Below are 72,089 nucleotides of genomic sequence, written 5' to 3'. Positions count from 1 at the left end.
CACGGTTAGCGTCACCATTAGCCGGTTAGCAAACCGGAAATACGCATAGTGTAGAGCGGATGTAGAGTTGACCAATCAGAGGCCTCCTTTCTCTCCTCCCTGCGACGATGTCTGCGGCACTGTCTGCGGTGAGTTACAATTTTGGGGAGGTGCACCAGAGTGTCTGCGTAAGGGGGGGCATGTCTGCGTTAACTGCGACACACGCAGACAACCTGGTTTCCGACCATAAACCGCCCTTTATTCATTCCGGCACCAGCGATTGCGTTAAACTTTATCCTTCCGCTCTCGTTTCCCCCTTGTTGTTTCTTCGGTCCTGCTGCAATCGTCTTTTCCTCCCCCTTCTGTGTCCAACCTCCCACCTTATATCCAGTCTGTCAATCCGTGAGCACACCTGATGTCCATTTCTAATTACTGGCGCGCCACTGCGCAAGCCAGTGAGACATGGTGAGGCAGATCAAGCACTTCAGTCAGTTAATAAAAGTTCAAATAAAAATATTAATGGCATGCAAAAAATGTCCACCACAAATCATGCAACACACAAAACATCTTAAAAGTCACAGATGCTGCATGCCTTAAAATAACACTCTAAAATACCTCACATAAAAAACACGATAAAAAGCCTTGATCTACCAGTTGACTAGTATGACAAGTATGCCCAGCAAATACACAGAAAGAAGGTATAGACTTTGAAAATCCCTGTCATAATGAATAGGCTGAGTTATACTTCTTTTAACTGCCCTTGCGCTTGCGTTAATGGCTCGAGACGTTTATACTTCATTTTGCTTTGTCGGCGGTTGCGTGTGCTGCATGGCGATTCACCGCCAGGACAATAGGTGGAGTAGCGGGTTTTTTCAATGACAAGCCTACTACCATGAAAGGAAATTCACCTCCAGGAGCTCTTTGGCAAGTCTCTCTTCCATAGATTCATGCTTCTTCTTCTTCTTGTAAATAGCCGGTATTTTGTCAGATTTTCAACACCTTGGGGGTCTAAACGACTACTTTCTCGCCTGAAAATGTTTCAAATGTTGCTAAAGTTATATATTTACAGAGTTTAGCCTATAGCTTAAGGGAAATCAGCTTTTCAGGCCTGCTGATTTCGGCTCGGGCAGGAGTGAAGTGCACTGTGTGTAAATGCTCTGAATACTGTCAGATTGATAAAGTAGTAGGCGGTTTCGACCACAGCCAGTGGCTTGCCCTTGCGTCTTGCGTGAAGTTTAGAAAATTGAGGTGACACACGCAAGCACGCAAGGGGGGGGCTTGCAACCGCGCAAGGGCTTGCGTTGCGTCTTGCGTTACCGACTATAAACCAGGCTTTAGAGTTTGATGGTGGTGGTAAGTATTTTAAAAAAGGTAACATTTGTGAATGGGCAGCATGAATTCTGGAACAAAAAGTATGAGTGAAACTCATTCTGTCAAGTGATTTTAACAGGTCAAGCTTTCCCACACTTGAAAAGGGAAGGGTCTCACACTCCTGAAAACTAGACGCAGGACTTCACTCAGTGCTTTATCCTTTTTCTTTATTTTTCTTTTGGCACAGGTTTTGGCACAGGCCCTGGCACAGTTGAAAAACCTTTAACAAATCAAACACAAATTATTACCATAGAAAAGCAAAGTATTGCTAGATATATATATATATATATATATATATAAACATTACTTCAGTGTACACAGATAAATTTAGCCATCTAACATTAATAAATATATCAATAAAAGGGACTAATGTTAGCACAGTTTTTTACAGTGTATACTCACTGCATGGTTTTAGAGGCATTTCGTCTGTTAAATTAACTAAATCTATTTTTAATACATCCTTTTTTAACTTAAGTATTTATTTATTTCTTTTTAACAGTCCATACATTGGATCATCACTCTCCGTAATTAAAATATCCTGGGTCACACACATGATACGATATGAATAACTTAAACAAGTGACCCAGTAACAAATAATAAACAAATAATCTGACGGGCATCTACCTCCTAAGCCCAGAAGCAAGCTTTTTTTTTTTTTGCTTTCTCCACAAGCTCACCGGCAGTCCTTTAGGAGTTTTTTAAGTCCTTTTCCTTGCCTGTCTCTCATGGAAAGCGTCCGTTCTTTCGACACACACACACAAAGAGAGCCCGCTGCTCCCTCCGCTCAGGGAATAATTAGTCATCCGCTTCACCTGCGGGCGAGCGGTTGCCGGTGTCGGTGTACGTGCGCACTCCCCGCTGCGTGCAGGGGAGAACGGTCAGAAGCAGGCGCGGGCACTCAGCATTGTCACTCACTCGCCGCAACACCTCCCACTCGATCTTTCCATAGGTCCTAAGGAAGATCGCACTCACAGGTTACTTCAGGCGAGTCCAGGTCGCATCAGTGGTCTTGCCTATTCTGGCTTTCTACTGGAAGGAGGACAACGAGGCGTCTGACATCTCTATGCAGCACAGTGCTTTTCCTGTCGCCGGATGCTGGACTTTTGACAGTGGACTTCAAGTTGCTGAGTGGAACACAATGGCCAGGAGAGACTTGAACATTGACATCTCTTACGATACCTTTGCAGTCTGGATTGACACCGATCACTCTCCCGAGCTTGAACTGTCCTCTTAGTGCATTTTGGTCACAAAGCCAGACTATGTCTCCGACAGCGACGTTTCTTTCTGCAGTATGCCACTTTGCTCGCACAAACAGGTGTGGACCAGCGAGCTGACTCCAGGACTTCCAGAACTGACCGACTTGGGCTTGTATCTCTCGCAGTCTTTTGTATGGGTAAGTGGCAAAGTTGAACGTCTTGAAATCACCACTTTGCGATGCTCGCCCAAGCAAGAGCGAGTTCGGTGTGACATATTCAAGTCTGTCTTCAAGGCTCTGAGCTCTCGCATCTATGGGCCGTTCATTGGCAAGATTGGCTGCTAGTTGTAGCACAGTCAGGAATTCACTGAAGCTGAGGTTTGTTCCTTTCCCGAGACTTTGGAGCGCTCGTTTGATGATCCGCACTGCGGCCTCTGCGGCTCCGTTTCGGTGTGGGGAATCAGCTGGAGTGATTTTCCAGATCCATTCAGTCTCATGGTTCGCAGCAAACTCTTCCAGGGTGTCTTTGTTCTGCTCCCTCAGGAAAGCATACAGCTCCGCCAGAACAGGTGTTGCACCAATGAAGTTGGTACCAGGGTCTGACCAGACTTTGAATGGATGGCCTCGGAGTGCAGTAAATCTCTGGTAAGCCAGCAAGAAGCTCTCTGTTGACAGTGTGTTTACCAACTCTGCATGGATGGCTCTGCTTGACATGCAACAAAAAAGTACTCCCCACACTTTCATGGATACTCTTTTCTTGATGTCATCCCTCACCTGGTAGGGTCCGAATAAGTCGACAGCAGTGAATTTGAATGGTGCAGACGGTTTTGTTCTTTCTTCAGGTAGATCACCCATTATTTGTTGACAGGTTTTTTCTTTTGCTTTCTTGCAAGCTATGCATTCGTTAACAACTTTCTGGGCAATTCTTCTCCCTCTGACTTCTGCCTCATCCTTAATAAGGTCCCCGCTACACCATCGTGCCCTTCACCGTGGGCTTCACGGGCTAGGAGGGTTGCGATCCAAGCGTCAAAGGGTAGAAGGGGAACAGCTTTGATATCCTTCCTGAAGTACTGGATCCTGCCACCACACACCAGTAGCCCACTTGTCAAGTCCTTGTAGACAACGAGTCTGTCCGTTGTGGTGCTTGGGAAGGTCACATGTGTTTGGGCTGCAAGGCAAAGGTCTATAAAAGCATCTTGTCTCTCTCTGACTGTAATGATGCCTGATATACACACTGCCTCCCACTTTGAATCGTCTGGAGTCTTGGCCCGCAGGAATCTTTTTGCAGCTCTCCAAACCCATGCCACTGTCTTGACCAGCTTTGTTAGGTTACTGAAATGCTTCACATCAACTAGTGTCTGGCCTGCAGGTGGCCTGCTTACCATCTTCTGGACTGGACACTGCTCTGGGTTCTCTTTCAGGGAGTGCCTGCTGAGCACTGCAACAAATGACTTTTTCTGGATTTTCCCAATGTTTTCCCTTGCTGCAGCAGCAACGTCCCGGGCAGATTTCTTTGGCCACAGCTTCTAGTAAGCTCAAGAATTTTGGGCCCGCCTGCCATTCAGAGTCCTCAGCCAAGTCTTTGGGGCTAGCTCCTCTTGTTATAGGGTCTGCAACATTCAATGCTCCCGGAATCCACCACCAATCTTGGACGTTTGTGCTGTTCTGGATCTCTCCAACCCGGTTAGCAAAGAAGGTTTGATAACCATAACTTTCTCGCTGTATTGCTCCTAAGACAGTCTGGCTGTCAACAAGATGATACCACTTTTCCACTTGGATTCTGCAGTGTCTTTCAAAGTAAGTCTTTAGCCGGGCAGCAAAGACGGCTCCACATATCTCAGCCTTCACGGCATCTCCCTTTTGGTCAAGAGGGGTCAATTTGGCCTTGGATTCGACCAGCCTCACGATTGTGCCATGGCTGCAACTCCACCGTAGGTATAGCACGGCGCCATAAGCGTGCTCACTTCCATCAGAGAAGGTGATGCCACAAGGTTTGCTGTTGGGATCCGGTGGTGTCAGGGACCTGGCGAATTTTACCTTGCCCAGCTTAGCATACTCCTCCAGGAGCTTGATGGCATCTTCCCGGAGCTTGTCTGACAAGGCAGCATCCCAGGTGTCTCTTGCTGACCAGTGCTTGATCTTGGCTTCTTGAAAAGCTCTCCGGACCAGGATTGCACCTTTCTGCTTTGCTGGAGCCACCAGACCCAGAGGATCATACAGCCCTGCAACTTGGCTTAACAGCTCTCTTCTCGTGAGTGGTTCTGGAGTTTGCAATCGCACTTCTTCTTTGAGTAGGTTCTGGCCGAGTCTCAGCTTTTTCTTCCTTTTCGAAAAGTTCACACCAACCATGACGTGGAGCTTGTCATCGTCGAGCGTGTACCCAAGGCCGAGGGCTTTGTTGTCGTCTTCGGTGAGCTGATTTGGCAGGACTATTGTTTTGGGTCTGTTCTTCTCATGCTTGAGCGCCCTCCCACTTTGATCAGAGTAGACCCATGGCTTCATGTAAAATCCCCCAGCTTTTAGGATCTGCTCAATATTGGCTGTGATGGTTTTCAGCTCTTTCAGGTTGTCATGAGAGGTAAGGATGTCGTCAACGTAGGCATCTTGATGCAGCACGCGCCTTTCCTCTTTGAGTTGACTGAACTGGGGTAGGTTGGGAGTTTCACGCATGGCCATTTGAGCAATGCATCCAGCAGGTTTGTCTCCAATGTTGATTCTTGTTATGGCGTAATCTTCTATTTGGTCCCGCCAAAGGAACCTGTGCAGATGGACCTCCTCATCCTCCAGCCAGACAGAGTTATACATCTTTCTTATGTCCCCAAGGGCAGCAAAGACTCCTGCTCGAAACCTCAGCAGGACAGCGCGGATGGGGTTGAGGACATCTGGACCTTTAATGAGGAGGTCATTCAGGCTCACGCCTCTGCATTTCTGGCTGCTGTTCCAAACGAGTCTCACTGGAGTGGAGACAGAATGGGGATTTGGGGCAATGAGATGACTGATGTACCACACTGAGCCGGTCCAGTCCTCCAACACTTTCTTGGACAGTTTCACTGCGGCTTTACGTTGGACCATGTCATGAACTTGGGCGGCGTAGGCAGCTTTCCACTCTGGTTCCTTTGCCAATTGTTTTTCCGTCCTGAGGAACGTTGCCTCAACGGCCTTCCTGTTGTCAGGTAAGGATGTTGGGTCCTCCGCCCAGGGGTATTTGGCATGCCAATGTGGAGTCTTGCAGTGGTCAACTCCAGTCACATACCTCAAGCCATTTTTCACCACTTCCAGCTCCCTTTCCTCGGCAAGTGACATCTCTTTTCCCCCAGGCTGGCAATTTCCGCAGCGGCAGCCTCCACACTTAGGCTCACAAGCAGCTCCTATGCTGTCCCACTTCCACCATTTCAGAAACTCTCTGTTGGCAGCTGCAGTGCCGGCCTGGATGAAAGGGGTCTTGCAGGTAAGTTCCTTGTACTTCACAGCTGCAGTTCTCATTGAGCGAGCGAAGTGAGTTTTGGAGGTATGAGCTGTCACAGTGGCTTCTTCGAAGAGGTCAGGGTGAGTGTCCCCAACAGTCTTTCCAAGTGGGCCATCCCAGAGGACCAGATTTCCAACGGAACGGACTTTCTGAGGCACCAATTGTTCTTCCTTATGACTTATAAGAAGTTGTACCTCTGTGGGTCTCTTCAGATCATGGAGTGCAACATCAGGGAAAATTCTCTGCAGCTTTTTTGCCGTTACATTCCTGTGAATCTTGGCGATGCTGTCCAGCCCATAACACACCAGCTGGTGTGCCTTGAGAGTGCCTTTGGGAGTGTTCACACGGATCTTTAATAGGTACCGTTTGGTTTCCACCGACACTTTCATCCCACCAATTCCGTGGACCACTAGAGTAACTAAATCTATTTTTAATACATCCTTTTTTAACTTAAGTATTTATTTATTTCTTTTTAACAGTCCATACATTGGATCATCACTCTCCGTAATTAAAATATCCTGGGTCACACACATGATACGATATGAATAACTTAAACAAGTGACCCAGTAACAAATAATAAACAAATAATCTGACGGGCATCCACCTCCTAAGCCCAGAAGCAAGCTTTTTTTTTTTTTTGCTTTCTCCACAAGCTCACCGGCAGTCCTTTAGGAGTTTTTTAAGTCCTTTTCCTTGCCTGTCTCTCGTGGAAAGCGTCCGTTCTTTCGACACACACACACACAAAGAGAGCCCGCTGCTCCCTCCGCTCAGGGAATAATTAGTCATCCGCTTCACCTGCGGGCGAGCGGTTGCCGGTGTCGATGTACGTGCGCGCTCCCCGCTGCGTGCAGGGGAGAACGGTCAGAAGCAGGCGCGGGCACTCAGCATTGTCACTCACTCGCCGCAACACATTCTCCGTTTTTTGGGTCAAACAGCTGTTTTTGGTGAAACCAACCTATGTTCTACTGTCTATTACTAAAAGATTGAAAATGGTAGAAACAAACTTTTTTTTCCTGATCAAAGAAGAGAGTCTACTCTTTCTTTTGGTAATTTCGGTGTGTACATAGTCATAAGACACACTTTTCTGTGGGTCTTGGAAAATCAGTGAAAATACTGAAAAACACTTGGCAGTATGGGTGTCTCTGAACTGAAAATGGCTGGCAGCCAATGAGTTAAAGGCTAAAACACACACAAAACATGTTTTTTATATACAGCTATATAAATTCAGGCATTAAGGGGTTAATTTAATGGACAAAACACACACAAAGTGACTGGCACTATATATGGAGTTCTATCCAGTGAAGAATGCACACTACTTAATACAAGGAAAACTAAACAACCATTTCACAAGAGCATGCCACAACACAGGAGATCCTGCTACTTACAGTCAAGCTACACCTCAAGGAGAATGGACAGTATTTTAAGGACAGCAATGTAAGCAAGTTGGACAGACATGACTGATGATTTTAGTGAAAGAGGGTTGAAGATCTGTTTAAAACTGGAAAAATCAGCTCTGAGTATACGGGTGGTCTCAGCTATCACCTTCGCATCGGCTTTGGTGAGGGGCGGGGTACACCAGTGACGCGCGGGCAGACCTGAAGCCAGCGGGCGCCTGCAGTTGCGGGTCATAAAAAAATATTTTTAATTATATTCGGGTTGCAATCGGTCAGGTCGTTTTGTCGTTTGAGATAAACATTAAAAACTAACATGTTGACATTGATGAGGTCACGGAGATGATTGATGGATGCAAGGGCCTTGTCAAATACCTAAAAAAAGCCAGTGCAACCGCAGCTCTCCCATATGGCTTAGTCCAAGACTGTGAGACACGCTGGAATAGCAAGGTCGATATGCTGAAGTCTGTGAGCAAGCAATACAGGGAAATCACCAAGCTACTCGATGAAAGGGGGCAGTCAGAGCGCATGGAAGGAATTTACCAAAACACTCTCGCGTCCGTGATAGATTTTTTTGGAGCCTTTCAAGAAAGCATCAGAAGAGGTACAGGGAGAGAACTACCCCACACTGCATTTGGTGATGCATGGTTTCACAAGCTGGCCCCACACTGCCAACCAGTCTTTGGAGACCCTGGGTACATGGCTCTGATTCGCAGGCGCGCACTTGGTCTTCTGCACGAAAATTAATTCTTACAGACACGCACAAAATTGCCCTCTTCCTCTGCCCCACTACAAAAGCATGAAAATGATGACCGAGACTGACAGGACAAATCTCCACAATGTGATTAGAGACACCACACACCAGATGCTTTTGGAAACGGCGAATGATACTGAGACGCTGTCCAGCACTTCAGCACCATGGACATCAACAGGCGATGGTAAATGGCTGCGTTACTATCAATAGGCTACTTTTTGAAAATATTTTAATTTGATGCTGGTATAGGCCTATGTGGTAAAATACATTACTGACAAATGTCATTGCACCTTCCATAGCTGCCACCAACAAAAGCCAAAGTGAGAAAAGACCCAGACTGGACTTCACTGAATTGGCTGATGATCGCAGCGCTGGCGCTGGCCTAGAGAGCGAAGTGGAGAGGTACCTGGCTGCGCACTTCACGCTGGACGACTGTGACGAAGACCGTTTGCTGGAATTTTGGCAGAGACAGACAGCCACCTTCCCTCGGCTCCGCGCACTAGCAAGGAGGATCCTCTGCGTTCCCGCATCCAGTGCAGCCAGCGAGCGCACATTCAGCTCAGCCGCCCGTGTGATAGAAGCGAGGAGAAATCGTCTCAATCCAGGGACTGTTGACTCCATATTGTTCCTCCATAGCGCAAGAAAGTCTAAACATGAGTAATCTTCTGTTTTAGGCTATCCAGTCTAAATGCACCAACAGCACATTTTCAACCCAGAATAAGAAGCTTTGTTAATTGTAAGGATAATCCTATAGCCTAGGTTAGATTTACCTTTGTAGGTAGGTAAGGAAATAAACGGTGCCGTCTTTTTTTATTTTCCATCAAACACATCTTATGGGTATATATTACGTTTATCCTCTGTTTAATTGTAGCCTATTTATTTTACCAACAAGTTGCACCCTTAGCCTTCGTTTTACGCAATGTCAGGCTTCCTGTTTCAATGTTCTGTTACTTAAATGGGTATTTGATGAAGCACAATTGTAGCCTCGGTCTTTGGCCAGCATATTGATACTATTTTTGGTTGTCTAAAATGAGACACACGTTCACAGACATACGTTAATAAAGACATATTGTGCATGTGATGTGAGAGCTTTTATTAGTCATCCATGTGACGAAGTTGCCTATAGCCAATTGTTGTGGGAAGGCTACCTCTATTGTATTCTTTTAGATGCTGAGCGCTAATTTAACTTTTGAATGTTGAAGCGGGGCAAGTTTGTCAACATAAACCTACAAGCAATGCCATCTTACAATTTTAACACCTTAAAAATGAATGCAGGTAGGCTATATGAGGTCCGTTGTGCGTTGCCAATGACGCTAGGATGTTCATTAAGACCATTGGCTACTTTTTTTAAAAGCGGGTCGGGTCAACATTTTTTCATAAATATTTCTTGCGGTCTGAGTTAACGGGCGGGTTAGTGGAAAAAGCGGTCAGTTGCGGGATGTTTTTTCATCGACCCGCGCATCACTGATCCCTAACTATAAGCTTTATCAGAAAGGAAAGTTTGAAGTCTAATTTTAAAGTTAGAGAGGATGTCTGCTTCCTGAACCCAAACTGGCAGCTGGTTCCACAGAGAGGGGCCTGATAACTGAAGGCTCTGCCTCCCATTCTACTTTTGTTACCCCCTACCCCAGAGATACTCATTGCACAGCTTTAATTGGTGGCTCGCCCTCGCATACTAGCTTATAACAATATGGTAACAATAACAATACATTTTTTCAAATATCATACAGCGAATACTGCACAGTATTAAGTATTTTTATTAAGTTTGCGTTTTTGTAGTATTAAGTATTTTTATTAAGTATTAATTAAGGCTTAATGGTGTTTCCTAAAACCTGGCAACGCAGCCCGCTTAAACCACCTCACACTTGACCGCAGAGCACGCTAGCTCCTTTAGCCAGCGCGAGATGCAGGCACAATGGATCGGTTTTTAATTAAAAAAGGGCAAAAACCAGCACAAAAACCATGCTCATCTTGAATGTCTCACTATGATTACAACAACAAACTACAAATACAACATGAAGAAAGTTGAGGACATGCACGCCAGCTTCCGCTCATCCCAGTATTAAGGTAAATGTGGTCTTAACCCTAATCCCTGATAGGGGACATTTTTGTCCACTTGGGGTGAACTTTCTCCTCTAATTTCACACTGTAGATAGTGATACTCATCATATTTGGTCCAGTTGTGCATTTTTGACAATTTTTTCAAATTTCAAACACACATCATATACAATGCAATTTTTCATTGTTTCATTATAATGGATGTCTATGGGAGCCGTTTCTGTAATCTGCCATTGCAGAAAAACTAAAAAGCTGATAAAACTGATGTTGTAGCTCATCAATGACATATCCCAGACCTAATAATCCCCCATATAATATTTCACTTTGCATTGCATATATTGAAAATATAGCAGTTTTTGTGTCTGTTTTTTAACAGAAATTGGTGTTTACCTCATATACACTGGTATTTAAAGGGTTAATTTTTTGAAAATAATTGAAAACTTGGTGCTTATGATCAGAACTGAAGTGGAAGAAAAGATTTCTGAAAAAAAAAGTGGAAAAAAATATTAACATATGGTATTTTGGGGATCATTTTAGAAGGGGACAAAAATGGCCCTTTTCAGAAATTAAGGAGTTTTTTTTTTTAATCAGGCATAACAAAATAATAAAAAATCCCTAAAAATCAATGTTGTTGCTAATCATTGACATATCCCAGACCCTAATTATCCCTACTCAATAATTCCACTCTGCATTCCATATTTTGAAAATACTGGCACCCAAAGGCTTAATTTTTTTTAAAATAATTGAAAATTTGGTAATTATGATTAGAACTGAAGTGGACTAAAAGATTTATGAAAAAAAAAGTGGAAAAAAATATTTATAATGTGATGTTTTTAGGTCGTTTTAAAAGGGGACAAAAATGTCCCTTTTCAGAAATTAAGGAGTTTTTTTTAAATCAGCCATAGAAAAAAATTTGAAATCCCTAAAAATCAATGTTGTTGCTGATCATTGACTTATCCCAGACCATAAGTATCCCCCCTCAACAATTCCACTTTGCATTCTATATATTGAAAATATAGCAGTTTTTGTGAGTTTTTTTTACAGAAATTGGCGCTTACATCATATGAACCAGTATTTAAAGGGTTAAGTTTTTGAAAATAATTGAAAACTTGGTAGTTATGATCAGAGGTCCGTTTCACGTAGCAGGTTTAGTGAAAACTCTGAGTAGGTTAACCCTGAAATGAGGGAAACCCTGAGTTTTCCGTTTCACAAAGGGAGGTAACTCAACCCCGAGAAAGAGGGGTAACTCTAGCCGGTTTCACAAAGAGAGGTAACTTAACCTCACGGTCAGTTACCGGAGTAACAGACTCTCTGAACCTAACCTGGTCGGGACCAGGTTTTATTCAAGAAACCTCGAGTTTCTTTCTGTCTCCGCCCTCTTTCAGCCACACACGCCATTTGATTTCCTCATTCATTCAGTCAGCAGAGCGAGTTCTTCTACTTCTAGAAGTCCATTAGGCACAGTAGGAGGCGAGTTTTTTCACGAACATGTCCTTTTGACAATGATCCCGTGGATGAAGGTGCAGCATTATTGCGCAGAGAAATAAATATTCGTCGGAGTCGGTTATCAGACCGCGCATAGATTTTTGCATTTACAAAAAATTATCTTTTTGAGCGGCACCATCAGAATGTGTTGGGACAAAAGAAAAAAAAGGCATAAAAGACAAATAAATATTTGTATGAATAGGCTTAAAAAAGACATATATAGGCCTATTATATTTTATAAAGGCACTCGTGTCTTGGGGGTGGATTCCCTCAGCCACTGCCCTCCCGTTAGAGGTGGCGGTGCTGGGCAGCACCTGTTTTACGGGCATCTGCCTTCTTTCTGTTGGCTCAGTAGAAGTCTGTGTTAGTTTAAATAGGCTTAATTATTTAACACAACATAATATAGATGATGACTCTAAATTGTCCTTCGAAGTGAGTATGAGTGTGTATGGTTGTTTGTCTCGTTTGTCTCTATGTGGCCCTGTGATGGACTAGCGGCCTGTCCAGGGTGTACCCCGCCTCTTGCCCATTGACTGCTGGGATAGGCTCCAGCCCCCCCGCGACCCGACTGACGGATTCAGCGGTGTATAGATACAGGATGGATGGATGGTATAGATGAGAAGACATAGTTTATGTGTGTGAAAACAGCATTATGTTGGGAATAAAATAACTGCACAGTCAAATACCCACTTAATATTTACTTTACAGTGTAAAACATGATCAAAATGAGGTGGCTCCATGCCGAGGTCTCACCTGTTTGAACAATGTTTTTATATTTCATCTTAAACTGCTGCCAAGTGAGCTTCTCCCCCGCGGGATTGCACCTAAATGAAATAAATGAATGGGCTACCATTCAAGCAGTTTCCCTGTAATAATATTGTGATTGCAAAGGACTACATTTAAACTTACACTTTTGCTGCTGCAGCGGTGTTGCACTTATTTCTAAAAACGAATTGAAACTCGCCGTATGAGCGCATTAAGATTTCCAATTCGAGGTTGGTGAAAAACGTAGCCCAGCCTCTTCCCCGTTGCCATGGTGACTCATCGAATCGGGGCTCCATTAATGCTGGCTTTTTAAAGTTGTGGTGCACGCGCTAAACTCAAGGTGAACTTACTCAGAGTTGATTAACCTCACTCAAATCAGCGTTTCTGGAACCGAAAACTCAGGGTTTTCTATCTCAGAGTAGATCAACTCAGAGATCAGGAATAGACTCAGAGTTGGTTGAACCTGCTACGTGAAACGGACCCCAGAACTGAAGTGGAATAAAAGATATACGAAAAAAAAAAGCAGAAAAAAATATTAACATATGATGTTTTTAGGTCTTTTTAAAAGGGGACAAAAATGTCCCTTTTCAGAAATTAAGTTGTGTTTTAAATCAGGAATGAGGGTTAATTGAAAATGTATTGGTTTTCAGTCAATTGTTGAATTTAGGGAGTTATTCTCTGAGTCTGGTTAATTTTGTTTGTAGCACAAGTTTATTGTGTTTACTTTGAATAGAAACTCTGGGAACCTCAAGTAAACCTGCAGTTTGGGAGCAAAGTGCTCTGTTAGGAAAATATCTAACAATGAGAATCAATATCATCTTTTTCACGTTTTTGGTGTTAGTTCTGAGTCTCCCCGCTGTGGGGAGTACACACGAAGTGCCAGCAAGTGTCAGAACCTCTGTTTCAAGTGCTCCCCTTTTTGAATTGCCGCCAGAAAATGGGCCAATCCGTGTTTGAGCATTAAGTGACGTGTCTTTTGGCGCAATCGCCCCCCCACACCCAAATCCACAGCCACCCCCTTTCATACACGCCCCTTCTAAATTAATTATTCATAATGTTGTGCCCACCCATTCCCACCTGGAAGAGGAGCAATGGCGAGAAACAGAAACTGGTGTGCCTTCCAAGGCTGTGAAAGCGGACTACGATCGTTACATATTCTTCCCCCGGAAAGCAATGTTCGCGATCAATGTCTTTTATTTATTTTTAACAGCATCCCCAGTACATACAACCGCCGACTTTTCCTTTGCGCTGCGCATTTCACGGAGGACAGTTTCACAAACCTTGCACGATTCCGAGCAGGCTTCAGTCGGAATTTAATGCTCAGTAGAGGGTCAGTTCCGACTTTGCAACAAAATCAACCCCAGCAATCAGTACAGCCTGTAAGTATCACATTTTATTTTGTTTTAAATGTGTGTTGTGCCATATTCCTGTTGTAAGAATTGCACGTTAGCTCTGGCTTGTTCATCTAAAGGGAATGAGCTAACCCCTTAGCAGCTAGCTATTTGCACTATTATGCAGGCGGTAAGTAAGCCTGCAAAGGCCAGCTTGCTTGTTTCAATGCTTAACCTTTGGAAGTCACAGTAACCGAAGTAAAACAAAACAAATGAAGCCAAAAAAAATGTTTTACTACACAATAGGAGGGGGCTTTGAGAAGCCATGCGTTCTCGACTAAGTAACCTTGTAGCAGGTAGTTCAATGCTAACCTAGCATAGATTCCGTATCAAACGTCTCTGTAGGAAGTTGAAGAAACGCACGGACGTGCCACCAACTTTCTTTTCAGTGAGAGCAAGGGAAGCTAATCAAGCAATGGCAACCGAATAGCGCCAACACCTACCTGCATTTCATAATGAGGTTGCCAGATAAGCTCTGAAACGACGCCAATAAGGGCAAACGACGCATTCTAAACCTAGCATAGTAACATAGCTGTTTCAGAGAGCCTTTTAGGGAGGTTCTGAGCCATTACAGACCCAACCAATTTTTTTGGGGCTACATATCACATCACAGAACAAGGATTAATGCCCCATTCAACCTTTCTCTATCACCTTTAAGATATGAAGGAGCTCGGTCATTAAGAGCTTTATATGTGAGCAGAAGAATCTTAAATTCTATTCTGAATTTAACAGGGTGTCAGGTTCTGGAGGCTTGGTTGGGTTTGGCTGCTGCCTACAGTTCTGTTCCAGGAGGTGGCGTCTGGCTTCAGGAGGCGCCAGCAACAGGTGCAACCTGTTATCCAGTCATCAGGAGAAGCTTAAAAGAACCACCTTGTCAGCAGTTCCTCGTCGGAGTGCTCACACGTATGGTACGTTCGTTACCACCCCGACCAAGTTAATTCTCGATCTTGCTCATGTATCTTGTCCTGTTTTTTGACATCAGGTGTTTCCGGAACTTCTCTCTTTTTGGATCCAGCCAAGGAACTCCGTCGAGAGCATTACCCTCGTCCAGGAAACCTTCTGCCAACCCTCTGGAAAACTTATTCTGACCAAACGCTGTTCACCCTCCAACGCAGTCCATCTCCAAATTCTCCAAGAACCTCACTAACTCCTCCCTGGCGGATTTCGTTCACTCACCAGTAAGCCGTTATCCTCTTCACCTTCTAGTATCCTTAAACGACTCCCTGCTAATTCCTTCCTCTTGTACAGTGCTCATCCAGTTCCAGGATCTTCAGTTGCCGACCATCCATTCGTACTTGCAATAAACATTTATTATTTATATTGGTCTTGTGTGTGTGTTCTGCATTTGGGCTAAGTCACTAGCTAAGCCATGACACAGGGAGCCAATGAAGAGAAGCTAAAACTGGAGAAATATGATCTCTCCTGTTAATTCTCATCAGAACTCTGGCTGCAGCATTTTGAACCAGCTGGATGCTTTTCAAAAAATATGTGGGACAGCCCAATCATAAAGAATTACAGTAGTCCAATCCTGAAGTAACAAATGCATGGAGCAGTTTGGAGACACAAGTCCGCTATCAGAGGCTAAGAGGAGATCATTGGTAACTTTCAGCAGTGCAGTTTCTGTGCTATGATGCACTCTGAATCCTGACTGAAACTCTTCAAACAGATTATTTCTGTATAAGTGATCACAAAGTTCAGCTGCAACAAATTTTTCTAAAACTTTTCAAGACATAAAAGGGAGATTGGATATAGGTCTATTATTAGCTAACACTTCTGAATCAAGAGTAGGTTTTTTAAGTAAAGGTTTAATTACAGCAACCTTAAAAGTCTGAGGTACATATCCTGTCAACAAAGACAAAGACTTCTAAAACTGCTGTACTTGATATTACATCACTGATAATAGAAAGGATTTCCTTAATTTTCTCTCTGACATAAACAATTTTACTGGTAAAGAAGCTCAAGAAATCATTACTACTGAGAGTTAAAAGAATACCTGCCTCAATGGTCTGGCTACAGTGCTGAAAAGAAGCCTGGGATTGTTGTTATTCTCTTCAATTAGTGATGAATAATGAGCAGTTGTAGCGTTACAAAGGGCTTTCTTATACGTTATTAAACTATCTTTCCAGACTTATCTTGAGCCTAGCTGCATCTCCACCTCTACGGCAGCTTCCATCACCAGTCATCCTGAGCACAGCTGTACCTTTACATCTGTGGCTGCTTCCACCACTAGCCCCCCTCTGTCCAGCTGCACCCACGCACCCATCTCTATGATTGATAGCAACATCACTCCTGTTGCCATCCCTTCGCTACAACCTGGGCGGCTCCCTCTGTCTCTAACTATAGAGGAGGCTGGAGCTGAGCTCAGGAGACTTCAGTCAGGGAGGGCTGCAGGTGGAGTCAGATGGAGTCTGTCCTCAAAATGTTAATGTATGTAAAAAAAAAAAAAAAGAAAAACTCCATTATCCTTCAATCATTAAACAAACAAAAATATATATTAGTAAAGCCACAATGAATAAAACTTGCAACCTGAGGGGAGTACGTTTTTTCACAGGCTACAGTAGAACATTGGAAAATTGGTCAAATCAAATTATCCTCACAAAAAATATGCTGAACGTCGTCTACAGCTGTACTGTATAGATTCATAATTTTAGAAGTGCTATATTTTATATGTGAAATCTACACAAGTAATCTTTGTAATTAACTATATTCTAATTACAATTTTTTTTCAAATATAATTTGTGCTGATTAAATCTGTGATGAGAAGGCGCACAGGCCAGCAGATTGGCAGAAGAAGGGAATTTGTTGTGATTGATGAGAGCCATTTTTCACACAAAAGAAAGGGATGTTAAAGTAATAGTGGCTTTAAATAACTGTCAAATATAGTCAAACAAGTTGTTGTTGATATAATCTATCGTTTTACATCGGTATCTGTTTTGTTTCTGCATCAGTGTGGCAGAGGAGGAATGGATGGTGGCTGTAAAAGAAAGAAGTGGGTCTTTGAGATGTTCGGTGTGAGGCATCATCAAGGACGATCAAAACCTATTCTACGTCTTGTGGAGAGAAGATCTTGAAGACATATAGTGCCCTTAATTGCCCAACACGTGAGGCTTGGATCTTACGTTATCAGCGACGAGTGTCGTGTCTATCGAGTACTCGCTACACTAGGGTATAACTATTACACTGTCAACCACAGCAGGTGGTATGTAGATCCCCACACTGGTGGCCACACCCAACATCTTGAGAGGACCTGGAGATCTTACAAGGAGCAGATCTGAAGGCTTAGGGGAAATCGCACTGACAGTTTGCTTTCTGACCACCTTTCTGTGATTGAGTGGAATGAATGGCTTGCAAATAAACACTGTGGTGGTGCGTTTGGGAGACCGATTCATGAAATTCAGAAAAATACTAGTAGCCATTTTCGGTCACTGTAACCAGTGTAAGACTGAGATAGCAAAACATGTAAGATGGGCTTAGACCAAAAAATTATGGCTGAGACATAAACCCTAAGGAATCAGGGTAATTTGTTTTTGTAGTGATAAAATTACATTTCATGTATTATTTTGTGTTTTGTTGGGTATATTTATTTTATCTGTCTCAAATCATTTTGAGACTTTTCTTTGAGATATAGGACTTCAGTCTTAAATATGGCACAGAAATCATTTCTTAGTTTTTTTTTAGACTGAAGGATTCTGTATTTTTTAATGAAGATTTTATTTGTAGTATTTTGAACTGTTATCCACTGTTGGTGAGTTGCACCCATGTTTGTGTTTTTACAACATGTACACAGTTGCTTTATAAATGATGAATTCAGTATTTATTGGTGCTTAACTAATGCTTAAAAGTGTGTAGTTATTATAAAGTGTTACCCATTAATCTAATCAATTTGTTGGCACTCGTTCCAAAGCTGTGTAGTTGATTAGCATGTCAAGAAAGCTGTGGCATAGAAGGTGTTTTATTGTTGAAAGACCTGAGCTCATGTGTTGCTGCTCTGGTCACTGATCCAGATGATTCGACACAGAATTGTGTGTGTGTGTGTGTGTGCAGTCTTTATGTGAGTGACATTTTGCTTCCTCACTTGTTAGGTTTGCTGCACCTGGTATGTTTTAATTCTTACTGCTTGAAAGAGTAGAGGGCTAATCACCCAGAAAGAACAGAAAGAACCCATAGAACCACCAGGGTTTTAACAGGCAATAAGAAAAAAAATGAATAAAAAATGTTTCCTTTATATTGACATGACCACTTTTTGAAGATATGCACAAACAAGTAAAATATGGTTTCTTGTGAGATTGGGCTGAAAGATTTGAGCAAATGCGAAAATTATTCAATTACACTTTTACAGAGGGTGTCCCTCATTTAGATGTTGAGAATGACAGCCTAAATATTAACTTTAGTTTAGGGCTGCGCGAGTTAACTTGTTATTATCGCATTGATTATTTAACACAATAACGTATATTTTATTTATGTTTCTTTTTTTTTTTTTAATAAAAAAAAATAATTGGGGGGGGGTTGTGCCTTTAATGGATAGGAAAGTTCAGAGTGACAGGAAGCACGGGCCAGAGAGAAGGGGAACGACACGCAGCACAGGGCCGTCCGATGCAGGACTCGAACCGGGGCCAGCTGCAGCGAGGACTATAGCCTCTGTACATGGGGTGCCTGCTTAACCCACTCAGCACAAACCACCCGTTTTATTATTTATTTTATTATTGTAAAAGTCTGCTGCTCACAGGCTTTTATTTTGTAAAAGTCTGTTGCTGTCTGCTGTGGAACCGGAAAAGAAAGTAATCGGTGGATCCACCAAACATGGTGAAGGGTACGGAATGTCACGCCCACGGGACTTTCCCCATGTTTTTAGTTTTGTGTTTTATCATGTTTTAGGTCTTGGTTTTTGAGTTCATGTTTAGTTAGGTTTTGCCATTGTTTTTCCCTCACTCAGTTCATTAGTTGTCACGCATGTCACCTGTTAGTCATTGTCCCCAGCTGCACACTGTCACTAATCACTCCCACTTCCCAATTTCTTTGCCTACTCGTCTTATACCCGTCAATATCCCTCATGCCATGTCACGACCCTACTTCCAAGCTAAGTATTTTTCTATGTTTTGTCAAGTATTTATTCCACAGTTTAGGTTTTTTTTACCTTTGTTTTTGAATTAATAAATCAGCTTTGCTTTTTACATCTCTAAGTCCGCATCCGTGTACTACTAGGGATGGGAATCGAAATCCGGTTCTTGTTGAGAACTGGTTCCCAGTGTTTCAATTCCTTGGAATCGTTTGGCGATTTTGCAAACGATTCCCTTTTATCGATTCCAGTGGGTGCGAATGACGTCACCACGCAACGTTGCGTGGCGAGTCCAGTGCAGCCAGCAGTCAACAGTAAACATGGCGCCCAAGCGGTACAAACGCTCGAAAGTTTGGTTAGTTAATCATTAGATTATTAATTAGTCTGGAAAGATAGTTTAATAATGTATAAGAAAGCCCTTCATAAAGCTAGAACTGCTTATTATTCATCATTGATAGAAGAGAATAAGAATAATCCCAGGTTTCTTTTCAGCACTGTAGCCAGTCTGACTAAGAGTCCGAGCTCTGTTGAGCCAGGTATTCCTTTAACTCTCAGCAGTGATGATTTCATGAGATTCTTTATCAATAAATTTTTTTCTATTAGAGAGAAGATTGATGGAGTCCTTCCCACTATTATCAGTGATGTATCATCAAGTACAGCAGCTTTAGAAGTATCTTTAGAACCTGATTTGTATTTAGGGTTCTGTGCTTGGACCGATTCTTTTCACTTTATACATGCTTCCATTGGGTAACATTATTAGACAGCATGGCACAAATTTCCATTGCTATGCTGATGATACTCAGCTGTACTTATCTATAAAACCAGATGAACCCAATAGGTTGGTCAGACTACAAGCATGTCTTAAAGACATAAAGACCTGGATGACTCAGAACTGTCTGCTTCTAAATTCAGACAAAACTGAAGTCGTTATCTTTGGACCTGAGCGCTTCAGGGAGAAATTGTCTAGCTATATAGTTACTCTAGATGGTATTTCCTTGGCTTCTAGTTCTACAGTGAGGAACCTTGGAGTTATTTTTGACCAGAACTTATCATTTGACTCGCATATAAAACAGGTTTCTAGGACTGCCTTCTTTCATCTTGGTAATATTGTTAAAATCAGGAACATCTTGTCTCAGAGTGATGCAGAAAAACTAATTCATGCATTTGTTACTTCAGGATTGGACTACTGTAATTCTTTATTATTGGGCTGTCCCACATATTCTCTGAAAAGCCTCCAGCTGATCCAAAATGCTGCAGCCAGAGTTCTGATGAGAACTAACAGGAGAGATCATATTTCTCCAGTTTTAGCTTCTCTTCATTGGCTCCCTGTTAAATTCAGAATAGAATTTAAGATTCTTCTCCTTACATATAAAGCTCTTAATGACCGAGCTCCATCATATCTTAAAGATCTCATTGTAAGATATTTTCCTAACAGAGCACTTCGTTCCCAAACTGCAGGTTTACTTGAGGTTCCCAGAGTTTCTAAAAGTAGAATGGGAGGCAGAGCCTTCAGTTATCAGGCCCCTCTATTGTGGAATAAGCTGCCAGTAAATGTCCGGGAAGCAGACACCCTTTCCACTTTTAAGAACAGGCTTAAAACTTTCCTTTTTGATAAAGCTTATAGTTAGGGATCGTTCAGGTGATCCTGAAACATCCCATAGTTAAGCTGCTATAGGCCCAGACTGCTGGGGGGCCTCATCTGTCACACCTTTCCTCACTTTACTCTCTTTTTTCCAAAGGACTTTTTTGCCAAAGGACTAAGATCTGAGTTAGTCCTTTGCCACATGAAGGCTGCACAGCCTGCACAGGAGCTATAATAGAGTCAATAAATTCCTCGTTGTTACGAATGTCTTGCAGCGTTTCAATCCTCTTCTCGAGCTGTGCTACCTTCGCAGAGAGTTGCTCACACTCTGTGCAGCGCACTGATACTGCAGGGTTAGGAGACATTGGGCCTCATGCACGAACATTTTCGTAGTTTTATTCGAAATTTCTCACTTTTTTCGTAAGAAGGTCTCGTATGAACACGCCACGTCAGATTCAACAAACGCTCTTAACTTCGGAAAAAGTGTGTAAACGACCTGCGTAAATGATGAATCCAACTCGTGCGCGAGGATAGTAAATTTGCATACTCCACGCCCAAAATAATACCATATTAGGTGCTTTGCTTCCTCGCTCCTGTGTCAGGAAGTGCTGAGTCATGAGAATGGCATCAAAGCGCAAAAAGAACAACTTTACGGGCTCTGAGACTGAAGTTCTGCTTTCAGAGATCCAAAAAGGAAAATCTGTCATTTTTAGCAGTGTCAGCAGTGGAATTACGGGACCTGCTAAAGCCAAGAAATGGGAAGCAATTACGAGTGCTGTTAATACCATGTCACCGAAATAAAAAAAATAAATGGTTTGATATGAAAATGGCTTAAAAAAAAACGTCTCGCCATGGGCAGGCGCTCGATGACTGCAACTAAAGCCGTGCAATCAGTTGTTGCCTCATCATGATGGCTCTTTGATGGGGTGGTCCATGAGGGGGGTCTTCTGGCACCACAGCTTCTGGTCTGCCTGGGCTGGTTCAGGTAGTGGGAGACCCTCGTTCATGGCAACATTGTGCAAATCTGGCATGCCTTCTCTGGGCTATAGAGCAGTTTGCCCCCCGCTGTATCGAGACACCCACCTGGCCTTCAGCTCAGTGCGCTCCATGACAGCACGGGTGTTTTGATGCGTATATGCGTCTCGTGCTCCGATTATGATTGGCAGTCCAGCCACGGCATGAAAGTCCCTCTTAATTTGTACTTGTTGGACAGCGGTGTATGGGAATTTGATGTATGGGTGATAAACTGATGAGAGCTTTGATGACCAAGGGGAGCGCACGACTCACAGAGGACTGAGACACCCCCGATCTGTCTCCAATCTCCCTCTGAAAGGTTCCAGTGGCCAAAAATCCAAGGGTGGTGAGGACCTGGGCGTGTGGTGGAATTGGGTTTGATCGGCGTGTCTTTCTCTGGAGTTGTGGCTCTAGCAAGCTGCATATTTGCAGCAGCACAGTCCTTGGCAATCTGAATCACGATGTCAGCCATTTGTCTGTCTCCACACGGTCTCTTCAAGAGCCTGACGCACTAAGGCATCCGAAAGTAGAAAATCAGGCGCTGGTTACGCTTCCCATTGACCTGGTTATATACAGAGTCAAATTAACCTTCAATTAGTGCATAATTTAAGTCAAACAGAATAATGTCAGCATAATTATGGGGTATAATGTATATTTATTTATGTTTGCTTCAAAGTAATTAAATATAAAATCCATTAGTCAAGCAAACTTGATTGGAATAACAGCGGACTATTTTAGGAAACTCCTACGACAGGTCTGGATCACTCGTTAATTCTGTTCGTACCTGAAAGAAAACGTAAAATACGAAAAGATTGGTGAATGCGCAAATTCTCTTAAATCACTCGTACGCACGACTTAAAGGAACATTCCACCAGTGGAGACATGAATATGTATTGAAAGTGGGCCATATATGTAGTAGAATAGTAGCATAAATTTTTTATTTGGTGCCTTCTTGACCGAGAAAAGGCAGAAAATGACTTTTTTGTGCTTGTGGATTAAAGACAACAATCCCCATAGTGCATTGCAATGCTCAAGATCCGCAGGCCACTCCCCCGAGAGTGTACGAGCTCCACCCGACTCTACGCTACCTGGAAATCATGTCACTGCCTTACCTGTTTGCACTTCCATCGAGCACCTTACTGTATACTCAATCACAGGGTCAATACCTCTTTTTTTATAGTGTGGATAATGTTGTTTGTGTGTCTTTATGTTCATGACAATTCTTATTTTGTGAATTAAAAAACAAAATGTCACTCCTTCTCTCCTGTCTGCCATCAACAAAGTTTAGAATAGCATCATAAACTTGGAAGGAGGTAACTGATTTGCAACAAACTTATAATGCAATGTATACTTGTAATGCTTCATAATTTATAGTAATTATAGGTAGGCTATGATCACAATTCTGTCGTTTTGTCATCTGAGGTAACAGTAGCTAGGTAGTTCCAGTTCTGAAATGTTGGTCGTTCAATAACTCGAATACACTTGGAGCAACATTACTAAGAAAGAACCACAACAACGTACATTTTAACCATTTAATTAAATAACTATACAAACAATACAACTGTTGAATGAATATAAAACAAGGAAACTATAGCTCCTCCTGAGGTGCCCGCAGTACTGGCCGTCTGGAGCTGGGTAGTTCTGGCGGATAGCCTTCATGACATGACGCCCTCTGCCCAATCTCTCTCCTTGCAGGACCCACTCAAGAAAGTGCCGGTAGGCTGTTAGACGAAATTGTCAAGACAAAACATTAATCACAAAGTGAGTGATGGTATTTGAGCCTAGCGTGCCACAGTAGCTTGCATAACTGCAAGCTATTTGTGCAATGAACATGCCATGTTAGCGTGTTAGCAAGAGTACTCCTTGACATAGTAACAAAGAAAACAAACTTAATTTACAGAAAGACGTCCATTTGGCCCTGTAGGCTTTGGCTGTCGTTTCCAGTTGACTTTAGGTATTCTAAAGTAGGTCTCCAGGACGCCACCAATTCGCCCCAGCTCGATATCTTCTTCAAAATCCCAGTCCAGTCCTCCGTGTTAGCTGCAGCTCTCTCTCTCTCTATTTAGTTTTTTTTATTGGCGGTTGGCAAACAACTTAAAGCAGCATTACCGCCACCAACTGGTAAGGAGTGTGGATCTCATGACAATTATATATACCTATATCTATCTATCTATCTATCTATCTATCTATCTATCTATATATACAGACATCCCAAGTCTCCCGGAAGGTCCGGGAGTCTCCCTGATATTGATAGTTAATCACGGATGCCCGCGAGTCGGAAAAATTATCCCGGATTTTAGACTATTCAAGGCAGTTTTTTTTTTTTTTTTTTTCAATGCGAGTGAGAGCGTGCAGGCAATAAAATAACTCGTGCACCATGCGCGTTTCGACTGCGCAGGCACGAGAGAGAGAGAGTGGTGTGGGGAGAGGTTGCTTGTGAAACCTGTGCGTATCTGTCCAAAGCGACGCTCTGTTCAACGAGCGTTCAGGGCGACTGCTTGTCAGAGGGAGACTGAGTCATCTCCCTGAAATGAGTTTTTGGAACTTGGGATGTCTGTATATATATAGTTAGCTGCAGCTCTCTGCCAGTCTAAAGCACTGGCACTGATCTGTGATAGGTCTGTTAGCGCATTAGGTCCAACCCCCTATGGACGGTGTTGAAGGGTGGGAACTAGCGCTTGTAGTCTCAACAGAAATCCACCCCTCTTACACTTCCTCCTACAATGACGCAAAAATCGTCATTTTGCGTCATTGTAGGAGGAAGTGTAAAGAGGTGAATAAGGATTTCTCCTGTCTCAGGGGGAAATGAGAGAGTGTTGCATGACCATTCAAAAGTATGACTGGGTTTCTAACAATGCAAAGCCTAATGCAAATGGGTGGAGTGTCCCTTTAAGAACAAATCTGTGCGTACGAACGGTTCTTGCATGAGGCCTAATGTTCTGTCAGATTCTCTTTGTAAACAGGAGGGCCAATACCGTTTACATATATGCAATTAAAAGAAAAAGAATAAAATTTGTGGAAAGAAGTAGAATGATTTAAAAGCGAATAAAGCAGTAAGCAGTAGGAGGAAGCAGAGACACGTCTGCACTCTTCAGAAGCAGGAAGAATTAAATAGTTGTACTTTGTTCTTTTCTATTCTATAATGAATGCCTGAACCCTTGTCAGACAGTCTTATAAATAGATTATTCCAAATTGATTACAAATGTCACATTTTTACAGGTAATATATAGATTCAAAGCCTTTCATGTTTTTAACATTAGATTAAAATGACACAAAATTATTTCATGCATGGAAATTTAAACTAATCAAATACACCATATGGAATACTGCACTGTCAATAGAAGGTGGATTATTCAACTGTAATGTGATTCTGTTTCCTCGGCTTCATTGTTTTATTCTTTCCAAACATACTGTGCAGTACAGTTCTATTAATCACTATGGATTATGGGAAAATGAATACCTATGTTTTCTGCCTGCTTGGCAGCAATCAAACCGTGGGAATTTCCTTCTCACCTGCATTAGTACACCTGAATGGCAAGCCCACTGCCACAATAGCACAGTAGTTTAGCCTCAGATAAAAATGATAAATGCACAAGCTTTCATTTAGACCCTTATTCAGTGGAGCATTTATTTTAATATTTCAGCAACTACCGGGCACTGTCGTTAATCACTGTTAGACTGCAGATAGAAGGGAGAAATCACAGAGTGGGAAGTTGTAGGAGCAGAGATGGGTTGATGCACAAGGGAGGGGATGGGGGAGGACAAATGGGTTTGGGGAATGCCACTTCTTATTGGGGAAGCTGTTGCTCATCTGTCGCCAGCTCATTGGGGCATGGCTGAAGGCTCCCGTTCAGTCAAACTCCTCTCCTGTACGCATGACATTTCAATTACACAGCGAGCTCTCATACCTCTCTCCACAGCCAGATAAGCCAAAACACCAAATGCCACACACACACACACACACACACACACACACACACACACACAGTGCAACTAAATCCTGTAGGGCTTGTTTGAACCGATGTCATTCTGACTGGTGAGGATGGATGCACACTGTGGAAACATTGTCTCACAGCTGCCTAAGTAGACATTTGAATAATGACTTAGTTTATTTCTATAATTTTTTATGTGAAATACATGTAATGGAACACAAGGAAGTGGGAATATGTAATCTGAAGGAAAATACTTGATTGAAAGGCAGTGAGGCCACAGAAAACAACAACAGAGGATGAAACTGTTAGTGAGGTCAAGTTTGGAAAATACAAGAGTTCAGATGATTGTTGAAATGCTGCATATTTGTTATACAAAATTTCTAAACCAGTTCTGTTGGCTTGTATCACACAAGAAAGCAATAATGTTGAATGTGATTTGCCAATTTAGGTTAATGGATGATGTATTGGGTAAAAAATGATGATGAAGCTAACCAACTCTGTGGCTACTCACTGCCTTACCTGTTTGCACTTCCATCGAGCACCTTACTCAATCACAGGGTCAAAACCTCTTTTTTTATAGTGTGGATAATGTTGTTTATGTGTCTTTATGTTCTTGATAATTCTTATTTTGTGAATTAAAAAACAAAATGTCACTCCTTCTCTCCTGTCTGCCTTCAACAAAGTTTAGAATAGCATCATAAACTTGGAAGGAGGTAACTGATTTGCAACAAACTTATAATGCAATGTATACTTGTAATGCTTCATAATTTATAGTAATTATAGGTAGGCTATGATCACAATTCTGTCGTTTTGTCATCTGAGGTAACAGTAGCTAGGTAGTTCCCGTTCTGAAATGTTGGTCGTTCAATAACTCGAATACACTTGGAGCAACATTACTAAGAAAGAACCACAACAACGTACATTTTAACCATTTAATTAAATAACTATACAAACAATACAACTGTTGAATGAATATAAAACAAGGAAACTATAGCTCCTCCTGAGGTGCCCGCAGTACTGGCCGTCTGGAGCTGGGTAGTTCTGGCGGATAGCCTGCACGACAGACGCCCTCTGCCCAATCTCTCTCCTTGCAGGACCCACTCAAGAAAGTGCCGGTAGGCTGTTAGACGAAATTGTCTAGACAAAACATTGATCACAAAGTGAGTGATGGCATTTGAGCCTAGCGTGCCACAGTAGCTTGCATAACTGCGAGCTATTTGTGCAATGAACATGCCACGTTAGCGTGTTAGCAAGAGTACTCCTTGACATAGTAACAAAGAAAACAAACTTAATTTACAGAAAGACGTCCATTTGGCCCTGTAGGCTTTGGCTGTCGTTTCCAGTTGACTTTAGCTATTCTAAAGTAGGTCTCCAGGACGCCAATAACTAATGTTAGCGAGCGAGTGTTGCCACAGAGTTGGTGAGGGAGTTTTGAGCTCACTGAGGGACAAGGAATGGAATGGTGGGTAACCTAACTCATTCTGGAATTGCAATGACTGAGATGGCCACGGACTCAGCAAAGGTGATCCCACAGTCACTTGACCTGGGGTAATTTGAGATCTTAATGAACTGGCTTGCACGGACAGCTTGGATGACGTCTTGGTTAACCATTTCAGTCGTTGCTGGATTAGCCAAGTGAGACTGTGTGAAGCGCTAATACACTCTTGTTCTTAACTGGGCATCATACTGTGGTTCTCCGTGAATGTCTAGACAACCCATCAGCATCCAGGTAATGGAGCTTGAAAGAATAGTTACACAGTGCTGCCAGCCATCTATAACTTTGCGGATGTCATTATATATGAAAGAGGGTTACTGTCTGTAACAACACTTTACTCTCCTTTTCCCCCTGTTTAATTTCTCAAATTATGTTATGTACATGTGACATTATTGTGGTCATTAACTCGTTTTTCCCTGTTCCAACAGGTATCCTTTGAATGGTGTTACAGTGTTTGTTGTCCCCCCCTTTCTGTCTTCTCAAACCCTAGCTGGTGGAGGCGGATGGCCACCCTTCCTGGTTCTGGTTCTGCCAGAGGTTTCTTCCTGTTCAAAGGGAGTCGTTTCTCTCCACAGTCGCCTCAGGCACGCTCAGGACGGGAGATTGGACTAAAGACAAGTTTCGGTGCAATCTGTTGGTTTCCTTAGCTAGGAAATTGTTTTTGAATTGGCTCTATATGAACGAATTGGATTATTTTGAAAATAATTATGATTACAATGAATTGAACTCCAATTGGCTTGAATTGGACTATACTATTTAAGTACCTTGAGATGACATTTGTTGTAATTTGGTGCAATATAAATAAAACTGAATTAATTGAATTAAATTGAATTGAACATATAATTTCATTAGTTTTGTTAGACCAGGAAGGTAAGGTTGATTTGCTTTGTTTAGGTCATCTTCCCTCCTGGCATAGATAGCTTTGTTTGTTTGTTGTGTTGGCCTTGGCCCACCCTGATGCTTATCATTTAACTTCATCTAAACTATGTCTCCGTGGCTGCTTGAGAACTGAGAAAGATTTTATATTGTGTCTTGCCTACCCCTAGACAGGGCATAACCAGTGTTGTAGTCCAGGGTATATGCGGGTATACAGTGTTTACGAGTTATTTTTCTGTCAACATTGCGTATACCCACTTCTAAATCCCCCCTGATGTGGCTAGTACTTGCTGCCAGTGCCTTTACTGATAAGGACTGATGAGATAATCAGAGGCCAAGTAGGGCGGGAGATGTGCTGGCAACCTCTGGAACCTAAGGCGCTAGCTACACGAAAATGAAACGAGGGTTTTTTTTAAACCGAGTACGAAAATTATTGCGACCACACAGGAAAGCTTCTGTAAAAATATCAGGTCTTAATGGCAACACCACGCTTGCTGAAAACGATGCAGTACACACGCCACACCTCTATGTGCGCTGTAAGCCACCCCCACCGGTTACACCAGAACAATAGAAGAAGCAATGTGCATGCGTGTATGCCCCTACTTCTACCAGCGCAAAGCTCACATGAAGCTCAAACGACAACAACAACAACAAGGAAGATGTCCGCGTCTGCAAGAAGAAACGACTCTCTCGTCTGGACCGGCGATGAGGTGGAGTTACTCCTGCGGGTAACCTTGGAGTACAAGACGACAAGATACCAGGAGAATGTAGACTGGGAGACTTGTCAAAACAAGTACCAGGATATTGCTCATGACTTCTGGCCTAGTTACATCCTGGGCCTTGTTGACTGGTTCATATGAATATTGTTGATAGTTAGAATGAGCGTGTTGATGATAAACTGCGAAAGCTAGGCGCCTCCAGAGAGGGCCACGTACACTTGTTATGATAAAACGGTATAAAAGGGTGTCACAAGATGAGCTCGTCGGACATTTTGTACATTCTGTATGCACATTTGCTGTGACGGTTTGTTCAATAAACTCCCCAATGGACGGCTGACCAACGTGGGATTCGACTCTAATTTCTCCACAACATAATGGTGACCCCGAATTCGTGAGATTTTGCATCTGGATCCCGGCGGAGCGTGTCCTCTGTGCCCCGACAACCGACATCAGCTGTGAGAGCCGGCTGGTTGGATTTCCCACCATTACGACTGGCGTCTGTTAGTGGAGCACAGATCACAGGTTTCTTCCGGCTTCCCCAAATTTAAAAGAACACAGGAGAGAGACGGCTCCTGCATTCGGTAAGCTCTTCCATTGCTTTCCTCTGCGCAGGGGGGCTGTTGAAATTGTTTGGGAAATTTTGGGCCAAGAGGAGCCATATGTTTGAATTGGGATAAAATTGGGTAAACAGCAGCTGATGTGAGTTGTAAAGCAGACAGCTGTGGTCAGTTGGTCTGGCTTGTTGTTGTATTTTTGTGGTAATTAAGGAAGACTAGTCGCTGCGTTCCGGCAAATGGTGAATCGGGTGAATTCAAACTGGATTAATTAATAGCTTTGAAGAAGCGGGCAGGTTGTTGAGCAATCGTCAATAGTACCTCTTGCATCCTATCAGCCATCCTTCAATGCATTGGGGGGAGGAATACTGACGGGAGTACGGGGTACACTAGACTCATTAAACATACGTGAAAATTATTTTCACTAGTCAAGGAGTAAAACGAATACTGATAATTGATTGACTGGCGAACATTAAAGTTCAACGATTGAATCAATCAGGCTTTCAAAAAAAACTCTGAAATGAAAAAATCCAGTTCTATGAGGAGCACATTTTAAGTATATATGTTTATATCATTTTATATATCTGCTTAGAACTCTTTGGAGTTATCCGAGACCTCAGTATAAAGACATTTAGAAGAAAGTTCAAATTCGTTTATGAAATTGGCCACAGGAGATTATTATTGAGAGGTCACAGCGAAGCTGGTAAAGTACACGTCAGCATCTGTTGCTTTGGTCAAGAAACCATATCACAAGGCTTATAGGGAAAACACATTTTGTATTCCATATATTGCCGACACCAACATCTCCTGAAAAATTAAAAGTCTAAATGAAAGAAATTGATAATTTAAAAATGTGAAGATTTGAATGGTGACTGACAAAACTTTTATCGACTGACTTGGTGTGAGTGTGTGTGACCGGTCTCTGTTGTCTGTCAATGTGTGTGAAATCCTGCTATTTTATGTGAATGTAAAAAGAAGAAAAGAAAAAAGGTTCTGACTCATATCATCCCTTGACTTTTGAGTATTCGTAGTATTTTAAGTTAAACTCAGATTGGCTTCATTGTTATAATTGCCGCATTGATAGTTTGTTGAAATAAGGGGTTGTTACAGTGAAGAGCTGTGATTTTTAAACGCTGAGTGTTTATTTCTTTAAGATTCTGTATTTTCGTTGAGTGCATCTTGTTATTATTGAATTATTGAATACTGCTGTGATTGGTGTTAAGTTTCTAAAGTTCTATTCTCAACAGGCGAGTGAAGGTGTTTTGGCTTTCAGGGGGACAGAGGGTGCTGCGCGGGCACGCGGCTGGTGTGAAGGCGCGTAGTTTGTCCTTGACAGTTTTCTGCTGCTGCAAATGTTCGTGTGTGATCACACTTTCTTTCCTTGTGTCTTCCAGGGGCACTTTATGGTTGAACTGTAATAATTATTAGTTTTCTTTAGGTAATGTGCTAATTGCAGAGTTGTTATCAGTCGAGTAAATGTTGGTTTCGCAATTCCTAAGGGAGAGTTTCTGTCCTTAGGCCATTGATTCATCACGTCGTTCGACGTGAATGTGACATTCCTGATAAAGAAAGTTTTTCGCTTATGCATTGTTTCTGTATCTTTTGATTTGTAGTTTCCCTGTCCACAGCGTGTTCAATTGTATTTCTTTCTCTTTCTTAACAAATGCCATTTTGAGGTGAAGAATAGTGCAACTGTTATTTCTGTGTTGTTTGGTTTGTATTTTTTCTCTGTCCAGCTGGAAAGTTTGTATTTCTTCCTCTTTCTTAACTTGTCACAAAAAGTGGGACAAACGCCATTTTGAGTTGGGGTGAGGTTCAATTGTTATGTCTGGTTCAATTGTTATGCTTGGGAGGAGTTAATAACAGTCTAGGAAGTAGATGTAATGGTGTGTTCATATTTGGTTGGTTAGAAATTCACATGGTTCATTGGAGGCAGGCTTAGAGGTGTGTTCATATTTTATTGGTTAGAAGTTACGTGTCTCAGACGTGTTTCATTGGAGATAGATTTAGAGGTGTGTTTAGATTTCATTGGTCAAAAAAAATATATTTTTATTTCATTGGTCAGAATTGACGTAGCTGTGACGTACATTGGATCATCTGGATTGGTGGAGGACATTGTGTGTGGATTGGATCGGAAGCATCCGGATGTGAGCAAAAGGGGGGGCAACGCCTTTAGCCTGAGTCACTTCAAACAGAGTAAGCATTAACTGAGCTTTCGATTAGCAATAAATTAACATTGGGTAGCATTAGTAATACAGATTAGCAATAATTAGTATTGATTAGCAATAACTAGCATTGTTTAGCATTGATTAGCGTTGATTAGCAATCAATAGTATTGATTAGCAATAACTAGCATTGATTAGCAATCACTAGCGTTGAATAGCATAATTAGCATTCAATTAGCATTGGTCAAAAAGGAAGCTAGTATTGATTAGCAATAAGTAGCATTGATTAGCAATAGTTAGCATTGGTTAGCATTAGTAGCATTTGTTAGCATTTCTTTAGCCATAATTAGCATTGATCAGAAATACAATTAGCATTGATTAGCAATAGTTAGCATTGGTTAGCATTAGTAGCATTTGTTAGCATTTCGAAAGACAATTAGCATTGATTAGCAATAGCAACAAGGCAAATATTGGTTTAAATCTTAATTAGCAATAGGTTAGCATTTATTAGCAACAGCTAGGAAGCTAACAGCAATTGGCATTGATTAGAAGTCAAAAAGCTAAATTAGCCTAACATTGAATTAACATTGGTTCAATTTAAAAAAAACAAAAAAAACAACCTAGAGCGTAAGCTTTCAAAGCTAACATAGGCTAACCTTAACATTAGCATTGACAATATCCAATCCAATAATTAGCTGCATCTAAGCTAAATTTAGCCGAGCATTAAATTAGCATGGATTAGAGTTAAATAATTACTTAATTTAAATTGACTTTCAAAAAAAAAAAAAAAAGGGGGGAATACGAATAATAAATAAGGAAAATTTAGAAAATAGATAAGTAAATAAAAAAGGAAAAGTCAAAAGTCAATAGAAGGGAACTAACTAGGTGAAACAATGGATGTAACACCAACAATAATCATCAGCGCCAAACATCCTGAACATTCCAAAGATATTAAAAAGATATCTCTAAAATGGGAAAAACGAACAAAAAAAATAACGTCTCACCCTGGCCAAAAGGTGGCACTTTCAATGTAACTACCTGTAAGATTATGGAACAAAGGATTAAAGCTTACAAACCAAAGGACAAAAGCAAAAAGAGACAGGAAAAGAGAGAGCTTGAATTAAAAGTTTTACATTTCTTTGAAAATGCAGAGCTATATCCAACACTGCCAGGAGCAGTAAACATACAAGGAGATTCTGAAATAAAAGATCACAAAATATCTCATGAACGTCCAGAACCACAAATAGCTACATCAGGCAGTCATGGAGCTCCTGAGCCAGACGCCGTCTGTAATTCAGATCAGGCAAGGGGACAGCTCCCGCAATACCAAAAATCACCCGAACTGGCATCTCCAGTTCAAAAGGCATCTTCTGAAGAACATAAGAGTCCAACAGCGTCAGCACCTAGGTTGATAGAAATGACGCAGGGACAGTATGTGCCGTGGCAGATGCTCGACCTAGGGGGGCTGGTTGCCAGACTGCCGGACATTCACACAGGTGCAAGCAAATGGATAAGAGCTTTTGAACAAGAGACTGTGCATAAACTGTTGACTGTGGGACACATTAAGGCAGTGTGGACACTGTGTTTTGGAACTTCTACCATGGAGGGCATTTTGAGACACAGTGAGAATGACTGGATGTTGAGCCACCGAGCTGATGGAACTGACTTTAATGCATATCGAGCTGCACTCTGGAGAGCGTTACGAGCTGAGTTTCCGGTGGGAGTGGACCTCGAAGCATTAAAGGGGGAATCACGGTCAGGAACAGAGAGTCCGGTTGTGTACATTGCACAACAATTGAAGAAATGGAGACAAGAGTCTGAGGGAGAAATCGAGAAGAGCCCAGCTTGGGTGACATTGTTCAGAGTTTCCATCACAGAGGCTCTGCCTGCCCCAGCTCAGGGGAGGCTGGAGGATGTGGTGGGGTTGAATTCAATGTCACATGGACAATTCCGAGACCATGTGGTGCATGCAGTAAACAAATACAGAAAAGAACTGAAACGGAAGGAGCAGGAGAAGGAGATGCAAAGGGAACTTGCACGGTTGCAGTTAGAAGAACTGCAAGCGAAGCAAGAAGTACGAAATGAGGCCATGACAGCGGGGGCCGCTGAACAGCCATCACAGGGGCAAGTCCATCGTGGACCCTGTCAAAGGTCAAGAAGAGGTGCACCTGGAGGACAAAGGTCCTCGGGGGCATGTTGGGCCTGTGGCGAGAGGGGACACTTTGTTTACAGCTGTCCGAGAGCACCGAGAAACCCGAGTGTTCGGCAGGACCGTGGCCAGTCCCTGCGGGGCGGAGCAAGTGACCCGACAGGTCCAAGGCGTTCCTCTGGCAGAGGAATCCCAGTATTGGTTTACATTGACATATAGAGGTAAGAAGTACACTTATATCGGACATACTCAAAAGGGTTTAAAAACCGCCCTCAGGTGTGTCATCATTACAAAACGAAACAAAGTTTTTAAGTTAAATGTGTCACGACTACTAAGTTTCTAAAACTTGAATTTAAATAGGTCACTGTTACTAGGACAGAACAAAACAAAGTTTCTGAATTTAAAATTTAAATGTGCCACTATTACGAAGTTCTAAAATTTGAACGGAACAAAGTTTCTAATTTAAATTTTAGCATTGATAGCCTAAATTAGAGTATCTATTTAGCCCATAGGGAACTACTGATATCTCTCCATCCCACTTGGAGGGAGTAAGAAAAGCGCCATGTCCAAAATAAATGAATAAATAACTAATGAATAAATAAATAAAATTAAAATACAACAAGTATGATCTTCTTTTGGGAGGATTATGCAATAAAATGCACTTCCTCTGGAAGGAATCATGAAAAATCCAAAGATCAAAGGTTGAAAGCACAACTGGAGAGGACAACCGAGGCTAAGTTAGCCTTTGAAAATTTGAAACGAAATTAGCAAAAGTCATCCAAAACGGCCAACACTAGTCTATGAGAAGCCATTTTTCTTATATGTCTCCAATAAAAACCATAAGATTTCAGAACTAATAAATCAGAGTAGGTATGTTGTGACTCGGACAGGATGTTTGCAGGTTGTGCATCTTTTGACACGTCCAGATGTGAGAATACAGAAGTGTACTACATCGGGATCTGCGGATGTCATTCCACGGGAGTTTGAAGGAGAACCACATGAGCGTGTGTCAGAAGCTGTGAGATACATTAAACTGAGACCTGACTTAGAAGCAACTCCACTTGTTCAGGCTGACGTCACTTATGTTGTGCATGGTTCATGTTGTGAGATCATTTGGGTGATCATGAGGTTTTGCAGTTATGAAACAGGAAGGTGGAGAACTTTGTGACGGTGAAAGCTGAGAAGTGTGAACGGCCATGTTCGGCACAGTTGGCTGAACTGAAGGCATTAACGGAAGCATGTTGACTGGTGAAAGGTAAGGTTACGAATGTGTACACAGATTCTGCATATGCTCATGATATTTGCTATTTGTTTGAAGCAGTTTGGAAGCAGAGAGGCTTCAGGAGGTCAGACAGAAGTCCAGTGCGACAGGAGGTCCAAATGAAGGAGCGGATTGCAGTCATGAAAATTGAAAATTGGCAGTGATACAGTGTCAAATAATCGTAGAGGTAACAAAATGGTTGGCAAAGGTAATATCGCGGCTGATGAAGCAGCGAAAGTAGCATCAAAGTGCCAGCTTGCTGTTTTGGCACCAATGGTGTTACTGGAGCCAGAGGTCGCGCCATCACAAGGATATTGGTCATACATATTGGATAAATAGTCGTAAATTTTTTTTGGTAAGAGAATTGATTCATCTGTTTGTCATTCCATCAGAGATTAGCTCAAATAATGGTTAAGTGTTTGTTTATAAAAGTGCAAGAGGCATTCTGCAGCAGCTGCGAATCAAGCAGCGCTGTGGGGCCGTTTATCATCCACAGAGTCAAGGGATGGTCGAGAGGATCAAAGGAACCTGGAAAGTGAAATTGAATTGAATCTGTGCTTCAACTAAACTAACTAGATGCTTTGCCGCTTGCACTAATGAGATGTCCTATGCAGACTCATAGAGTCACGCACTAACACCGCATAAAATGAGAGGCCAGTGGTGCCAGGCGACCAGGTGCACATCGAAGTGTTCCGAAGGAAGTGGCTTGAGCCAAGACGGAAAGGACCGTACACAATGGTGCGAGCAACGCCGATGGCAGTTCAAGTGGAAGGTAGCAACACATGGTACCATTTGAATCACTCCACTAAGGTTCGGACTAAAGACACAGACGGAGTTAAGTCCGAGGGAAAGGATTAACAAAAGGAAGAGGTTAAGATTTCTGACACTGTGAGCATCCAGGTGTGGGTGTTGGCCGACAGCATGGGCTCAGGAGAACGAAGCCTGGAGATGTTGGACGGGATCCCGCAAACAGGAGAGGCTGGAAGGGTCCCGTGATGAAGCCACCCCGTAGGGAAGTAGCCAGCCTGGGTCAGATGAGTATGATGCAACAATACACACCCACTCAGACCATGCCACGCCACGAACTTTGCCAGCAGTACACACTAGAGCTAGTCGTGAAGAGGTATCTGCTAAGCTTGAATTTAAGTTCATGGAATAAACAATTTGAGGAAGGGTGGATCATGGGTCCGGTGGAGGAGACGACCAAATCACCGCCTCTGGACGCCACAACAAAGGGGCAATCTGGTAAGATCATGTCAGATCGGGTCAGAAGTAGTTGTTCACAATGGTTGTAGGAATAGAAAGATTTTTTGGGGAAGACTAGGGGGATTTGATACCATTAGCACTACAGGATAGAATAATCATGTTAACCCAAGAACAGACGGAGTGTACATGCACAGGTGGAGTCGGGAAAACAGTGTAACTGTGGAAATGGGTTAAGGCAGCACAGGATACGTGGTATAGTTGGGCATGGTACACTTCGAGAGAACTGACAGCGACGGAGTGTCTCATATGCGCAGACGCTCCAGGAGCATTGCCTGTTATTGTTCCAGAGCCACTTACCTTCAGGGATTGTGCAGTGGTCCAGCAACAGGAATGCAGAGAAGGTAGGTTCACATCGGCAGAGGATAAATGGTTATTGTTTCCTATGTGTGGTATTAAGTGCGGATTGATGTTTGGGCCAAATAAAGTACATAGTTATTTTCAAAATAAGGGAGGGCCACAAATTGGAGTCTTCTTGTGCTGAATTTAATCTGAGTACATCACAGGATGGGCCTCCGTCTGATGATAGAGTAGATTACGATGGTGAGTTTGAATGCTTTTGGAACTCGCGTAGGTAATACTACTGTTAAATGAAAACAAGATTTATTGGGATTTATTTATTTGGATCAAATTGTGAAAATATAGAAATGATCATTTTAACTCTATATCTTTTTGGGGATCAGACACACCCAGTAGCTGAGAGTTACTGGATGTGTGGAGATCATGTTTTGTTAAATGTGCTACCCAACAGGTGGATAGGTTTTTGGGCACTGGTGAGGAGGAAGACATCAGTTGTGTTAGTGTATGACAAGGTAAACGAGATGCGAGGTTTGGATGTGGAAAAAGGGAAAGTTAAAAAATGTAGTGATGACTACATCCGGGATAAGCACGTTTACCTGGATGCAATATGGCAGCCGAGAGGGGTTCCTTTGAGCTCAAAGCACGCAGGGAGATTGCAGCTGGATTTGAGTCTATTTTGCCGTGGATCATATTTAACAAAATGGGGAATGGACTAATTACATATAATACAACCAACAGGGAATTCTTAGCTACACGAGTGAAGGGTTTGCAGGCTTTGGAGAACAACTACATGAGACGAGTATGATGGCTTGGTAGAACAGACAAGTTTTAGAATGGATATTAGAAGGGAAAAGTGGTGTGTGCCAGATGGTTGGGGAAAATGTTGTACATTTATACCCGGGAACACTGCAGCTGATGGAACGTTTACAACGGCCATGAAGAAGATCAGAGAATGGAGAGAGGAGCTGACGTGTGATGCTGGTGGAGGTGAACGGTGGTGGACTGGTCTGTTTGGGATTTTGGGAGAAGGGGGAGCGATGACAGTTAAGGCAGGAATAGCAATATTGTTGATAGTGAGGATGGTTTCCCTATTGGGGTGTTGCATTATACCCATTCTGAGAAGGTGTTTGCTGCAAGTGATGTTCAAACGAACAGTGGAAGGAATCAGGAGGCAGATGACCATGCGAGACCAGGTCTGAGGACCAACGCATGGGAAGAGCGGGTCAACAAATGAAGGTTATCAACGGACGGTTCACAAGTTTCTTTCCTCGAGGGTGGAACCAAGTATAGTCTGACAGGGAGAAGAGATGCTGAAGATCTCTTTGATTGGGAGTGACGTACTGGCGACCTCTCCTCCCTGAATTAGCTTAGCAGTTCCAGACCCAGCCGGACGGATGTTCGGCCAGAAGCAGACGACACCAGAGTACAGGAGATGGGACGGGACTGGAGGAGCTGCATTACATTGCATTTTATTACTATTGTTGTGTGATAATCCATAATTTTATGTATTGTACTTGATACAAAACTGTGATTAACTGATTTGAAGGTGGTGTATTCAGTCTATGTGTATTATCAATCAGAACTGATCACTGATATGTCCATTGCCAATTGTGTCGGTCAGCTGTTCGGAGTGCGACCTTGGTAAAGTGGTCGGTCGCCAAGTGGGGGGGGGCCGTAGGTGAATTTTCCCAAGATAAGAACATGAGTTACGAAAGTAGCAGCCGGTGGGTTTTTCGCACCTATGCACTGCGAACAGTGGACAGGTGTGATGGCAATGTAAAACTTGTAGTGTTGTTGAATTCAATATCGTTTAATTTAATTTAATCATTTAATGTGATTCGAGTACACACATATATATATTCCTTTTCATTTATTCAAAATGGTCCCGTTGATTGATATTGTAGAATTATTAGAATAATTTAGTGTTGATTATGTTAATTAATTCTTAATTAACTATGTGGGATGATTTTCTTTCATTTTAGATTATTTCTTTATTAAATCACTGATAAGTGATTTCATGGGGGACTATGTGGGAGAAGGATGTCATGACATGCTCATGACTTCTGGCCTAGTTACATCCTGGGCCTTGTTGACTGGTTCATATGAATATTGTTGATAGTTAGAATGAGCGTGTTGATGATAAACTGCGAAAGCTAGGCGCCTCCAGAGAGGGCCACGTACACTTGTTATGATAAAACTGTATAAAAGGGTGTCACAAGATGAGCTCGTCGGACATTTTGTACATTCTGTATGCATTTTTGCTGTGACAGTTTGTTCAATAAACTCCCCAATGGACGGCTGACCAACGCGGGATTCGACTCTAATTTCTCCACAACACTTTCCGGCAGCAATACACCACTGGGGACGGGGCGGCTGCAGGGAAGGACTTTCCCCATGAGCCCAGCACCATTACTAAAACGCAGATCAGCGCACAGCTGAAGGCGGTGAGGAAGAAGTACCGCCATGGCGCCATGGCGACAGCGGACGCCGGAGTGGCCACGGACGTGTTGTCCTCATCTTTTACGAGCTCTGCCACGAGATCTGGGGTGGATCGCCGGCAGCGACCACCATTCCATCCGGCTTCGAGAGCGGCGATCTGGTGGAAGAAACCTCCACCGCGTCCCCACAGTGCTCCACAGACCGGCCAGCCTCTCCTGCGCCCACCGAAGACTCAGACGCAGAAATCATGCGTAGGAGAAATTTGCTTCAGGTAAGGTTTCATGGTTCCATAGACCATTGTATCATGCTTTAAAGTGAGCTACCACCTACATTACATTGCATTTGGCAGACGGGTTTTAACCAAAGCGACTTACAATCGAGGACATAATCATAGCCAACATCACTAGTAGAAACATAGTGCACAGGAAATATTTATAATTAGCTACCTATGGCTAAATGTAAGTGTGTGCTATGTTAAATATATTGTGCAATAATGTGCATGATTGGTGGTGATGCATTCTAAAATGTATTTGTTTTGTTTTTAAGGACAAACTTAACAACCACAGGACCGACCGACTGAAGAGGAAGGCTCCAGCAGAAGCAATAGCAGAGGAGGACATCAAAATCAGGAGGCGAATGCTCGAGCTGATGGAGAGCTCTGAGATGCATGTCCGTGAGACCAAGGAGTGGCTGAACGCCAACATTGACAGACTCTCACACACCCTCGAGGCTGGGTTTGACATGGTGAAAACCCTTTTCCAGCAACAGCAAGTCCTTGCTCCACATACATATGCACTGCTAGCACACCAGCACCCCACCAGCACCCCAGCTTACCACGCCACGTCCAGATGTATATACACCATCACACGCCACGCCAAACTACAAACCAGCACATGCCGCTACCTACATGCCCAGCTACACACCTTCACACACCACATCTCACATCAACCCGCATGCACGCACCACTCTAGGGTTTTCATTCAGGAGGGCACTGCTGCAAGAGGATGATGTGGACATGTAGGCAAAGCACTGTGCCATAAAATGTTCCTCCAGTGTGTGGATATCTGTTTGTTGTTACCAGAATGGTGTGAATACTTTTGCACAGTTTATTGAATATTTTTTTACTTATATTTTGTACTTTGTGGCGGGGCTCTGTTATGACTTGGGCAAAAATTAAAGCCAAATGCCGGAATTCACTTAGATGGTGTTTTATTTTTATTTTGATGGTGTTCGGCAACCTGGAAAGAAAGTCTGCCACTTTGTTAAGTCTCCCACTTTTGTGACGAATAGCAAACATAAGGTTGCAAAGACAGATACCACCTAGTCAAACGATGGTTGCTGTCTTTCATGGTGTTGATCCAAGTCAGGGCACGATGGTCTGTCTCCAGGTCAAATTCTCTGCCCATCAGATAATACTTGAGACTTTCCAAAGCCCATTTAATGGCCAGTCTTTCCTTTTCAACCACGGAGTATCTCACCTCCCGAGGTAACAGCTTGCGACTCAGGTAGAGTATGGGTTGCTCCTCCCCAGGATCTCCTTGAGCCAGGACAGCTCCTAGGCCAACTGTAGAGGCATCGACTTGGACCAGGAACCTCCTATCAAAATCAGGACGTAGAAGAACAGGAGATGAACACAGACAAGCTTTCAAAGTGTTAAAGGAGGCCTCACACTCCTCTGTCCACACCACAGGATTATTTTGGTCTTTAGCCGTCAAACTTGTGAGTGGAGAAGCAAGTGTAGCAAAATGAGGCACAAACCTTCGATACCAACCAGCCAAACCTAGAAATGACCGCACTTCCTTCTTGGTTCGGGGTCGAGGGCATTTTGGGATAGCTTCAACTTTATCCATCTGTGGCCGCACCTCTCCCCTTCCCAGCTGATAACCCAGGTACTTTGCCTCCGGTTGCGCCCAAACACACTTGGATACATTAAGTGTCAATCCTGCTCCTCAAATCTTTTCCAACACCTTTGATAGATGTGAAACATGCTCCTCCCAGCTATTGCTGTAGATGATTACATCATCAAGATAGGCAGCGCTATAATCTTCACAGCCTCGCTGTACTTTGTCCATTAGCCGTTGGAAGGTGGCTGGTGCACCATGCAGACCAAACGGCAGGACAGTAAACTGGAAAAGACCAGATGGGGTACGAAATGCTGTATATTGTCTGTTTGAAGGCTCCAAAGGAACTTGCCAGTACCCTTTACATAGATCAAGTATGGTAATGAATGTAGCTTTTCCAACTTTTTCCAACAGTTCATCCACCCTTGGCATGGGATGTGTCGAACTCTGAGGCCGCATTAAGCTTTCTAAAATCAATGCAGATTCGTAGTGAGCCATCTTTCTTAAACACAATGACCACTGGGCTGCACCACTCAGAGTTTGAAGGTTCAATAATACCTGATGCTAACATGGTCTCCACTTCATGTTGCAGCTGCCTCACCAACTGTTGTGGGATTCTGTAAGGGCGTTGCCGAATCGGTTGCTTTTCTTTCAGTCGAATTACATGATCAATCAAGGTAGTTCGACCTGGATTAGGGGAAAAGAGAGGAGACAGTCTTGAAGATCTGCTGAAGTTGCGAGGCTTGTTGTGAGGTTAAGTGATTGAGATCTGGAGTTACCAGTTCTAACATCACCTCAACGCCAGGCACTTCTTCTTCCTCTTCCGCAGGCCTCATCAGACATGAAATTTCTGAAGCTGGCATGGACGGCTCCTTCCATTCTTTCAACAAGTTCACATGGTAAACATGTGTAGTCTTCTTCTTATCAGGCTGGTAGACTTCGTAGGTGGTGGGTCCTAGCTTTCGAGTAATGGTATAGGGCCCCTGCCACTTTGCCAAAAGCTTGCTAGTGGATGAAGGTAAAAGTAGCAACACCTTCTATCCAGGACTCAAGACTCGTTGGCGTGCATTCTGGTCATACCACCTCTTTTGTTTCTGCTGGGCCTCCAGCAGATTCTTTTCCGCTTTATCCTGGTACTCAGCGAGTCGATCTCTCATCTGCAGCACATACTGGACCACACCTTTATCACTGGATGAGGTCTCTGATGTATCCCAGCTTTTCCTCATCAGGTCCAATGGTCCTTGAACATCCCACCCATAAAGGAGTTCAAATGGGGAGAACCCTGTTGATGCTTGGGGTACCTCACGATAGGCGAAGAGAAGGAATGGCTGCCCGTATTACTCAAAAACTTCTGCAGCATCCTCTTAAGTGTCTGATTGAATCTTTCAACCAGTCCATCAGTTTGAGGATGGTATGGTGTCGTCTTGATGGATGAGATCCCAAGCTGTTTATGGAAGAGTTTTAAGAGGTTAGAGGTGAAATTAGTTCCCTGATCTGTCAGGATCTGATCTGGAATTCCAACTATGGAGAACAGTTGAACCAAATGTAGCATATACGCTAGTAAAATATGTATTGTATTAATAACGTATGGCTGATATGTATACACAGGCTAGTATCAGAAGGTTAGATTCTACTCTAGGAGAGAGGAGACAAGACTGGAGACAGGTTGCAAATAAAAAGGTACCATGTATTGAGACAACACAAGACAAACAACATTAAACATTTAGAATAATTGCATAAATGAATGAAATGGCCATTCGGGATAGACAATCAGTTCACTAGACAAAACAAGATCCAACGTATAATTGCGAAAGAAATAATGGTGTAAATGTTCAACAACATGTGGCTGTGGCGTGAAACCACATGCCAAAAAGTCCAGCCTTTGCACAGCTCTGAATGTGCAAAACTGTTCATACGAGCCCCAAAATCCAAGGGAAGGGTTCGTGAGGGAAGTGTGTGTTTGTGTGTTGGGGCTGTAGAACGGAGTGTAAGGTGCGAGAGGGGACAAGTTGGCTGCAAGAGCCTCCTACCAGCCCATGGAGGTAGGTGCAAGTCAGTTGAGCTCAGAGGCTAGTTCAGGTTTCTTTTAGCTCGCCATCAGGGACCTGGTCAATTCCACGCGTTTTGTTAAACCAACACTCCTATACAGCACTTTGGGACATGGTAGCTCGGCTCCTGCAGCAAACAAATCAAGGCTTCTCTCGTATTTCCCGGCACTTCCTGACTGACGGTAATATACATGGCTAATTGGCTGGCTACGGTCACGTGACCGGTACGCAGAGCACGGGGAAAACAAAGATTGTGTGGACAGGATGAATCACTCGGTTGAAAAATATAATTGAGTAAAATGATATATACTACAGACTTTTACCTGTGTTACACAAAGCTCGAACTATTGTAGGAGAAGTAATGTTATGCAGCGGAAAAGCCTCAGGAAATCTGGTGGCATAATCACATACCACCAGGATGTACTGATGTCCACGCCCACTCTTCACTAAGGGCCCAATAATGTCCATTGCCACTTTACGAAAAGGAGTGGAGACGACAGGTAGTGGCTGGAGGAGCGCCCGATCTGGCTTCCGAGCGGGACGAGTCTTCTGGCATATGGGACAAGAACCACAAAATGTATTAACGTCACTGTACATTGATGGCCAGTAAAAACGAGGACTGATACGCATAAATGTTTTGTGACGTCCCAAGTGTCCTGCCCATGGAATGGTGTGTGCTAAATGCATAATAAGTGACCTGCAGCTAGTTGGAACTACTAAACGCTGTTTTTCATTGTTAACATACAACACCCCATCTTTTAACACAAACGTTTCCCTTCCTGTCCACTTAACATCAGATTTCTCACTCACTCTGTCAAACAAAGGTTGCAAAGATACATCCTGTTTCTGTAGAGTAGCAATATTTTCAGGCACTTTCCACATGTCATTGATTGCTAAATCTGTTGAAACATTTCCATTCAGCATTAACTTTTTCTCAAATCTTTTCTGCTTCCCGGATTTTCTAGGCCCCTTTGGGACTTCAAACAAACTTTCATCAAAATCAGGTAAGGCCTCAACTTGTTCTTTAGCTTGATGACACCTGTCATCGTCAGTTCCTACTTCCTGCAAAAGATGCAACATGACAGGTAAATCTGTACCCAAAATTACATCAAAAGGTAGGGTTTTCACTACACCAACAGTTAGCAAATAAGGTTTATCATTAATAATGACAGTCACTTCAGCTGTTGGATACACACAAGGGCGTAATTTTGGGTAGGGGCGCTAGGGTCAAGTCCCTACCAATATTCAGCCCGATTTGTTCCGTATTTTCACAAATGTCCAATACACTTGTCTGTCCCACACGCATCCACACAAAGCCCCGCCTCCCCGGCTGCGCACCTCTGTGAGTCTGGCTCCCTGCGCGCGGTGCTGTCACTCACAGTTGCTTAGAGACACACACACCAGCGCGGCACAAAACCTGCGCATTTTTAATAATGTCCACTACACCCGACGCTCGACAACAGCCTCAAAAGCGAAAACGCTTACAAAGTACAGGCGTGAATGGGAAGAGGCACATCTATGGCTGGACAGAGTCAGTGGCGATGAGTATAAAGCCAATTGTAAAACGTGTCGGCTAGTGTTTTCTGTGGCTCACGGTGGGCTGTCTGATATCAGGCAACATGCATCAGGAGAGCAACACTGCAGACACATAAGAATGCAGACCCAAGCCTCAGTGTCACAGTTCTTCATACCCCAATTATCTGCTGAGTCTGATAAGGTATGGAACAGTAAATAAAAAAATTTGAAAACGTATATATATATAAAAAAGTTTACAAATGTTTTTATTGGTTTTTTTTGTTCTGTTTTTTTTCCTCTGTAAGTAAAAATGTCCTAGAGGTTCATATGGTTTTGCACATAAAAAGTTATATTAAGTTATCAATTTATTTTTTTTATAATTTAAAAGTTCATTGTTCCACACTCCACACAGATTTAATTTAAGATTTAATTAACTGCACTTTATAAGAGAATGTGTTTATTGGTAAAAAAGCATTTCAAGCTTTAAGTATCAATCAAGTTGCTTTTTTTTTTTAAATCACCACTGTACTAAAGACACTGGCACAAAATAACATATTACTGCTGCGAGCAGTGGCCAAAGGAGTCGGCGTGGTGGTCATAGCCCAGACGAGCCATGGTGGGCGTCCCTTATTTTCATTTCTGAAAGGTGGCAACCCTAATTATTATGGCACGTAAAGGGTTAAATGTATGTGACAGCTCGAAACCCCCCCTCTTTCACGTAGATATCCTTGTCTGATGAGCTACCCGTTTCTCGCTAGTCGCTACACTTGGTTGGCTATCCCAGTTGTCACTCCAACTAAGCACCACAGTTCCCACAGTGGCCGCGACCGCCCATCGACCACCCCCACCCCACCCCCCCCCCGTCCTCTCTCTCTTGAACTTGACATTGGTAATGGATGACGGACCCCCTTCCCAAGAAACGAGACATTCGTTCATTCTTCACAGTCAGGAATGTAAGTGCAGGGTCTCTGTCAAGTTTTAACAAAGGAAAATCCCTTTCATGAATGGAAACCCTTCGTAAAAGCATTTAGGCTTCTTCTGCTCTTTAGGCGCAGGTTTTAGTAACGTGACAGGGTGCATCGTTAGCGCTAGGCTACTGCAGAGTTTCAGGGACTTTTAGGACTGAGCGGGCGGACACAATCGTGGGATTTGAGCCTACAACTCTGTGATTTAAAGACCAACTCCCTAAACATTAGGATGGCTCGTTAACATATAGCATCTGCATGCCATTATCTTATGATTGGTAATGCAAAAAAAAAAAAAATCTGTCGTGGAGCACTTTTGTGTCCCCACCAATGTCAAAATCAAAGTTACTCCCTTGGATACACATGACAGTCTCCATGAACACAGAAGATATTTTTCTTATTCTCATAGTTCACAGAACCAAGAGGTACAAGACTTTCTTTTACAAGTGATGCAGAACTACCACTGTCCATTAATGCAGTTACCTGCTGTCCATTCACAATCACAGCTTTATGAGTCCTATTTTCAAAGTTTTTGACTCCAGTCTGATTTTCAACTCTATGAACGTAGCAGGAACCGGTAAACTTAGTCTTCTTTATAGGGCACACAGAAGCTTTGTGGCCTGGCTGCTGGCAATAATAGCAAATCAATGTCTTACCATCAGCTGGTGAATTCCAGGAACTGGTGGTACCTTTAACCTCCTGTCCACGCTCTCTGGCATATCGTTGATGTCCCGTTGGTGGAGAAGGCCGCTACACTGGGTTGGACAAATGTGCTGCTGTTCCTCGTCGTGCATTCATGTACTGCAAAGCCAACTTTGCGGCAGACAAACCATCCTCAGGTTCGTGTTCCTTCACCCAGGTCCTTACATCACAAGGCAGACTGCTCAGAAGTTGTTCCTGGATGATGAGTTCCCCGATGTCCTCCTTGGAATGCTGGTCCGGACGAATCCATCGTCTGTAGAGCCCTCTGAGGCGGTGGTAGGTTTCCGTGGGAGTTTCACCAGCAGGTACACTACGCTCTGAACTTCTGTCTGTAAGTCTCTGGTGAGATATCAAATTTCGCTAACAAAGCAGTCTTCAAATCCTTATAGCAGTGAGCATGTTCCTCATCCATGGCCGCATAGGCCTCCAATGCCTTCCCAGAAAGGAGTGGAATGAGATGACACACCCATTCACACTTTGGCCACCTCCATGGCTTGGCAATGCGCTCAAACCGCAGCAGGTAATTTTCAAGGTATTCTCCTAATTGATAAGGGGGAATCTTAGGATCAGTGTTGAAACTTACTGGCTGAGGTTGCTGGCGTTGATCAGCATTATCATCCTCATTATCACCTCCATGCTCTAAATCACTCCCTGACTGAAGGTGAGGACGTGGTACTTGCTGTGACTGCTGAAAAGACATCCTAAGGTTTCGCAGTTCCTTCTGTAGCCCTTGCTCTCGCTTTTGCTGACCTGCCAAAAAGTCCTTTATCAAAGTCAAAAACTCACTGTCAGTTGCCTTTAATGCACTGGGCCCAGGTTTCGGTTCACCTTCTTCCTCTGATCCAGCAGACGTTGGCATGCTCTCCCATGCTTCTTCTGCCACATCTTCTTCCATCTTTGTTGGAGATCTGAGGCCAGATCTCTGTTTCCCCAGACCAGAACCTTTTCGCCGGCTTGCCATAATCCCACCCCTGACACCATGTGTGGCGGGGCTCTGTTATGACTTGGGCAAAAATTAAAGCCAAATGCCGGAATTCACTTAGATGGTGTTTTATTGTGCTCATCTTCAAGGCTCAAACAAAAAACAAAGGGAAGCAGCAGTGCAAAAAATAATTACAAATGACATCCAGGCAGGTTAAAATAGAAAAAACAGCAGTACTTTCAAAACTCAGACAGTCCATCACCTTCAGTATGACTTGTAAGCGAATCTAAACCCAGACTGCCAGACGGTGGCACCAAGCCCTCTTTTTATAGCCATAGCCTCCGCCCCTGAGGTATAAAACCCCACCTCTTTACAAACAAAAGACAAAAAAAACCTAAACAATTTCTACTAATTCAGGTAAACATCTCACAGTAAATAAAGTCAAAATGTACAAAAATAAATAAAATAAAAACCTGTAATCAAAAATATCTACTCAGTTTAACAAATGCAAACTAAATTAATAAGTATCCCGATGACGTCACCATTGCTTTGTCACATGACTCCCTTCCGGCAGCGCTCACCCGGAAGTAACCAATCCTACAGATCTAAACCACCCAAAATGTTTGATACCAAACCACAACTTATGATGGGGATGACGACTGAGGCAGGAACACCGTGTGTGCACCCACGATGACCCGTTCCAGCTTCACTGAAACCAAAAATAAGTGTATATATGTATCTGTGTGTCGGAACGGACTTTACTCTTGTGCTACGTTGTTATGACGGCTCCTCCGTCACATTACTCTAATATATTGTGTGTTAATTTTTTGAAGCTTTTGTGTGCAATAAACAAAGAGCAATTGACAATGGTTGTCAGTCTGTTGATTTGTGATTGTGAGTACCAGAGTAATGGCGAACATAAGCCCACATGAATCGCAGGTGCATCTTACAGTGGAGTGTATAGCAGGAGCGGGGTACTGTGAGACAATCTTTACATGAGCTCACTTCTCCACAAAAAAAAATCCATGTGAAATTCTGTAGCCTATTAAAAACAGCATGCCTGTTTCCTATGAGCAACGGTGAAGCCATGGTCCGAATGTACAGGAATGCCAACCATTTCAGCTATGAATAGAGAAGTGCTCGGTGATAATTAGGGGGGGTGGCTTGATTGTCACGTCTCATCTTTTTCTATGGACACCGGTGAATGTGCTACATACTCATGGATGGCAACCATTTACATGAAAGACACCTGCCTTCCGAGGGCCCATCAGCTATGAATAGAGAAGTGCTAGGTGATGATGAGGGGGAGTGGCATGGTGGTCACGTGTCATCCTTTTCTATGGACACCGGTGAAAGTGTTAATATTCGGGGCTGTTTATAAGAATGCCTGTTTGTGTTGCATGCAAAACACCACACTCAAGACAGGCACACACATGAGACACACAGGTGTTTATATGAGATGACTGTACAGCTATTTATTTTTTTTAAACTCTACACAGCTGTTTATAAGAGATGAATGTATAGCTGTGTATGTGCTACACTGTGTATGTGTTACAAAAGACAGGAAACAAACTGCAGTTACTTCTTTATTAAAAATTCTGTACAGTAAATGTAAAGCTGTGGACAACACTGAATGCAATGTACAAACAATTTGAAAAGCTTACACACACACACCTTAAGGTATCCCTGGGCTGGGCAGGACATATGTTATACAAAATGATTGGTGAATTAAAAGACAAGTGGCAGTGTATACAACACAAAATGTTCAAGGGTCAAGGAACTTTGTAAGCACCCTGCTAACCCTTTTCCCCTCTGCCTCGTTACAGTCAGTCAGGTAGCTGTTGTTTCGTGTGGGAGGCTGTACTTCCTGGTCTCTTTGCAGAGCGCTCGCCACAGACAGTTCGTCCACTGCCTCACTTCTTTTTTCCCAGTAGTTGTGCAGGACAAAGCAGGCGTAGATGACAGCTGGCAAATCACACATGTTAATGTCCATTGCTCTTCTCAGACATCTGAATCTGGCCTTCAGCCGACCAAAAGCACACTCGATGACCATGCGTGCCCTACACAAACTCAACCCAAAGTACTGTTCTTGTGGCGTGGAGCCACCGTTCGAGTATTCCTTCATCAGGAAGGGCATAAGTGGCTAGGCTGGGTCACCAAGGAGAAATATGGGGATGGGTCCCTCGTCATCCACGATCTGCTTTTGCAGTGCTGGAATCTTGCCAGTTTTAAAGTACGTGCTGATCTTTGAGTTGGCAAACACTCGGGCATCGTGGGTACTGCCCGGCCACTTCACAACTACATCCATAAATCGGTGTTTGTAGTAGCACACAGCTTGTACATTTAAGGTATGTTTACCCTTTCTGTTGATGTAGTCCGTGGCGTTGGAAGATGGCTGCTTGATTTCGATGTGGGTCCCGTCTACTGCTCCCACACACTGTGGCATGCCATGGACACGGTGAAAGCCAGACACAAGCTCCTCAGCCTCGGGTTCTGTGAAGGGCAGCTTGATGTACTTTGGACCGAGGTGGAGAGGTATGGCTTTGCATGTCTGCCTCACGATGACGGAGACAGTCTGCTTGGACAACCTGAAGGAGTTAGCCGTCTTCCTATGCGTGCCCATGTTGCTATGGTAAAATAGCGTAAGAGCAACCTGTAGACGTTGCAAAGAGACCGCAAACATTACGTTAGATACAACATTGAAGATGATGAACAAACAACACAACACATAATGGAACACGTATAGGAAAGTGAATTATGCCACGAGTGTAGAGGGCACTACAAACCTTCTTTAACGGCGCGATTGCTTCACGCATGTTGGTTGTTTGGCCTTCAATGTGAGGACGAAGTTCTTCACTCAGGGCCACAAGCGAAGGCCTAGACATGCGAAAGTTCTCTTTCCATTCTTCCTCCAGAACAACGCCATTCACGAAGTTGTCCCACCAGCTACTGGTTCTTCCAGGTCTCACCCAAAATCTCCTTCTTGTGGCCCGCTTGGTTACACGCCGTTGTGCAACATAATCTGGTGCACAAAGTTGTTAATCCGTTCCTGCTCCACGTTTAATTGGCACATCACCTTTAAATGTTCCTTCAACAACGCCGCTGTAGTTAGCAGTGTCTGCAGCAGTGCTACTATCAATGTTGTGGGGTTCATGATGATCGCTGTCTGTCCTTGTTGTGTTGTCTTCTTCTTCCGGATTTTGAATGGATGTTGCACGCGAAGCCGCTTTTTGTTCTGGTCACTGACGTATGTGTATACGTCACTGGTGTTTGTCATGTGGCTGTGATGTAAACAAATCCGTTCTGGCTGTAACAATGGCAACGAGAACGGCGGCGTTCCTAGATCTTCCCACTCTGGAACCCATTCTCCAAAAATATCGTTTTGGGGTACCCAGAACGCTGGCTCCATATGGCCGCGACAGCCAAACGATAAGCAAAAATATCGGTCATAGTGAAAAACGTTTCCATGTAGCCAGTCCCTAATTGGACACCTCAGGTGCCAGTGCCACTCCAGTTGATTGACTCCAGGTGCACTGCACGTTTCGTTGAAAGATGCGCAATGCGAATTAGAAATTCAGCATCTTTCAAATGAGTGGCAGGCAATTTCGTGTTGAACCTACTGTCGGGGTGAACCTACTTTCATGGAATACATAATTTTGAGGTAAGTTTCAAGGTGATTTCCAAATGAGTCATTGTTTGAGAGGCACCTGGCTGCAGACCTCCTTTTATTATCCATCGAAAGTACATGCATGCTTTCTTGTGTTCTTCGTCAATATAGATGCCGTTTTAGTAGTCGTTATAGAAGTCATTAATGACGCAAATCACCGAATGTTACATGTCGGTTTGGGTTTTCATTTTGAAGCTAAGTTAGATGACTTCAAAGTTTACTTTCACTAATGGTGGTTAGCATCAACACCTAAGGATTGTTAATTTTTTAGTGCATAACGTAAAGTAACTGTTCGCATATTTGTTTGTATGTAACGTTGTGAAACTTTTTTGCAAACTCTCCGTGCATTAGTTGGGCATGGTCACAAAGTTACAAACAAAAAATGAGCTTGATCAAGGGACCAGCCCAGCAGGGGTTACAGGTTGGGCCCAGACGTACACTACTAGGCTTCAAGTTTTCTATATGTCATGTCAGGATGTATTTTCTTCATCATAACAGAATGTATTCAATTACTTAAGTGTCTTGTTTTATCCACTTTCACTTAAGTTAGCACAACATGCTGCAGTCAGGTCCACTGCCCCCTGAGTCCCAAACACCTCTTTAAACCAACCATCCTTATGTATGTTCATGTGACTTGTTTGTCATTGTCTAACATAAACATTTTCTTGACTTGCTCTTAGATAAGAAGATCTGCCGCTGCAATTTGACTTGCAGGAATGGGGGACATTATCATCGTCCCATCTGTGACACAACTGTCATTAGAAGGACAGACATGGAAGCGCATGTAAAGTCTTGTTCCACACAACAAACATCCACCTCAGCTGCTGCCCAGTCCAATCCGAGTCAGGATTCATCCTTCCTCTCCCTGCAACCAAGTCCATCTGCATCCTCATCTCCAGACCTTCTCGTGCAACAATCAAATCAAACATCTTCTATCATCCACTCCTCAGCAGACACACAATTGTCATCTCCTTTGATTTCCTCTTCTGTTGAAACTGAGAAAGGTTGAATGTCCCCTCTGTTCACTAACTTGCCATCTGAAAAACTTGGCTAAACGTATGCAGAGGAAGCACCCCAAAAAAAAAATCAAATGATGTAACTGAAACCAACCATTTAAAGAGTGTCTGTGTGGATGCCAAAAATGGCATTTCCGCAGTCCAAAAAGGAGGGCATGGCTTTTCAGTCCCTATACACGAACAGGACAAAACCTGGGGCCGGGTACACAAGGTGCAGTGTGAGTTGGAGGATTGGAAACAGTACTCCAAAATGGCATCTAGAAGGGGATTAACTTTCACACACTGCGAACACATCCGTTCTTTACAATACTGCACAGATATAGCCACAGAAGAATGTCTCAGAGAAGATATGTTCACACAAATGGTGCACTTAAAATTTTTTGGTGATTCAAAAAAAGTCAACCTGCCTTAAAAGGCAAAAATATGCACAGGCAGCACATGTCCCTCTCTGTGTTGAGGCATTATTTGTGGAAAGCTCAAAGCACTTCTGTTTTTCCGTCCATGAGCCAACTTTGCACTATTACAGTCGCCGGTGGAGGAAAATTTTAACGTACAATTCCTCAGCAAACACATGGCATTGCCAAACCAAGGATGTCATGTGTCCACAACAATATCAGCAAATGGCATTTATTTCAAACGAACCAGGATGTGTTCAGAACAGAAGAAACCATCTGGAGCGATCCTGGAGCCATTCAAATTCATACTTCACAACATTGACGACATGTTGAGATTTTGTGAAGAAGTAGACAAAAACAAAAAATTTTGGCCTATTGTGAATGTGTCACTGAGTAAAGGTCTACAGAACATTTGATCATGTTGTAACTTGGTGTGTTTTTTTATGTTTTCTCATTAATTACTTAATAATTTGACTTGGATTACACTGTAGATATTAAGAGTTAGGGTAGTATTTAGTGGTACTAAGGTGTTCCAGCAGCACATCAACATAATTAGCCTAGACAAAGAACCAAACATGAAATTTACGGTGGTTAAGAATACATTTACAAAAAAAATACAAGAGAAAAACAAATTGAAACAAATGTATAGAAAAAGAGCAGTGCAATAAAGTCAAAATGAAATGATAATGAAACAGCAGTGACGTACTCTATAGTACACAATAAAATGTATAGGCCTATGGCATCTTATGAGATGTTGGTTTATGAATATGAGGAATAGCTTAAGAGAAAATGTGCACTGACCAAGCAAAAGTTTACTATATAAATAAAAACAATATATGCAATAGACCGGGAATTGATAGATTTTATGTCATACTGTTTACTAATTAATTAATTTGTGAGGAAAACGATTCAACCGGAAGTGCATTCACGATTTTATTTTGAAATGTATCCCTTGCACTTCCGGGCCTGACAGTGGAGGTCTGCAGCCAGGACCTCTTGCATCGTTTTAAACTTCTCGCAATATGACTGCACATTTATATAAGAGTTTTTGTTGCCAATTGTTACACTGTACAAGTAGGCTTGGCGCCATTTTTGCCTCCCTTGATATCAATGCGTCCAATGTAAAACTGTGCAGACCGAAGAGCAGACCGAGCAGTAAACACCGTAACAGGTGCAGCTATCGCTTGGTGGCTAGGGACTGCTCGGTCTGCCCTTCGGTCTGCACAGTTTTACATCGGACGCATTGATATCAAGGGAGGCAAAAATAGCGCCAAGCGAAGTGAGGTCTGACTTTTTCCTGGACAACATTTTGTGATGCAAATGTATTACTCTTTTGAACGGATATTTTTTTGAGAAGCAAAACGCTTAATTTTTTTGACCCCAGCCAACTAGCCGGACTACCTTCGTGGAACGCAAAACTCAGCTGGAATTCGGCTCACAGGACGCAGCAGGGGGTAAGTCAATGTTCATAAATGATATTGCTAATATGGGATGTCATACAGCTTCATGTCAAAAGAGGCGAACTATCCCTTTAAACATACAAGCCCCATCTCGTCCAGAAACTCTTCCACAATGCCACCATTTGCATCATTTTTATACCCCCACAGTGTGCTGTGAGCATTGAAATCCCCACACCATATTACCTTGTCACCCAGCCCCTCCCAGATCGCCACTAAGTGTTCCAGCTGAATTTGCTTACATGGGTTGTAGTAGTTTACTATACTCACACTACCCTCTTGTTACGACCCCTGGCTCAAAAGGTGCAACATAAAAGGAATCCACACGCAGACGGGATGACGTTTTTTGGATATTTATTAAATAAAGAGAATAAAAGATGATGTAGGTGCAAAGTCAGTAATCGTGTAGTGTATGCAAAAGATGTCTAGGGGTGACCAAACAAAACCAAAACGCCAAAGGGGAAAAAGGGAGGCCCCGCCATGCCAGTGTGCTGGGGATATATACTCATACTCATCAGGGTGCGCACCTGCGCTCCATCAGATGATGAGCAAGAGCCTAACGCACCACTATAAACAGCTGACAGTGGGCGGAGCAGTCCCAGGACTAACCAGTCCATCACACCTTCCCCCTTAAAACAGAGGCCCACTGATGGGACTCTGTCAAGACAAGAAAAAAACCAAAATTAGAACAAAGGATTAAAGAGGGGCCTTATACAAAACAAAAAAAACAAATACATTTCGGCACTCCACAGCACACCGGGAAAAGGTGCACCACCACCATCGAACACACCCCACCATCCCCCTGCCAACCCCCCTTATCCCCGTCTGCCAGCAATCCTGGTACCTGGAAAGCAGTTCAAGGAGAACAGGGCATGGGAGAGGGCAGGAGAGTGTGATATGATCAACATGCGGCTACACGCCCCTCCGTACTGCGGGACAAGGCATCGGCAATAACATTTTCCACGCCACGGATATGGCGTATCACTAGATCATAGGGCTGCAAGAACAGGGCCCACCTCAGCCTCTGGTTTGGGCTCTGCAAAAAGGTTAGTGGGTTGTGGTCGGAGTACACCTCCACTGGACGTGACCCACCCACATAAACATCAAAATGCTGCAAAGCCCAAACCAGTGCCAGGGCTTCCTTCTCGATAGTGGAGTATACAAGTTGGTGTTTATTAAATTTCCGGGAAAAGTAACTAACAGGTCTGTCCACACCCTGCTCATCCACCTGTAAGAGCACAGCCCCTGCACCCACATGACTCGCATCCACCTGTAAATGAAAGGGTTGGTCAAGTTTTGGTACAGCCAGCACAGGTGTGGTGCTCAGCAACATCTTCACCTGCTCAAAAGCCTGCTGACAAGAAGGAGACCAAATAAATATGACCCTGTCCTTCAGCAGATCAGTGAGAGGAGACACAACTGAAGAGAAGTTAGCACAGAACCCCCTATAGTACCCCACCATACCTAAAAAACGTCTCAGCTCCTTTGTAGCAGGAGGTGGGAAAGCATCAATGGCTAACACTTTTGCTCGAATGGGCCTCACCTGCCCCTGCCCCACAACCTTCCCCAGGTAGATTACAGTGGCCTGTGCGAACTCACATTTGGCTAAATTTACGGTCAGGTTTGCTTCCATCAAACGGACAAACAGAGCACGAAGCCTGCTTAGGTGTTGTTCCCACGTGTCACCTGTTACAATGCAATCATCCAAATAGACAGCACAAGACCTGATATTACACGGTTCATGAGCCTTCGGAATGTAGATGGCGGATTCCTTAATCCAAAACTCATTACATTATACGAATACAGGCCCGATGGAGTAACAAACGCTGACAATTCCTGAGCCCTTTGTGTTAAAGGCACCTGATAGTATCCCTTCAGAAGATCTATTTTAGTGACAAAACGTGCAGAACCCACCAAATCAATACAATCTTCCATTCTGGGGAGTGGAAAGGAGTCAGTCTTGGTTACCGTGTTTAACTTTCGATAATCGGTACAAAAACGAGGAGTACCATCTGGTTTCCCTACCAGCAAGCATGGGGACGTCCAGCTGGAATTAGATGGCTTTGCTAAACGAGTATCTAAGAGGTACTGAACCTCAGCATCCATAAAGTTTTTCTTCTTGGGTGAGACACGATAGAAACGCTGTCTAATGGGCTTGATCTCACCAACCAGCTCAATGTCATGTTCTATCCAGTCAGTACAAGTGGGCGTATCGGAGAAGTGAGAAGAAAAAGACAAAATGACAGACTTCAGTTCTTCACGCTGTTCACAAGACATATGAGTCAACAGAGCATTCAAGTCTTTCAACATTTCAGAGTTTTTAAGTCTAGGCATCAGCACAGAGTCATCGGGAGCACCCTCGTCCTCCCCAACTGCCACTTGAGGCGCGCGATGCACCGCGTCCACAATCAGCGCAGCCGACACTTTACCGCCAGCAGGCTCAGACTTGCATGGCTGGGTATAGTAAGGTTTTAACATGTTTACATGACACAACTGCGAAGATTTTTTTCGATCTGGTGTTGCCACTAAATAGTCCAGCTCTGTGACTTGCCAAACAATGGGATAAGGACCAGAGAAACGTGCTTTAAAAGGCGAACCTTGTAGCGGCAATAAAGCCAGTATTTGATCGCCTGGACTAAAGACTCGTTCGGCTGCACCACGAGCAAACAGTTTTTTCATCCTGTTCTGTGCTTTAGTCAAGTTTTTATTTGCCAGTTCACATGAGAGAAACAGCTTACGTCGAAACCCTTGGACATATTCAAGTAAATTAACTGGAGGATCGGTCTCATTAACACAATCTTTTAAAACAGAAAGAGGACCACGGACTTTATGACCAAAAACTAAATCGTTGGGACTGAAACCCGTACTTTCTTGAGTGACTTCTCTAGGCGCCAGCATAAGCCAGGGAAGCCCATCTTCCCAGTCACGATTCAGTTCCACACAATAGGCGCGCAAGAAGGACTTCAAAGTGGAATGGAACCGCTCCAGCGCACCTTGACTTTGGGGATGGTATGCACTGCTCAAGCTATGTTTAACGTGAAGTTCCTTTAACACCTTCGCAAACATGTTGGACGTAAAATTACTCCCTCTGTCACTCTGAAAGACTTTGGGAATACCAAAAATCGATATAAACTGAGACAGTGCTTTTACAATGGACCTGGTGGTAATGGACCTCAGTGGATAAGCTGCTGGATATCGAGTGCTTTGACACATAACCGTTAAGAGATACGCTGAACCACTTTTCGATGGGGCAATGGGCCAACGCAATCCACTATCAAATGTTCAAACGGACGGCCCACAGCAGGGATCGGATGGAGAGGGGCCGGCTTAATGCACTGATTTGGTTTACCAACTATCTGACACACGTGGCAAGTCTTAATAAACGCGGCAACATCTCTCTTCATGCGGTGCCAGTAAAAATGCTGCAATAAGCGATCATAAGTTTTATGCACCCCAAAATGGTCAGCTATATCCCCGTGTGCAGTTTTTAATACTACAGTTTTTAGACTGTCGGGTATCACAATCTGCACAATGTTCACTCTCAGCTCCCCATCATGCTGCACCCATTTAAGCACCAATATTCTGTCTAATATGAAGTAACCCAGCTCAGCATTCTTCATATGGTCAGCGGGCAAAGCACCTGCAATTAACTCAGACAGATGCCCAGCTTCACTCTGAGCTGCAATTAGCTCTTCACGATGCAAACAGTCTGGCAGGGCAGGCAACTTATTAATTGCAGTCTGTACATCAATTGCACCAGATGACGTATCCCCCTGTGCGCGACTTTTCACTCTTGTCACGCAAAATCCTTACAGCTACCTTCTCTGAATCATTTGTGAAAGAGACAAACCCATTGGTAAGAAACGGACCATAGCGATCTTCTACCTGTTCCTCACACGAGTCATCTTCAGCAGAGGGTGGCGCATCCGCCAGTGTACCCGGTGCTTCACACTCATCTGCAGAGACACTACGACAAGATGGAAAAGCAGGGTTATTTGTATGAGAGGCAGCAAGAGTAACAGGTGCCGCACACATCACAGTTTTAGGAGCAGAATGTCGATTCTGGTTTTTCTTTTTGTCATGCAGCATTTTACAATCATTTTTCCAGTGACCAAACTCTAGGCAATAGTGATATTGGTTCTGAGAGTTCCCATTTCGAGCTGACTGACCCATCCTGGATACAGGAGGACCGCCCATGCCACGCTGATAACGATTTGGTCTATTATCGTCAGAATTCTGCTCATACTCTTTTTGCCTTTTCTTATGAATCAACACATACTCATCATCTCTGCAGCAGTTTCTGGCTTCTGTTCGCTAATGTAGGTAGCCACTCGTTCGGGTACAATGTTTTTAAATTGTTCCAGCACCATCAGTTCACTTAATCGCTCAAAAGTTTTAATATTCTCAGCTGCCAACCATCTGTTAAAGAAACTATTAAGTTCTCTCACTACTTCCGTGTGTATTTGTCGTTCACCTTTTCTCCAGTTTCTGAACCTGGATCTGTACGCCTCAGGTACCCATGCAAACGCACGCAACACTGACTCTTTAACGGTAGTGTACTCTTTCCGTTCAGTTGCAGACAGCGCTATAAATGCCTCTAGGGCTTTCCCAGTAAAGATACTCTGCAACAACAGGGTGCGCTCTGCATCCGTCCAGCCACACTCAACAGCAACATTTTCAAACAATGAAAAGAAAACATCAGGGTCCCTTTCATTAAACTTAGGCAACAATTTAACGTTTTGAAACAAGTTTACATCTCCAGTTCTTCCTGTCTCGCTGTTTGACACCTTGTTCGGCCTTTCAGCCATCGTCTTTGCATGTTCAAGTCTCTGCCGTTCCAAATCATTCGTCTGTTTCAGTTTCTCATATTCTAATTGTCTCTCTTTGTCCCGTTCCTGCGCATCTAAGCGCTTCTGTTCCATATCTAATTTCCGCTGTTCCATCCCTAAATGCTGCTGATTTGTCTGAATTTGCAAAAGCTCTTTCTGCTGCTCAAACGTCAGCGCTACAATATTAGAACTAGAATTATGCTACGGAGAACCAACCTTCATGGGTGTTGACTGCGCCAGGCCCCCGTCAGCAACCGGCTGTTCAATCTCCGACAAAACACCCTTCTCTTGTAATCTGTTTTTCACTCACGTTTTCAATGCAGGCAATTTAAGCGATTTAGGTGGCTCTTCCAGCCCATTTTCTTCTACCGTGCAACGCAACTCCTTCGTCATTCCATCCAAATCCTTTACAGACAGCGAAGCCATGACCGAAGTTATTTAGCGACTACAAAGAGGAAGCGCACAAAACCAAAATTACCGTACCAACAAGTTTACCAAGATTACACTTTCTTGCAATTGCCCCAAAAATACCATACCTTTTTACAACGTCATATTGTCACAAAACAAACCAAAAAACTTTTTGTGAAGCCAAACAAAAAATTTGCGGATGCAGGTAATCTCGCATGCAACAGGAGTTACAAAGTAAACTTATTAAATTGAGCTGCCCCGCATCTGGATAGAAAAGAGGCCCTACTTTCAACCTAGTCTTCATGTGCCCTCATACGATTGGACTGCAAGCAGTCCCCCCGCGTTCGACACACCAGAACAACAAAAGAAAGTTTACAATAAACCACCAGCGTTGGGCGCTCTTACCTGCCGCGGGGGTTCACGTCAGCTCCGGCGGATCTAAACCCAGCCAATTCCTTCAGTACACACAAAGACACCTGCACCTGCTACGGCTTTCACACAAAACAAAACAGCGGCCCAACCAAAAAAAATGTGTGTGTGTGGCCTCCCCAGCCTTTGGCGAACAAAAAAACAAAAAAACAAACAAAAAAAAAAGTCTTAATTTACAACGCAAACAAAAAACTGCGCATGGATTCCAAAAAAAATATACCGATCAAGGTGCTTACACCCGTCGGCCCAAACAAGTTACTACTTATGAATTTAGCAACAAAAAATGTACTTAAGGTACATACCGTCGGATTAAATCCCGGGACGAGATCCCAATTATGTTACGACCCCGGCTCAAAAGGTGCAACATAAAAGGAATCCACACGCAGACGGGATGACGTTTTTTGGATATTTATTAAATAAAGAGAATAAAAGATGATGTAGGTGCAAAGTCAGTAATCGTGTAGTGTATGCAAAAGATGTCAAGGGGTGACCAAACAAAACCAAAACGCCAAAGGGGAAAAAGGGAGGCCCCGCCATGCCAGTGTGCTGGGGATATATACTCATACTCATCAGGGTGCGCACCTGCGCTCCATCAGATGATGAGCAAGAGCCTAACGCACCACTATAAACAGCTGACAGTGGGCGGAGCAGTCCCAGGACAAACCAGTCCGTCACACTCTTTAGTTCAGTTCCCTGAACTGAAGTCCATTTTTTACAAAGGTGACACACCCCCCACCGCCACAACTCCCCACCCTGTCTCTCCTAATGCTTGTGAACCCTTTAATTACAAAGTCTAGGTGACTCCTTAGCCAGGACTCCTGAACACAAATAACATCTGGCACCTCGCTCAGCTCTTGGATAAAACCTTTAAACTCCTGCCCATTCGCAATAAGACTTCTGGCGTTCCATTGCAAAACCACTAAGTCTGTTTTAATACTGACGGAGAAGGAGTTAACTCTGGGGATTCGCTCAGATACAGGGCGTGGTTTATCTTATCCTGAGTCACCTCAAGACTCAGGAACTTACTTGCAGCTTTGACTATTACACTTATTTTCTCATTCTTGGATTTTAGCCCCTCGGTACAATTGATCACGTACGCTATGAAAAGCACAAGCCGCTCAGAACTAAGGCTCGCATCACCCTGCTTTCGCACTGCTTCAAACTTTTCACGCTGCCCTTTTTCTCTGTCTACCTCCTTCACAGCATCGGTGTAGGAAAGATTTGTTGTGGCTCTGACCTGTTGCACACTCGCAGCCCTTTTCCTCACTGGACAGCCACCATAGGCGGCTGAGTGGTTCCCCCCACAGTTACAGCATTTCCTCACTACCCCCTCACCACACTGACCGTACTAGTGATTCCGCTTCCACTTTCCGCATCTCTACCTCCCGCTGCAGTTGGCCGCTATGTGACCATATCTTTGGCACTTAAAACACCTCATCGGAGGAGGAATGAATTCACGCACTTTGAAGCTCATATAACCAATCATCACTTTCTCAGGAATGCGTAGTTCTTTAAACCCCAGCAACAGGGAAGTACTCTCAACCTTTTCCCCATTTCGCTTAGCCAGCAGTCTTTTAATAGTCAACACTGTTCCTCCTTTAATATTCTTTTTGATTTCCTCCAAGTTTTCACTCAGCGCCACTCCTGTAATCACTCCTCTGGCTCCACGCTCTCCAAACTTCCTTACCTCTGCTATTTCCTTTTGACACACCACCTGAGCTTTCATAACTTTCTCCCTCTGAGCTGCATCTTTGCATGTAACTAGTAGGGACCCATCAAACATCACACTCGCCTGTACAATTTCTCCCCAAGCCTTCTTCAAACCCGCTGTTGAGCGGACCAAACCAACCTCCCTAATGTTGTGACCCTCCTTAAACTTCACAATCAACTTCAATTCAGTTGCAGGATCCTGTACGTTTCTCCTTCTAACTTCCCTGCTCTTTCCACAGTCTTCTTCCTCATCACGGTCTTTCCTCTTATTTTCCTCCTTACTTCCTGCTACGCCACCCCACTGAGTGCTAGGTCTTCCTCCATTACCTCTACCTCTACCTACTCCACGTAGGTCCTCGCTAATCATGAATACTTCCGAGGACAGCAAGTCCTCTTCCATATCATCCTCCATGCTCTATCACTAGACTTGCCCAGACTCAGTCACAAATCGGTTTATGCCAACACGCCACTCCTCGCCGACTCCTGAATCAACCACCTCCGCTGCTAGCTCCAAACAGCCAGCCTCTTTAGCAATCACCTTTTGTGTCTTGCCCTCCTTGTGCAAGATGTCAATGGTCGTCTTTTGGACAACTGTCAAGTCAGAAGTCTTCCCCATGAATGTGTAGCCTTCAGAACAAGACTGGGAGACCATTTGCAGGCCTTTGCAGGTGTTTTGAGTTAATCAGCTGATTAGTGTGGCACCAGGTGTCTTCTATATTGAACCTTTTCAAAATATTCTAATTTTCTGAGATACTGAATTTGGTGTTTTCATTAGCTGTCAGTTATAATAATCAAAACTAAAATAAATAAACACTTGAAATATATCAGTCTGTGTGGAAGGAAAGAATACAGTATACAAGTTTCACTTTTTGAATGGAATTACTGAAATAATTAAACTTTTTGATGATATTCTAATTTACTGGCCAGCACCTGTATATTTTTTCATCAGTCAATATCGATATATATCATAATGTGAAATAAATCACTATTTTGTGAATATCAGAAGGTTCATTTTTAGTTAAATATTTATTTTCTCTCAAAGTTGAACATGACATGTGGCACAATACAACTGTTTCAGATAAATACAGAACAGGTATTTTAAATTAAAATTCAATATATGACCGGTCAACTGTTTGCGCTCTAGCAGCGGTGGTCTCTCTTGCTGTTCCGGAGCTCTCTCCCGACGTCTCAGCTGATGAACACATCCCTCACACACGTAGGAAACTCACTCAGCTTCTTGTATAAGAAACACACAGGAAACATGTTGCTCTGAAAGCTGCACTCGCTCTCTTGCTTCAGTGAGGAGGTGCCGCTCTCTTTATTAAACATTGACCGGGAACACAACTACGACGCATGTGCGTGCAAAGATCGTCTATAGTGACAGACATCGCACTCTAACATCAACCAATCAAAAAAAGCTTGCATTCTCTGTGCTCAAACGGGTGGCGCTGCTTCAGGTGATGAAACAGATTAGTTGTATTCCCTGTCTTTATCGGAACGTGCTCAAAATAACACGACTCTGTTTTGTGTCGGACTTCAAAAAAACAAAATACCTGTGTCCAGTGGCGTCACTAGGCCTAGGCTTCAGCCCCCCTAAAATATTCCTAAGCCCCCCTAAATAATTTTATGTTCACTTATTTTTTTTTTTTTTTACAAAAAAATGCAGACAAATTCAATATAATGTGGCCAGAATATGAGTTTAAATAAATAATCATACAACCAGTCATTATTAACTTAACTATGATCATAAATCTTAGTTTCCCTATAGTCAAAGGTGGAGAGACAGGGTCAGTGGTCGTTATCCAATCCATTCCACTTGTTCATAGAGCACGCCCACATCACTGATATCCAGTCCACGTTTTCCCTGCAACCTAGGTTTCACTCGTCTCGGCACCTGGGTACCTGCAGCATGTGTACCGGGAGCGGAGCACACAGAACCAAAAAATGGATATACGAAAAAAAATTTCGTAGAGTAAGTATTCATCACTGCTGTTGGTGAGAATAAGTTAGCTCAAGGGGGTCAGCTTCTATGTTCCCACAGCCCATTGGTCCCACAGCCCATTGATCCCACATCATAAAGACTTTTAACATTATTTTTTAGGCCCATTGGTCTAAAATTTAGAATTTTAATGAAAGTTTTCACTAATCTTTATTGTCACTTAGCACAGTGAGGGAGGCCCATACAGAATTTTTATGTGGGGTCTGCATGGGAATGTTCCTCAACTACATGAGGAACACATATATCCAATAAATATATTTTGTTTTATGGCAGCTTACCACCGGTCAAGTGCGCCACCCCGGACTATGATGATATTTTATAGGCCACTTTTTATTGTGTAAAGCCAATTTAGCCATGAAATACATATTATTATTGTTATTATTAGTAGTAGCAGTAGTATTAGTAGTACCAGTGCAGTTGTAGGTGTTTTTCTACTTTTGGAAATGAAGCTAAAAAAACAGCTGAGGAAATAATAAAAAATAAATAAAATAAAAAAAAGGTTAGCATGTGAAGGCCAAATGTCTTTACACCTTTTTCGCTATTAGTTTACTCAGAAATGTGAGAACATGGAGTTGTGGGACATAGGGCCTAAAAAATAAAAAAAAGTCTTAGTGACGTGGGACCAATGGGCCGTGGGAACATAGACACGCTCCCAGCTCCAGCGCCCCAGCTAACAACAGAAAGTCCCATGTAATTAATGAACGAAATGATCCCTGTTTGACAAATAAAAACAGAGGAGGTTCTGGTGGCCAGAAACTTTCTTGCCCGGAAAACAGAGGCTGGATGTTCACCCAAAGATATGTTGACTGTGCACAACCTCCTTGATTCAGACATGTTTCCCTCTCTGAAGGCAACCATCCAAGTTGCTTTAACAGTGCCTGTAAGCAGCTGCTCGTGTGAAAGGTCCCTTAGTGTACTGCGCCGGCTGCACTCCTGGCTACGCCAAACAATGGGTCAGAAAAGACTTCACAGTGTTGCAGTCATGTCGATTGAAAAAGAGGCGCTTCAGCACCTAAATAACAATAGAGTGATAGACGCCTTTGCCACCCTTAAAAACGACGACATTCTTTGATGCTTCCACCCACCAAGTAACTGCCAATTGTAGCCATGTTATTTTAAAATGGTGTACTTAGTGAGAACAGTGCTTTTTTTTTACATAGTTTTGTATAATACATGAATAAGAAGCATTGGTTAAATACGGCACTGTAACTATGTGGATTTTTTCTTTTTGTTGTTGTTGTTAATGCTGTAAACATTACAGTACTTCCTGTGTTTGTTGTTGTACTGTACTAAAGATGTTGTTAGCTGTTTGTGAAATTAAACGTTTGCTCACATCCTGTGCATCTCCTGGGGGCTTAGCCCCCCCTGTCCTTAAAACCTAGTGACGCCCCTGCAGGGTGTCTTCCGTCGTTTCTTCTGAGGGAGCGATCATTTTCTTTTTTTACACGGCTGCCGCAGCACAAACAAACATGCTACGACTAGCTGCTGGCATGGCTCTATTCCAGCCATGTGATTGGTTCAGCACAGTGCAACTCTCGTTGTCATTGGCTATTTGTATTGTCTGTCAAAAAATGTAATCTATCGAAAAGTATATCGACCATGTTTCACATCGTTATCGAGGAAAAGTTACCTCGATAGTTATCATTTTTATCGTCCAGCCCTAGTCCTACATGAAGGAAACTGAAGCTGTGTTTTGAACAGCCAACCATCTGGCCAAAAAGAACAGACCCTTTTCTGACCATGAGAGCCTCAATGACCTGCAGGAACTGAATGGTGTAAAAGTGGGCTCAGTACTTCATTCACGTTACAGTGCAACACAAATAATACAACATGTTGCTTGTGAGATGCAGAGCAAAATTGTCAGTAAATTGTCATTGTATTGTTTCCCTGTTCCAACAGATATCCTTTGAATGGTGTTACAGTGCCCCCCGCTCCCCCCCCCCCCCCCCTTTCTGTCTTCTCAAACCCCAGCTGGTCGAGGCGGATGGCCACCCTTCCTGAGTCTGGTTCTGCTAGAGGTTTCTTCCTGTTAAAAGGGAGTCGTTTCTCTCCACAGTCGCCTCAGGCACGCTCAGGACGGGAGATTGGACCGAAAAAGAAAAAGTTTTCAGTGCAATCTGTTGGTTTTCTTTGCTAGGAAATTGTTTTTGAATTGGCTCTATATGAACGAATTGGATTATTTTATGAATTATGATTATTATTAATTAATTGAATTCCAATTGGCTTGAATTGGACTTACTATCTAAGTGCCTTGAGATGACATTTGTTGTATTTGGCGCTATATAAATAAAAATGAATTGAATTGAATTGGAGTTCCCTTAACCAATCAGTAATGTTTAGAAATGACGTAGGTTATGCGCCGAGGTTCATGCTTACTCTCGCGAGGCTCTAGCTCGCGAATCACGCTTCCCACATCCGCTTTCATTATACCGGGTTGCAACAATAACCACCATGGGCTAGACTTTGTTTACATCGCGGAGGCAATCATTATTTAAAATCATGGATGTCAATGACATGTAACGGTAATTTGAAAGTTGGAGGGAGAATAACAAACTCCAAACTTTTATTTCAAAACGTTTATTTCCGCTGCGGTTGAACTACAATTACATGGACTACAATGGACTCCGCGCGTGAGTTCTGCGTCACCACTCGCAACTGTTTGCTGATTGGCAAAACACTGAGCGAACCGAGGTAGGGGGATTGGGCCAGACTATGTGCAGAGCCAAAATCTTTGGGCGGATGTACGTAGGATGGCGTCGCCAGGCTACTGCTGTATATGATGGAGACTTAATTTGTTATGGTGGCGGAAAAATGTATTCTGCTAGTTTTCAGGAGATGTTAACTCGTTTCATTTTCTTTGATCTCAGTTGCTAATCGAAACTTAGTTATACAACGCTTTGCTTGTACAGTGTTTAACAGTTGTGTTTTTGTCTAATCATTTTCAGTTTACAAAAAACAAATGAGAAAGAAGACAAGAGGACTTCATTAAAATACGAGAAAAGTCAACCCTTGTGGTTTATTGAAGGACTTTTAATTGTTAGCTAGCTGTCTAGCTGTGCACAGCATACGCACTGCGAGGACAGCACACATCCACTTCTGTTTAAAAACTCTACACTCCGAATCTATTTTCCGTTTCAACATTTTGTTTTCTGCTTTTCTTTCATTAGCTCGCCTGTGCCATTGATCACAAGCAAAGTCAAGTTGGAATATAGCCTACGATTGTGTGTGTGTGTGTGTGTGTGCGTGGGGGGGCGTGAAAATTAGCTACAACTGTAAATTATTCGTAAATAACGTAAATCTTAATTGGAATACCAATCTTAATAATTAGGTGCGGATATTTGGACATTGAAACATATGCCTCTTCCGTGCTGGATTTCATCTACACCAGCATCAACAGTGTCACCACGCTCAAACAGATCACTACATTCCCTAATCAGAAGCCATGGATGAACAGAGAGGTACACCTACTGCTGAAGGCAAGAGACGCCGCCTTCAGATCTGGTGACGCTCAGGCCTACAGCTCATCCAGGGCTGACCTGAAGAGGGGCATCAAGGAGGCCAAGCACAGCCACAAGCTTAGGATTGAGGAGCACTTCAAGAACAACTCCGACCCCGACGCATGTGGCAGGACATCAAGGCCATAACTGACTACAAAGCCACCAACACCACCCCAACATCCAATGACGCCTCCTTCCCAGACGAGCTTAACAGCTTTTGTGCTCGCTTTGAGAGGGACAACCAGCAGCCAGCCATCAAGGCTGTGCTCACGACAGGACACCAACCCCTCACCCTCTCCTCCACCGACGTGTGCGCTGCACTGAATAGGATCAATGCACGTAAGGCTGCTGGCCCTGATGGCCTCCCTGGACGCGTGCTTAGGGCCTGTGCTGGGCAGCTGGCTGAGGTCTTGACTTACATTTTCAACCTGTCTCTGGACCAGGCAGTTGTCCCCACATGCTTCAAAACTACCTCCATCGTGCCGGTGCCAAAAAATTCCAAAGCTGAGAGCCTCAACGACATCCGCCCTGTCGCACTCACCCCCACCATCATGAAGTGCTTCGAGAGGCTGGTCCTGGCTCACCTCAAAACCTGCCTACCTCCCACACTGGACCCCCTCCAATTCGCCTACTGACAGAATAGGAGCACGGAGGATGCCATCTCCACGGCACTACACTCGCCCTTTCTCACCTGGACAATAGCAACACCTACGTGAGAATGCTGTTCATAGATTTCAGTTCAGTATTCAACACCATCATCCCCTCAAAACTGATAACCAAACTCAGCGACCTAGGTATCAACGCTTCCCTCTGCAACTGGGTACTGGACTTCCTAACCAACAGACCCCAGTCTGTTAGGTTAGAGAAGCACACCTCTACCCTCACCCTGAACACCGGCGTTCCAACACCATTGTCAAGTTTGCTGACGACACAACGGTGGTGGGCCTCATCAGCAACAACGATGAGGCGGCGTACAGAGAAGAGGTCCAGCATCTGGCAGAGTGGTGTGCTGACAACAACCTGGCCCTCAACACCAAGAAGACCAAAGAGCTCATCGTGGACTTCAGGAAGAAGAGTGGCACACACCCCCCCATCCTTATCAACGGGACAGAGGTTGAGCGTGTCACCAGCTTCAAGTTCCTGGGTGTCCACATCTCTGAGGACCTCTCTTGGTCTCTCAACACCTCAACTCTGGTCACACCAGCGTCTCTTCTTCCTGAGGAGACTCAAGAAGGCCCATCTGTCTCCTCAGATCCTGGTGAACTTCTACCGCTGCACCATCGAGAGCATCCTCACCAACTGCATCTCGGTGTGGTATGGTAGCTGCTCTGTCGCGGACCGGAGATCACTTCAGAGGGTGGTGAAAACCGCCCAACACATCACAGGTTCTCCACTCCCATCCATCGAGGCTGTCCAGAGCAAGAGGTGTCTGCAGAAGACGCGCAGCATCGTGAGGGACAGCTCTCACCCCAGCCACAGACTGTTTGCCCTCCTCCCCTCCGGGAAGCGCTACAGGGTTCTCCGCTCCAGGACCAGCAGGTTCAGGAAAAGCTTCCTCCCTGCAGCGGTCACCCTGCTGAACTCTCAACCTCGGTGTTCTACATTTGTATTTATTCACTACTACACTTTATATATGCACATACTCTGCACTTTAACTGCTTTTTGCACTTCTGGTTAGATGCTAAACTGCATTTCGTTGTCTCAGTACCTGTACTCTGTGGAATGACAATAAAGTTGAATCTAATCTAATCTAATGTTTAGAGGGATTGTTTGGGATCGTTAAGTGGGCCACTCCAATTGTTTAGGCGGGCCGTAGTTTGGGGACCACTGGTTTAGACTATCATAGATCATGTCCAGGCATAAAAAATAATAATTTTGTGCTATTTTCTATCAGCAGATAAATTAATTTCTCCACTCAGCTGCTTCTGTTTAATACCTCAGCACCTTTTTATATTGCCCCTGGGAGCAGGGACGTGCACAGGAATCTTGAAGGGCAGTTGCTTTAACCTGAAGAAAGGGCAACCCCCCCCCCCCCCCCCCAAAAAAAAAAAAAAAACAGCAACAACAAAACAACCTCACAGGTTTTTCACTATAAGCACACTGTCTTTATTGAAATATTAAGCAGTGTAACAGTAACCGTGTAGCGGTACACAGTGTAAGGTGTTAACAGTGTAGCAGTGTACTTTAACACCGACAGTGTAAAAGTTCAAAAAAGGAGGCGCCTGTTGGGAGCCATGTCAACAAAAATCTTCAGCACCTCGTGCTTGTTAATTTCAATGTCCTTCTCTATGGCAAGGAGGAGGAGGTCGGACAGCCGTTCTTGCCCACACTGGTTTCTAAGCCTGGTTTTCACAATCTTGAGCTTTGAGAAGGACCTCTCCACTGTTGCTGTGGAGACTGGCAGAGTGGCATAAATTTATTTTTTTTCCGCAGCCAACTCTGCAGAGATGTGCTTCCTTTAGCTGCCTCCTTAAAGCAATACAATGTAACTTCTCAAAAAAGAAAGCAAGTCGAAGTACTTCCGCTCAGCTCTCGGCCGCTCCAGCAAAGTTACATAGCGCAGTTTTTCCAACTCAGACCCCCGAAGGGCATAGGAGACAGGCCAATCGTAATATTAAAACTCATTCTAGCTTTCCTTTTTTTCAAGCTGTTATTTTAAGGTAGAAATATTCAATTCAATTCATTTTTATTTATATAGCGCCAAATACAACAAATGTCATCTCAAGGCACTTAGATAGTAAGTCCAATTCAAGCCAATTGGAATTCAATTAATTAATAATAATCATAATTCATAAAATAATCCAATTCGTTCATATAGAGCCAATTCAAAAACAATTTCCTAGCTAAGAAAACCAACAGATTGCACTGAAAACTTTTTGTTTTTCGGTCCAATCTCCCGGCCTGAGCGTGCCTGAGGCGACTGTGGAGAGAAACGACTCCCTTTTAACAGGAAGAAACCTCTGGCAGAACCAGACTCAGGAAGGGTGGCCATCCGCCTCCACCAGCTGGGGTTTGAGAAGACAGAAAGGGGGGGGGGGGGTAAGGGGGCCGCGGCGGCGGCGGCACTGTAACACCATTCAAAGGATATCTGTTGGAACAGGGAAACACGAGTTAATGACCATAATAATATCACATATACATAAAGAGAGTAAAGTGAGGAAAGGTGTGATAGATGAGGCCCCCCAGCAGTCTAGGCCTATAGCAGCTTAACTATGTGATGTTTCAGAATTACCTGAGCCATCCCTATTCAAGGTAAACACAAGAAACTTGTGCTAACGAAAATAAATAAATAAATAAAGGACCAGACTCAGTGAGTAATTCCCTATACTCCCTACACTGTAAACCCGGAATTTGTTTTCAATTAAACGTTTTAGTGTTCATTACTTATTCTATTATGTTTTGTAAAAATCTATGTAATTACTAAATCAAATTAGTTCTTTGGATTAGAAATGTGAAAATATACACTGCAATGATCATGTTAAGCAGAGATTACATATAAAGTTACGTTCTGTGAGGGAGGGGCGGAGCCTATTTGAAGTTCAACTGAGAGTCAAGACCCGTCCTGTGTGAGAGCGTGACCAGCTCGATTTTTGGAGAAAACTGAATTGTGTATTTAAAAATAAACTGTGGATGTTTTAAAGTAGTTTTAACGACACTAAGTAGACGGAAGAGTGTGTAAAGCAATTATTAAGATCGGTCTGGTTGCTAAACGTTTGCTAAAGGTTAGCTTAGGACTGCACCAGTCTTAATTCATTATTGCTGCAGTGAATTATTTGTGTTAATTTTTATTTGTTAATTTCAATATTTTCTGAAATAAAATAACTTGAACAATTTAAAAGTATTTTTTAATTTCTTCCTTCCCATACAAATTTCTTTTTAAACAATATATTGTGGTGTGCTTTGGGTGTGTTGCCGCATTGCATTATGGGTGCTCTCTGTTCCCCGTTTATGTGCTGTATTTAGTGCTGTGGTAGAGTTTGTATGTGTTTTATGTTTATGTTCTGTACGCAGTGACGGTGTAGTACAAGGTTTTTGTTCGTGTTGCATTTTAACTAAATCTGCACCATAACTGAAAGTGGTGAGATAGAAAGTTACTACCACTTGTTCGAATACATGTGGGTTAGTTGAAATTCACTATTGTTCTTGTGAATCGTCTGTCAAGATAAAGGTGCTTACTGCAGGAGGAAGTCTGGACTAAGCCTTTTCTTGCCTCCACCTCTACCATTACTACAATGGTATATACAAACTCTAAATCAAAACAGTATAAGTCATTAATTTAAATTTGAAGACAATACATTACTTATGTCAACAAATAATGTTAAGTAATGCTTTAATATATATTTATGTGCATTTGACCTAAAATGATTGGCTAGACCTCAGAAAAGAGATAAGTTATGTGAACTAATGGTTTTGAGTAAAGGTTACTAATGTAAACTTGAATATGTCTAAGTTATCTATGCCAATACAACTTAAAAGGTTTAGTTTCATGTTTTGTAAAAACTTAAACGGGATAAGGCAACGGGTTTCCACGCGATTTTCTAGTAAACTCAACTAGTTCGGGTTAAGAGTGTATATAGATCTGCTCCTCACACCACAACAACCATCTTTTTACAGCCACAAGCTACCTCAGCCTCTCACCAACTGCACACCAGTCACAGCGGGGTGGGGATGCAAACCCTGGTTCGGGTAGGGGGAGAAATAAAAGAGGTAAGATAAGCGGGAATGGGATTCAAACCCTGGTTTGGGTAGGGGGTAATGAAAGTATAGAGGGTGCCAGAGGTGGAGGCAGGACAAGACACACTAGCAGATACACTATCAGATTCAACAGACCTAACTATAAGCTTTATAAAAAAGGAAAGTTTTAAGCCTATATAAATGTTATATAGTATTACTTTAAGTTGTCTCTCTCTCTCCTGTATGCGTCTCTTTTCCGTGGGCATTTCGAATTGTCTGCATTTTAATACAACATGCAGGTGAATAATTCGAATTGTGCTTTATTTCCATCATTCATCTTGCTTGATAAAACGAAATGTCATCAGCTGCATGTAACTTAGTTTGGTAGCCTACCACAAAACTACCGAGCCCTTAAAATGACATGGCAAAGTAAAATAAAACCCAAGGGTTTCTTGTGCCCACTAGAAAAGTTTTGCGTGGGCACTAGAAAGTTTCTCGTGCGCACGAGAAACTTACACTTTATTGTAAAACAGTGTAGGTTAGGCAGCAGGACGGGCAGAGAATCGTCATGTAGGTCAGCCACGGCTATTCAGAGACAACACGGGAAGCCGGACAGTTATTCACAAAACACAAGATGTGCCCAATACTGCATTTACTTTCATAACTACAACATGTTGTCCTGTAGCTTAATGAAGTGATTTGTTCTGAAATTGCCGCCGTTCACTGAGGAAATCATGTTATGAAGCCGCCACTGACAGCCAGGCTTCCGAGGCTGCCCGGCGTCTCTGGGGGTAGATTAGACGTGGGCGTGTCAATACGAGGGGCTGTGTCGGGATGATTGGAGTTAGTGTTTGTCCATCAGATTCTGTGGCAGCAGAATTTTTAAGCGGGGAGAAGCACGCTGGAACTTCAGTCCCAAAGCGGATACGAAAGAGACTGGTCGTCTGTGAAAGTGCTGTCGGAGTTTCACTCATTTCCCATCGTTTCCATTTCCATCCTCACACACATACACTTTTGTAAATATTACACTGTAAATAAGAAACACATCCTTGTTGTTTAGAAGTTTTGTCAATCATATTCCTGTTGTGCATTTGTTTGTCGTGTTAGCTAGTAGTTTTGTCACAATGGCGTAATATGGGCTTCCCCTGTTTTAAAAGTCAGCAGCCGCCACTGATGTAGGTCTAATGTCAGACGCAGGTCAACTTTCTGCCGATATCAAGCACTAAGAGTAAGTATCCTGGGCCTAATTCATTAAGTTTCACGTTCCCACCAGAAAGTTTCAGGTGCGAACGAGAAAGTTTTGCGTGCGCACGAGAAAACCTTGGGTTTTATTTTACTCTCATATGTCATTTTAA

Source organism: Odontesthes bonariensis, chromosome 20 (assembly GCF_027942865.1).
Source record: "Odontesthes bonariensis isolate fOdoBon6 chromosome 20, fOdoBon6.hap1, whole genome shotgun sequence".
Taxonomy (NCBI): Eukaryota; Metazoa; Chordata; class Actinopteri; order Atheriniformes; family Atherinopsidae; genus Odontesthes; species Odontesthes bonariensis.
The sequence above is the reverse complement of the archived record's forward strand: the minus strand, read 5'-3'. Positions refer to the sequence as shown.